The sequence below is a fragment of the Gossypium raimondii genome, chromosome 6 (assembly GCF_025698545.1).
Source record: "Gossypium raimondii isolate GPD5lz chromosome 6, ASM2569854v1, whole genome shotgun sequence".
In the NCBI taxonomy this organism is placed as follows: domain Eukaryota; kingdom Viridiplantae; phylum Streptophyta; class Magnoliopsida; order Malvales; family Malvaceae; genus Gossypium; species Gossypium raimondii.
This window is the reverse complement of record NC_068570.1, coordinates 53,451,214-53,523,302: the sequence shown is the minus strand read 5'-3', so window position 1 is coordinate 53,523,302 and position 72,089 is coordinate 53,451,214. Positions and strand designations below refer to the sequence as shown.

The following is a 72,089-nucleotide window of genomic DNA, read 5'->3' as shown; positions in this document are numbered from 1 at the left end:
GAGTAGATACACAAAAGAACCATCACTGTTTTTCTTAAAGTAAACACAACTGTCAAAGCTACTTCTTTTAAAATCATGAGAAGTCATAAAGGAATCAAACCTCTTATACCACTGTCTTGGTGACTATTTCAAACCGTAAAGGGACTTTTTCAGCAAGCAAACATAGTCCTCTCTTTTTGAAACTGTAAAACCCTCTGGTTGTTGCATGTAAATATCCTCCTCAAGCTCTCCATGCAAAAATGCAGTTTTTACATCTAACTGCTCAAGCTCCAATCATGCATGGCCATAATACCAAGCAAAGCTCGAATCGAACTATGCTTCACAACTGGAGAGAACACATCTGTGAAGTCCACTCTTGGAATTTGACTGTAACCCTTTGCAACAAGCCTTGCTTTATATCTGGGTTCTTCAACTCTTGGAGTCCCCTCTTTCTTTTTAAACACCCATTTACAACGAACAACCTTTTTACCTTTAGGAAGTTTCACAAGATCCCATGTTTGATTTTTGTGTAGTGATTCCATCTCCTCTTGCATAGCAAACATCCATTTTTCTGAGTCTTCACAACTAACCGCCTCAGAATAATTAGATGGCTATTGATTTGCATCTATATCTTCAGCCACATTTAAAGCATAAGCAACTAGATCAGCCTCGGCATACTTCTTTGGAGGTTTAATTTCTCTTCTAGTTCTGTTTTTGGCGATAGAGTATTATGGTGAAGAAGCAACTCTATTTTGAATTTTTGTACTGGCTTTAGTAGTCAATTCTATTATAGATTCTAGATCAATCTGATGCTCCACCTGCTTTTGATTTTCTTTATTGGAAGAGTCTTTAAGAGATAAGTTAGGTAGCATAGCAGTTTCATCAAAAACAACATCTCTGCTAATCATAACTTTTCTATTTTCAGGACACCATAACTTATACCCTTTTACACCAGCTTTATAACCAAGAAAAACACATTTAATAGATCTTGGTTCCAATTTTCCATTATCCACATGAGCATACGCAGGACAACCAAAGATCTTTAAATCAGAATAGTCAGCAAGATTACCAGACCATACCTCTTGTGGAGTCTTTTTCTCAATGGCAGCGGATGGAGATCGGTTGATCAAAAACATGCAGATGAGGTCATACGCCCAAAATGACTTTGATAAGTTGCCATTTGACAACATACATCGAACCTTCTCCATGATCGTTCTGTTCATTCGTTCTGCAACGCCGTTTTGCTGTGGAGTATGACGAACTGTCAAGTGTTTCATGATCCCTTCTGACTGGCATAGTTTATTAAATTCATCAGAACAGAACTCTAAGCCATTGTCTATGCAGAGATATTTTATTTGCTTTCCCGTCTATTTTTCAATCATGGTTTTCCAAGACTTAAATGCAGAAAACACATCGCTTTTACGCTTCGGAAGAACGCCCACACTTTTCGGAAAATCATCAATAAAAGTTAGCATATAATTAGCTCCACCTCTCGAAGGCACTCTGGATGGCCCCCATAGATCAGAATGTATATACTCTAACGTTCCCTTCGTGTTATGGATTCCTCTAGTGAATCGAACTCTCTTTTGCTTCCCAAAAATGCAGTGCTCACAGAACTTCAGTTTGCAAATTCCTTGCCCATCAAGAAGTCTTCTTTTGCTCAATTCTGCCATGCCATTCTCACTCATATGCCCTAGGTGCATATGCCAAATTTTAGTAATATCATCATCTGACAAGGAAGAGGATGACACAGTTACATCACCAGTAACAGTAGAACCTTGCAAAACATATAACTTGGCGGTCTTTCTCTGCCCTTTCATCACAATGAAGGAACCTTTGGAAATTTTCAAAACCCTACTTTCAACTGTGTATTTGTACCATTTCGAATCAAGAGTACCCAATGAAATTAAATTTCTCTTTAATTCTGGAACATGTCGTACCTCACTGAGTGTTCTGAAAACTCTATCAAACATTTTAACTCTAATTGTTCCAACACCTGCAATTCTACATGAAGCATTATTTCCCATCAACACAATACCTTCAGACACTGTTTTGTAAGTTGTAAACCAATCCCGATTGGGACTCATGTGGAAGGTGCAACCTGAATCAAGGATCCACTCCTTGCTCGTTTTGGAATTGTTGACAGAAGCGACTAGAAGTTCACCATCGTTGTAATCTTCTACAACATCAGCTTTACCAGAATTTTCTAGTTGTTTTCCATTTTGATTCGCAGCCTCCCTTTTGATCTTATTCTGTAGCTTATAGCACTTAGATTTAATGTGCCCTTTCTTCTTGCAAAAGTTACAAGTTTTACCTTTGTTTGAAGACTTCGATCTACCTTTAGGTTTACTGCGAGGATTCCGTTCCTGTGTCCTTCCACGATCATCATCAGTATTCTGATCTTGTCTCCCACGAACAATAAGACCCTCTCCCTGAGAGTCAGTTTTAAGCACAAGATGCTTCATCTTATCATATGAGGTTAAAGAATCATAAACCTCATCAACTGTGAGAGACTCGCCGCTATATAAAATCGTATCTCTAAATGTTGAATAAGACGGAGGCAATGAACAAAGTAGAATCAGCCCTAGATCTTCCTTATCATACTGAACCTCCATGGCCTTCAAGTTTGAGAGAATTTCTTTGAATACTGTTAAGTGTTCGTGCACAGATGCACCTTCCTCCAAACGATGAGCATAAAGACGCTGCTTCATATGTAGTTTGCTAGTTAGATTTTTCGACATACATATCTGTTCCAACCTCTTCCATAATCCAGTGGTAGTCTTTTCCTTCATCACATCCTGCAAAATTTCGTTAGACAAATGCAGATGTAACTGTGTTAACGCCTTTTGATCCTTGCGCTTCTTCTCTTCTTTCGTCAAAGTTGAAGGCATCTTATCTACCCCTAGTAGGGCTTCCTCTAAGTCCATCTGTGCAAGAACTGCTTGCATCTTTATCTGCCACAATGTAAATCTGGTGTTGCGATCCAATAGTGAAATTTCGTACTTCAAATACGTCATTACCGTGATTGAGATGAACAACCCAGAAGCTCTGATACCAATTTGAGAAAAATAAAATGTCTGTAATGACAATATATTGCAAAAAAATAGAAATAGAAAAATAAAGAACACACAAATTTTACGTGGAAACCCTTTCGGGAAAAAACCACGGGCAGAGGAGAAGAAAATTCACTATGTCAAAAACTTAATTACAAGAGGAGTAGACTATGCCTATTTATAGGCTTGTAAACCTTATTCTAATAGGAGTGAAACTCCTTATTCAAATAATATCAAATAGATGGAGTTTAATAAGGTTTAGAAACCTTATTCTAAAATAAAATAAAAGAAGTATAATCTATAGGGATTTTACTTTTATTTTATTTTACCACAGTATTTTATTTAAATAAGGATTTGGGTCACTTAATTCTAACATTTAACTTGTGAGGTTTTGTAGTATCACGTTCACAAATATCAATATCAACGAATTAAACAGAAACCAAAAAAATCCCAAAAAAAAATTACAGTCCTCAAAATATCAAAATAAATAATTATGAAAATCACCATTTCTTTAATTTAACTGATTAAACCATCCGAGCTCCTGCACATCGTCCGATTCAAATTTATCGATTACCTGAAACGTTAGAAATAAAACAAAATGAGTAAGCTATAAAGCTCAGTGTATAACTAAACCCAAACAGAGATCATACATAACACAATACACAAATAAGAGTTTCACAGAGAATTTCGTGACGCGTAAGTAAACAAAACTGAGAATGCATGATTATGCCAATATGGAAGTTTTAGAAAACCAGAATGCAGATTTTTTTTCTAGAAAACTTCCTACCTAACTCCGCTACACACCAAAATAGAGTTCTCCAGAACTCGTCTAACCAAATCACACCAACAGATAATTGTGGACATTGCCACCAGAGTTGCAGTTAAAACTGCCAGATCAGAATATGTGGTTGAGCCACTATGATAAATGTAGATAAACCACCAGATGTGACAGATCATTACACTGCCAGAACTTCCTCCTTATAATATCATCCCAACCCCATGCATGTGATATGACACACATAATAGAATCAGAACAATGGCATGCTTAACATGCAATCAAATATGGCGATTTCAAATATTTATCTCATATTAAGAGATCAAATTAATAGAAATAGAATCGTGTCATAATATCACAAAACAGAAGTTTTAGAATATAACATATTCTATTATCACACAACTGATCAAACAATCACAGAATACAAGTCGGAGCACTTACCTTAGTTTCAGAATTGGTAAGCATATTAGTACTTCCCAATCGTCATTTAATCACGATTCAATACATATATTAATCATAACTTATTAACGTTTAAACATGAATAATTAATGCACAGTTTTTACTTGTTAAAAACTCACACTGCTTACAGTATCATACTTAACATATATCTTATTAACATGCATACATAATTTATATTTTATGCTAACAGAATATCAGAAATCGTAATCTATCACCTAATTTGTATCATACGGACCCTACAGGAAGCTCACATTCTACTCATACATCGAATACGGCCCTAGGGAAAGAATCTAATTTTTGGGCCCACATGGCTAGCCCGTGTGGCCCACACGACCCAATTGGCCAAGACCGTGTGACTCACATGGTTTGGCATATCAGCACACGGTCTGTAACAGCCTATTTGCAGTGAAATCAAAATAGTTCGAAGTCAAAAAATTTAGTTTAATAACATTTTATGGTCTACAGTATGATAGAAATATCGTACAGAAATTTCGTTAAGAAATTTTACCGTTTAAATTCCTAATTTGATAAAAGGACTAAATTGCATAAAGTGCAAAGGTTGTGTTCTAATAGCTAAAGGTATTAAATAGCTATAAAATTTTAAATTGGAGGTCCTTATATAGTAAATAGACCATTAAAATGCTTAGTGGTTAAGGATGAAAAGTCATCATTGGAAATTTCATGAAACATTAAGGTTAATTTTGGAAATTATCAATTAAAATGATATTAAATAAAATAAAATAAATCTATTATCATCATCTACCACCAAATAATAATAAAAAAATAGAGAGAAAACCTAGCCGTGGAAGCTTGAGATATTAGCAAGCTTGTCTTGCTTAATTAGGTATGTATTCTTGTCCCTTTTTAATGATTTCTATGTTTCCAATATTGTAATAGCTTAATCTAGCCAACTCGGGGATGAGTATTAGGGTTTTTCCATTGATGAGTATTAGGGTTTTGCCATTGATGGGTATTAGGGTTTTGCCTTTGATGAGTATGCTTCAATTTTGAAGTTTTATGATAGAAAATGAAAGGTTGTTGTTGAATAAACAACTTTTGTAAAGAAAATTTTGATGAAATTATCTATTAGGGATTAAATTGAAAAAGATGATAAATTTATGGTAAAATTATGAAATTGTGAATTATGTGGGTTGCTATTAATATGTATAAAAATTGACTAGGCTAGAGTAAAGATTAAATTGCATAGAAGTCATTTTCTGAGCCTAGAGACTAAATTGTAATAAATTAAAATTATAGGGGTAAAATAGTAATTTTGGACTAAATTGAATATGAATTATATTGAATTGAGTTAAATTCATTCATATAGACCTGGTTAGACCTAGTACGGAGTTAGATCGAGGAAAAGGAAAACTATCAGATTAGTCGCCTTCGTATCTACAAAAACTCGTCGAGGTAAGTTCGTGTAATTAAATTGTACATTAATATGTGTTAAATTGAATTTTTGTTTGTGAATTGTATAATTGCCATGAACAAATACGAGTTGTATATTCGATGATTACCGAGTCCCATTTGAACCTTATGAAATCCGTAGGATACAAATGACATGTCATTAGGGTTACCGATTTAGTTGGGGTCCTGCATGTGTTGCGGACACACCACGGCTTTTATGAGCTTCCCGATACTTAGCTCGCATGACCTTCCCATTATTTAGCTCGTATGAGCTTTCCGTTATTCAGCTTGCATGAGCTTCCCGTTATTCAGTTCGGAAGAGCTTACTGTTTACAACTGATATGAGCATACATGAATATGAATTGACGGATTACAGTTCTGTACACCTCACATGTACTACCCGTGTATCCAACGATATTTTAAATGGTTCAACGGGCACAGTTTTTTATGAGATCATATGAGTTTGATCTGAACTATTACCGGTATATACATGAAATACATGAAATATGATTATTTGATGAATTCAACCAAGTGTGTTGGATTTTATATGTTATTTTCATGTCTAATATGTTGGTGATCATGTGTTTAGGCTTTTGGCCAAATTGATTGAGATTTTCTATGTTTACTTACCTATTTTATGGAAATATTGTAAGTTAAATTTTGTATTATACGAACTTACTAAGCTTAAATGTTTATTCTGTGTTATTTTCCATATTTTATAGTAATTCGGAAGCTCATTCAGATTGAAAGCTGGTCGGAGCTATTTTACACTATCCATCAGCTCTTTTGGTACTTTTAGTAAATTAATTCCAGTTATAATGGCATGTATAGGTTAATTTGGCCAATGTTGGCATATAAGGGTTTTGTTGAGACTAGCCACTTAAATGGCTTGTGTTTGGTATATTTTGATGCATATATATAAGTGACTTTATCATGTTTGATGTGTGATTGATATATTACAAATGGAAGAAAGTAAAATTGAGTTTGAATATGCATACATGAATTTGGTCATTTAGGCAAATCGGATATTTGGTTGGCATGTTATTAATTTGTCATTTGAGATGCCTAAGGGCATATTGGCTGTATGTTGTGATAATACATGTTTAATACTTAATTTTAGCTTGATTTGAATGCCTTGTTATGGCTTGTTGATATGCAAATTGTTGTGTTTAGGTTGGTACAAAATTGGGTGAGAAATGTGGCTTGGAAATGACCTATTTTCGTCCACATAGGCAGAGACACGGGTTTGTGTCTCAGTCGTGTGTGACACATAGCCAGGTGACACGGCTGTGTGTCCCCTGTATCTTTTAAATTGCGCAAGTTAGTATGCTCACACGGCCTAGCACACGGGTGTGTGTTTTGGCCGTGTGGCCCAAGTCAGAGAGTTACACGGGCACGGCACGAGCTGAGACATGGCCCTATGTCCCTATTTCGAATGCCTACACGACCGTGTGTCTCCTGTAACTTTGAAAATTTTCAAAATTTTTTGAAAAATTCTTTGAGTACCGGATCTAGTCCGGACTTGTTTCTAACGTGTATTTTGGGTCTCGAAGGCTTGAATAAGGGACAATATATTAAATTTTGATTGGTATTTGACATGAATGTTATATGATATTAAATGTCTGATTATTTGATCTGTAAACTCCGGTAATGCTCCGTAACCCTATTCTGGTGATGGATATAGGTTAGTTGTTTTACATTTATTAGTATCAGAGCTACAGTTTAGTGATTCTCGGACTAACGTAGCATACACGAGTCTAGCTATACATGGCATTATATAACCTGTGATAGTGTGATATCTCTTGACCATTTTAAAACATGTTTTCATCTAGCAATGTCATCAAACCGAGCTTATTCTGATGAAGTAGAGAGTAATGCTCAAGCCTTTGTTCAAAGAGTGGCTTCGAGTGGTACAAAGCTCGTATCTAAGGGCCGAGGAGGGGAGGCTAAAGAAGCCTTCTTCCAGATGATGAATAAATGGTTCACCGAGTTTGTACGGATGAAATTAGGTGCTCAACAACCTCCACCCCCTCCTATTCCTCAACTGGCTCTCGTTATTTCGCAAGGTACAGAACCAATCAGAGTTGGTAAGCCTACTGTTCATAAGATCCGTAAGTACGGTGATGAAGAATTCTGAGTTACAGCTGAGGATTATCCCGAAAGAGCTGAGTTCTGGTTAGAAATTACTATTAGAGTTCTTGATGAATTATCTTGTTCACCGGCTGAATGTCTTAAGTGTGCAGTATCTCTGTTAAAAGATTCATCTTACCAGTTGTAGAATACATTAACTTTTGTTATGCCGAAAGAGAGGATTACTTGGGAATTCTTTCAAACTGAGTTTCGAAAGAAATACATCAGTCAGAGGTTTCTCGACTAGAAACGTAAAGAATTCTTGGAGTTTAAACAGGGTCATATGACAGTGTCTGAATATGAACGGGAATTTGTTCGATTAAGTAAATATGCTCAAGAATGTATTCCAACTGAGACTGCAATGTGTAAGTGGTTTGAAGATGGCTTTGAACGAAGATATAAAACTATTAGTCGGGATCCTTGAGTTGAAAGAATTTATTGTATTAGTGGATTGGACATATAAAGCTAAAGAGCTGAGCAAAGAGAAAAGACAAGCTAAGACTGAAGCTAGAGATTCAAATAAGAGATTGACGGGAAAGTTATACCAGTCAACATTGAAGAAATAAAAAAAATATCATGACCGTTCTACTACTTCTGCATGATACCCCTGTAAAGATAGAGGTAGTCGACGCTCTAGTCCTAAATCCCAGGCTACATCTGTAGCGAGTGTGGGTAATAATAGAAACATCAGACCCAAGTGCAAACACCATAACAAATCACATTTTGGTAAGTGTCGAATGAAGAGTGGAGTGTGCTTCAGATGTGGTTCCTTTGACCATTATCTTAGAGATTGCCTGGAGAAATCTAAAAAAGATAATATTCAAACATTGAGGCCGAGCAACACAGCTACGAGAGGAAGACCACCTCATAATCCTAAAAATGTAAGCGGTAGTCGTGGTGTGATGAAAGATTCTACTGTAAGGCCTGAGGCACAAGCACCAACTAGGGCCTATGCTATTTGTGCGCGCGAAGATGCTTTTGTACCAGATGTTATTACTGGTACTTTCTCTCTTATTGATACTAATGTAACTACTTTAATTGATCCCGGATCAACTCATTCATTTAGTGTCTAGTAAAAATTTACCTGTTGAGTCTACTGAATTCGTGGTAAAGTCTTGAACCCTCTAGGTTAGTATGTGTTAGTTGATAAGGTTTGCAAGAACTATTCGTTAATGATTTAGGGTTACTATTTTTCTGTTGATTTGATGCTATTACCGTTCGATGAATTTGATGTGATATTGGGCATAGATTGCCTAACTCTGCATGATGAAGTGGTAAATTGTAGACGAAAGCATATCATATTGAAATGTCAAAATGGTGAGATACTTCATATTGAATCAGATAAATTCAATGGGTTGCCTATTGTGATATCAGCTATGTCAGCATAGAAATATGTGAGAAAAGGTTGTAATGCTTACCTTGCTTATGTATTGGATACTAAAGTGTCTGAGTCAAAGCCTGGATCAGTGCCGGTGGTTTGCGAGTATCCTGATGTGTTTCCAAAGGAGTTACGCGGATTACTGCCGATCAGAGAAGTCAAATTTATTATAGAACTTGTACCGGGAACAACACCGATATCGATAGCACCATACAGAATGGCTCCTAGAGAGTTAAAAGAGTTGAAAGCACAATTGCAAGAGTTGATTGATAGGGGTTTTGCTCGACCTAGTTTTTCACCTTGGGGTGCACCGATTCTGTTTATTAAGAAAAAAGACGAATCGATGAGATTATGCATTGACTACCATCAGCTCAACAAAGTTACAATCAAGAATAAATATCCGCTACCTCGCATTGATGATTTGTTTGATCAGTTGAAAGGTGTCACAGTGTTCTCGAAGATTGATGAGAGTTAAAAGAGTTGAAAGCACAATTGCAAGAGTTGATTGATAGGGGTTTTGCTCGACCTAGTTTTTCACCTTGGGTGCACCGATTCTGTTTATTAAGAAAAAAGACGAATCGATGAGATTATGCATTGACTACCATCAGCTCAACAAAGTTACAATCAAGAATAAATATCCGCTACCTCGCATTAATGATTTTTTTGATTAGTTGAAAGGTGCCACAGTGTTCTCGAATATTGATCTTCGTTCTGGCTATTATCAATTACGAGTGAAAGATTCGGATGTGCCAAAAACGACATTCAAAACCAGGTATGGACATTATGAATTTCTTATGATGCCATTTGGTTTAACTAACGCACCTGCAGTGTTTATGGATTTGATGAATAGAATTTTCATACCGTATTTAGATAGATTTGTTAAAGTATTTATTGATGATATTCTGATATATTCCTAAGATAAGATTGAACATGTCGAGCAACTGAGAATTGTTCTGTAAACTTTGCGAGATAAAAAATTGTTTGCTAAATTTAGCAAATGTGAATTTTGGCTTCGAAAAGTTAGTTTTCTGGGACACATAGTATTGGCTGAAGGCATCAGAGTTGATTCGAATAAAATTTCAGCGATTGTTAATTGGAAACCACCAAGAAACGTATCTGAAGTCAGAATTTTTCTGGGATTAGCTGGTTATTACGGAGATTTGTAAAAGGGTTTTCAATGATAGCTACACCGATGATACGACTATTACAAAAAGATGTGAAATTTGAATGTTCTGGTAAATGTCAACAAAGTTTTAACTAGTTAAAATCCCTGTTGACTGAAGCACCAGTTCTGGTTCAGCCTAAATCGGGTTAGGAATTTGTGATTTTCAATGACGCATCATTGAACGAATTAGGCTGTGTTTTGATACAAGAAGGTAAAGTAATAGCTTATGCTTCCAGATAGTTAAAGCCACATGAAAAGAACTATCCAACACATGACTTAGAGTTGGCAGCTATTGTCTTTGCGTTGAAAATTTGACAACACCATTTATTCTGTGAAAAATGTCATATATTTACCGATCACAAGAGTTTAAAGTATCTGATGTTGAAGAAATATTTGAATCTGAGACAGCGTAGATGGCTCGAACTATTGAAATATTATGAGTTAGTTATTGATTATCATCCGAGAAAAACAAACGTAGTTGTTGATGCTTTGATAGAAAATCCTTGTTTGCTTTGCGAGTGATGAATACCTGTAACGCTCCAAAATTCAAGTCTTTAATTTTTGCATGATTTGGCACAAATTGTTTGTTTTCTTTAATGGCTAAGTGATTTGGGTGTGTATTGGAGTGTTTGAGAAGCATGGGTTCAAGTCTTGGCTTTTGCCAATTTTTTTAGTTTTGCTCTTAATTGAATCTGGACACTGGCACATAGGCCTTATAAATATTGGTGCTTGTTTTTTTGACAAAAAGAGCCTATTGGTTCAGTGGTATGTAGGGTGTGAAGTACTCTTAAGGTCTGGGGTTTGAGTCATATGCTGCACTGTGGAGTGTTTATTTTTATCACCTGTGCTGTGAGGTGGTGGAGTTTGATAGAAATGCTATGGATTTTGAATGGAGGAGTGAATCATGGAGAGAATAGTGGAATTGTGATTGGGTGGGGTGGTTCAAGGAGGGATAAGGGGAGAGATTTTAGGAGAAAATCGAGGAGTTGTTTGTGAGGAGAGTTGTGCCATTTTGGGAAAACTCTAGCTAGAAGTTTCGGCTGGGGGTATGCTTGTGCCGAATTTGGTCAGTAGGCACTGAGGTAATCGGTTTTTGAAGTTGTTTTTCTTTTGTCAGTTTTTTTTGTTTCGGTCAGTTTTGCGTTTTTGCCTTTTCGCTTTTGGGTGCCGAATTTTTCTAAGACTTGGTGTATCTCTCGGGTGCGTTTGATATCTTTTTCTGCTCATCTCTTTTTCCATTTGGGTGTTGGCCGAATAGTTGTGGTTTCCCCCTGTCGATTGCATTTTCCTCTTCCCTCTCCTCTTGTTACCGAATTTCCTTTCTCTTTCCCCTCTTCTCTTCTCTGTTGGCCGAATCTTCTTCCTCTTTTCTTCTTCTTCTCTAGCCAAATATCATTCTCTTTCTGTCTTTGTTTTCTACCTTTTTTATTTTCTTTTAGATCGATAAGCTATCTCCCCTTATTGTTTGTGGTTCAGCCGTATATCCATTTTCTCTGTCGGTTCGAACTCCTTGAGGATTGAAGGAGTATCAAGTATTTACAAGTTGTCGAAACCTTCCTCTCTTCTCTCGATCTAAGACAGGTAAGTTATCATGTAGTGGATTTAAACCACATGATTAAACAAGTTTTTTTAATAAATTCATTTCCAATGCAGATATCCGTCAAGAAGATTTTTGTCAACCTTCGTCAGTGGTATAAGTGGGTTAAGCCACTTTTGTCAGTCGAGGCAAGTATTAGTTTAATTCTGGTTAAGGATGTAAAAGAATGAGATTAACCTTATTGTTTAGCGATTAATGGAACACGTGTTTGAATGGAGATTTTAGGTGTTCGTGGACTTAGGTGCGTTTTCACAATCAGGTGTGTAATCGTCCCATTGCAACCGTAGATCGGCGAAAATGGGTAAAATGACTGAAATACCCTCAAAGGGTAAAATGACTGAAATGCCCATTGAAGGGTAAAATGACCAAAATACCCTCGAATGGTAAAATGACCGAAATAACCTTGAATGGTAAAATAACCAAAATACCCTCGAAGGGTAAAATGACTATAATACCCCCACAGGATAAAATGACTATTATACCCTTAGGAGATGAAATGACCGTTATAACCTTATGATATGTATGGTTAATTTGTTCTATGATATATATATGACTGTTACTGAGTATGACGTTCTGCATTCACGTATGATTTATGACATGACATACTGCATGGGGTGGGGATACTGATATGAGGAAGTATCTGATCTTGGTGGCTTTGCCACATATCATCATGGCGACTTTCTTTGCGATTCCATCTTGGCGACTTTCTTTGCGATGTTGGTGTGTTGGCTGGGTGAGTCGATTTTATCCCCACATGGTGTGTTGGTGGTACGGAATGGTGTGTTGGCTGCATTGGGATGGGTTGCATTATTGTACTGAACTGATTACTGTATTGGGCTAAGGCCCGCACTGTTGCTGTTTTAGGCTAAGCCCAACACTGTACTGTCACTGTATAGGGCTCAGGCCCAGATTGATACTACATGATTATTGATTGACTGTTAGGGGATTACACACTGAGTTTCTTAAACTCACCCTCTCCTTTTAACTGTGCAGGTAATCCTCAGCCTTAGGCGATTCGGTGCTGCGAGAGACTCAGAGGTGGCCACACGATTACTGTTGTTCACGCTTGCTTTTATTTTAATTTAAACTATAAGTTGGGTTTTGTTTTTGTAATAAGGCCTTTGAGTTGGTTTAAATTTTTAATCGGGCTTTCACTTACATGTTTTAAACTACTAGATAGGAGAAGACGACCTTTTTTTTAAATAATTACTAATTTCAAATACACGAGTTTTAAACAATAGAATTTAACAAGCTTCCGCGATTTTGGACCAACTTATTAAAACAATATCAGATAATAAGACAAATGTTTTTTCTAGTTGATTTGTTAATTAATTAATAAAGTGATTTATTTTAAGCTTAGAAACAAATTGTTATCAACGAGTTAAATTTTTGAAAGACACTTCAATGTGACACGTCAGATTCGACCATAACGTCTAGGCCTGATTTGGGGTGTTATAATACTAGACTGCCACTATCTGATGATGGCTCGATTTTAGTCGAGTTAAAAGTTAAACCAACGTTTTTACAATAGATTTGCAAAGCTCAAAAATTAGGTACAGTGTGAGTCAACTTCTGATTCATAATTTCAGATAGGATCCGATTATTGTTCGTTATTCAGAGGTAGAGTTTGTGTACCAAAGAATCCAGAGCTTATATATAGAATTTTGCACGAAGCTCATAGTGGTAGCTTGTTTGTTCATCTGGGGAGTAATAAAATGTACAATGAGTTAAAAAAATGTACTAGTGGCCGAGAATGAAACATGATATTTCTGATTTTGTATCTAGATGTTTGATATGTCAACAAGTTAAAGCTGAACATCAGCTACCTTCAGAACTGTTACAGCCAGTGATGATACCAGAGTGGAAATGGGATAGAGTTACTATGGATTTTGTATCGGGGTTATCCCTATCTCTGAAAAAGAAAGATGTCATTTGGATTATCATCGATCGTTTGACGAATTCTGCATATTTTATTCCTGTACGTATAGATTTCTCACTTGACAAATAACCGGAGTTATATGTTTCAGAGATTGTCAGGTTACACGGAGTGCTATTCTCCATTATTTTGGATAGAGATCTACAGTTTACATCGCGATTCTGGAAAAGGTTACAGGAAGCTCAAGGTACGCGATTGCATTTTAGCACTGCATTTCACCCTTATACTAATGGTCAATCCGAGTGTGTAATTCAGATTCTTGAAGATATGCTTCGGTGTTTTGTTCTAGATTTCGAAGGCAATTGGGAAAAATATTTACCGTTAGTCGAATTCGCATATAATAATAGTTTTCAGTCAAGCATAAAGATGGCACCATATGAGGCTTTGTATGGTCGCAAATGCTGAACTCTGTTATATTAGACTGAGCTTAGTGAGAAAAATATACATGGGGTTGATTTGATTCGTGAGACTGAAGAAAAAGTGAAAATGATCCGAGATAGTTTACAAGCAGCTTCAGATCGTCAGAAATTTTATGCGGATCTTAAACGTAAAGATATAGAGTTTCAAGTCAGCGACAGAGTATTTTTGAAAGTTTCACCCCGAGAAGAAAGTTTTTCGGTTTGGTCATAAAGGAAATCTAAGCCCATGATTTATCAGGTCGTATGAGATTACTTGGAGAATCAGACTTGTTGCATATCGATTAGCTTTACCGTCAGAATTAGAAAAGATTCACAGTGTCTTCCACGTGTCTATGTTACAAAGGTATCGATCTGACCCTTCACATATTATTTTTTCGACGAATGTCGAAATTCAGCCTGACATGACATACAGTGAAGATTCGATCAGAATTTTGGCACGAGAAGTGAAAGAATTAAGAAATAAAAACATAGCTTTACTAAAAGTTCTCTGGCAGTGACACGGAATAGAAGAAGCTACTTGGGAACCCGAGGAAATTATGAGAAAGTAATATCTGAACCTCTTTTCTAGTAAGATTTTCGAGGACAAAAATTCCTTTAGGGGGAGAGTTGTAACAGTCAATTTTTAGGAAAATCGGAAGAGTGGTTTCGGGACCACAAGCCTGAAGTCAAAAAATTTAGTTTAATATTATTTTATGGTCTACAGTATGATGAAAATATCATATAAGATTTTTTTAAGAAATTTTATCGTTTACATGCCTAATTTGATAAAAAGGGCTAAATTGCATAAAGTGCAAATGTTGTGTTCTAATAGCTAAAGGTATTAAATAGCTATAGAATTTTAAATTGGAGGTCCTTATATAGTAAATAGACCATTAAAATGCTTAGTGGTTAAGCATGAATAGTCATCATTGGAAATTTCATGAAACATTAAGGTTAATTTTGGAAATTATCAATTAAAGTGACATTAAATAAAATAAAATTATATTATCATCATCTACCACCAAATAATAAAAAGAGAGAAAACCTAGTCATGGAAGCTTGAGATATTAGCAAGCTTGTCTTGCTTAATTAGGTATGTATTCTTGTCCCTTTTAATGATTTATATGTTTCGATATTGTAATAGCTTAATCTAGCTAACTCGGGATTAAATTACAAATTTGTTAAAGTATTAGGGTTTTTCCATTGATGATTATGCTTCAATTTTGAAGTTTTATGATAGAAAATGAAAGGTTGTTGTTAGATAAACAACTTTTATAAAGAGAATTTTGATGAAATTATCTATTTGGGATTAAATTGAAAAAGATGATAAATTTATGGTAAAATTGTGAAATTGTGAATTATTTGGGTTGCTATTAATATGTATAAAAATTGATTAGGCTTGAGTAAAGATTAAATTGCATAGAAGTTATTTTCCAAGCCTAGAGACTAAATTGTAATAACTTAAAAGTATAGGGGTAAAATAGTAATTTGGCAAAAAAAGTGTGTTGGACTAAATTGAATATGAATTATGTGTGTTGGACTAAATTGAATATGAATTATATTGAATTGAGTTATATTCATTCATATAGATCCGGTTAGACCTAGTACGGAGTTAGATCGCGGCAAAGGAAAACTATCGGATTAGTCACATTCGCATCTACATAAACTCGTCGAGGTAAGTTCGTGTAATTAAATTGTACATTAATATGTGTTAAATTAAATTATTGTTTGTCAATTGTACAATTTTCATGAATAAATACCGGTTGTATATTCGATGATTATCAAGTCCCATTTGAACCTTATGAAATTCGTAGGATACAAATGACATGTCATTAGGGTTACCGATTTGGTTTGGGTCCTGCATGTGTTGCGGACACACCACAGCTCTTATGAGCTTCTCGATACTTAGCTCGCATGACCTTCCCGTTATTCAGCTCGTATGAGCTTCCCGTTATTCAGCTCGAAAGAGCTTACTGTTTACAGCTCGTATGAGCGTACATGAATGTGAAATGACGAATTATAGTTTAGTACACCTCTCGTGTACTACCCATGTATCCAACGATATTTTAAATGGTTCAACGGGCACATTTTTGTTATGAAATCATATGAGTTTGATATGAACTATTACCGGTATATACGTGAAATACATGAAATATGATTATTTGATGAATTCAACCATGTGTGTTGGATTTTATCTGTGATTTTCATGGCTAATATGTTGGTGATCATGTGTTTAGGCTTTTGGCCAAATTGATTGAGATTTTCTATGTTTACTTACTTATTTTATGGAAATATGGTAAGTTAAATTCTGTATTATACGAACTTACTAAGCTTAAATGTTTATTCTGTGTTATTTTCCATGTTTTATAGTAATTCGGAATCTCATTCGGGTTGAAAGCTGGTCGGAGCTATTTTAAACTATCCATCAGCTCTTTTGGTACTTTCAGTAAATTAATTCCAGTTATAATGGAATGTATAGGTTAATTTGGCCAATGTTGGCATATAAGGGTTTTGTTGAGACTAGCCACTTGAATGGCTTGTGGTCGGTATACTTTGATGCATATAAAAAAGTGACTTTGTCATGCTTGATGTGTGATTGATATGTTACAAATGGAAGAAAGTAAAATGGAGTTTGAATATGCATACATGAATTTGGTCATTTAGGCAAATTGGATATTTGGTTGGCATGTTATTAATTTGTCATTTGAGGTGCCTAAGGGTATATTGGTTGTATGTTGTGATAATACATGTTTAAGACTTAATTTTAGATTTATTTGAACGCCTTGTTATGGCTTGTTGATATGCAAATTGTTGTGTTTAGGTTGGTACAAAATTGGGTGAGAAATGTGGCTTGGAAATGACCTATTTTCGTCCACACAGGCAGAGACACGGGCCTGTGTCTCAGCCGTGTGTGACACACAGCCAGGTGACACGGCCGTGTGTCCCCTGTATCTTTTAAATTGTGCAAGTCAGTATGCTCACACGGCCTAGCACACAGGTGTATGGTTTGGCTGTGTGGCCCAAGTCAGAGAGTTACACGGGTAGGGCACGAGCTGGGAAACGGCTGTGTGTCCCTATTTTGAATGCCCACACGACCTGAGACACGGGCACGTCTCCTGATCGTGTGGGTCACACGTCCTGACCACACGGCCGTGTGTCCCCTGCAACTTTGAAAATTTTCAAAATTTTCTAAAAAATTCTTTGAGTACCTGATCTAGTCCCTACTTGCTTCTAAAGTATATTTTGGGTCTCGAGGGCTCGAATAAGGGACAATATGTTTAATTTTGATTGGTATCTGACATGAATGTTATATGATATTAAATTTCTGATTATTTGAATATTAAACTTCGGTAATGCTCTGCAACCCTGTTCCGATGATGGATATGGGTTAGGGGTGTTACACGATCATGTGGTGCCGACAGTCCCAATTTTCGCCTTTCGCCGTTCGTTGTTTCCTCTGGTTTTCGTTACACGCCTAGTTATTTTTTATGCTGATTTAACAAACACAATTCCAACACCCACGCTTGCAGAAATATTTCCTAAAGCCCACTGTATGTTGAATAAGTAAATGCTAAAACAATCCTCACCTACAAAAGGTCATTAACGATCAAAACTAAACTAAAGAATGCGCTAGAACCATCCATCTTACACAAAACCAGAAAAATAAATAACTTAATATGGGAAAAATAAAAAGAAAAGAACGTGAATGATATTTACACAAAGATGAACCCTCTAGCTCTCGTCCAAAATGCACAACACAAGGGTTAGTAGAAAATTAGAGTCTTCATAATAAGAATTGGAAACAAAGTAGAGACGAGAGGGAATTTTTGCTGAGATCAAAATAGAGAAAAGAAGAAGGAAGATTTTGGGAAAAGAAAACTTCAGATTAATTTCAAGAACACCAGAAAACTAACGTGAAAAACAAAATCTGGGAAAAAGTGTGGACGGTTGCAGAAGAGGAATTTTGTAGGGGAAATAATTTTAATAATAATTTTTTCAAGCCACCCATATCCCCACTAACTCCCACTAAATCGAATGAGTAATCATTATCAAAATTTCCCCTTTGAAACAAAAATAATTTTCACTTGCGCACAACAAGATTCAAACTCGAAACCCTTGGGTAACCTGAAGCCTTACTACTGAACTAGCAAACTCATTCTTAACATCACTTGAGCACAAATAATATATAAGCTACAAGTTCAAAGATAGGGGTTTAGGCAAAAATTCAAGGGAAAAGATTAGAACCCAAAACCTCACACACACTACTCACATCTCTCAACCACTGAACTAGATTAATTCACTTGATAAAATTTTCACAATCTTAACTCAAAAATCAGGGCATAACCGATCTTGGTTTCACAAACCCAATTTCTTCTAACCCGATTTTTGGGATGTGACAAGTTTGTTTTTCTAGTTGAAATAAACTTCTACAATTCAACAAGCGTTCTACCTTCTCTCTCTATAAATAGATGGCACTAGTAAGGCTATTAACACAACTTTCATCTATAGTTATTCTGCCCAAAAATGGAGACTTTTTATTCTCAAAAAATTCATACTGAAAATCTTAACTATAGTGATAATTCTTAAAATGGGAATATATGAGAATTGAATTGTTTTTAAACTTTAGATCAAAATGAATAAATTTAAGTTTTAGATTTAAAATTTAATCTACCTCATTAAAATAAAGGGCACAACACCTAATTTTCTTCTTTTTTTCTCCATGTAATACACGTTTTAGGAACAAAAATATTTCGATAATATTTTACTTTCAATTTCATTTTCTTTTGAAGAAAAAATTGGAAGCAAATTTACAACAAAACAAAAATTAAGAAATTAAGATAACCAAGATTAAACAATTTGGTTATTCAAGATTTTTTCTAAAAAAAATTGCAACGAATTTTATTGTAAAATTTTGGGTATTCGGTACTCAATTGTATTTCTTGAAAGTTTTTAAGTGCTTTTCATCAACCAAGAAAAAAAATCTCAAATAACAAAACAAAAACAAATATCAAATACCCGGATTACTTAATCTTTATAACCCTAGTTTCTTACGTTTGATCCCGTTGTAAGTCTGCTTCCAATTTTTTTGCTTCAAAAATAAATAAATAAATATGAAACTAAGAGATTACCCAATTTTTTAAGCTTAAATGTAACACCCCAAACCCGGCCTATACGTTATGGCCGTATCTTAAAGGTGACAACGCCTACTCAAATAAAAGAGAAAACAAATTATTTGCTTTCCAAAATATTGTATTATACAATGTTGATAATTTTGCAGAAAACACGTTTCAATTCTTTCTTAGAAAACTTAGTCATTGCCAAATAAGTGTTTACAAAAAACATTCACCATTCACAACCAATTTAAACCTACTTCTTAATTTTACTTATTTTATTTTGACAATCAAATATTTTATTTTTATTAGCATAAATCAGACGAATTATTTAAACCATTTAACTAATATCTGACAGAAAACCCAAAACAAAAAATAAAGTCCAAAAATTAGTTCACAAGTCCAAAAGTCCAATAATTCTAATTAATAATTAAATTAAACCATCGTATGTGAGGAAAACCCAATCTAAGTCACCAAGACGCCGCTGATCTCTAATCCTGTGAGCTACCTGAGGAGATAAAGTAAATGGGTGAGCTATGAAGCTCAGTGTGTGACTTAGCTGAAGCATAAATACGGATAATAGATCAGAATATCACAAAGAATTCTACAACAAGCAATTGAGCAAACTGAGAGTGTATGATTATGTCAATGCAATATTTTTCAGAAAAACATAATGCAGATTTTTTTTTCAAAAATTTCCTACCCAACTTCGCTACGCACCAAATAGAGTTCCCAGAACTCGTCCCTCCAAAACACACCAAAAGATAATTGTGGAAAATGCCACCAGAGTCATAAATAAACTACTAGAACAGATACATGTGATCAAGCCACCATATTTGCAATCAAGCTGCCAGAACATATATGTGAATAAACCACCAGATAGTGCAGACCATTAAACTACCAGAAATTTCTCCTTACCATATCATCCTAAACCTATGTAATGTGACATGGCATGCAAATAAAGAATCAGAACAGTAAGGATGTTGAACATGCAACCGTATATTTAATAGAAATCAGTAGTCATTGGATTCCATGCTTTGCAGAACAGAAATCAAATACATGAATTGCTTAATCTTGATAACCTTAGTTTCTTACTTTTGATCTTGTTGTAAGTTTGCTTCTATTTTTTTCCTTCAAAAAAATATAATTAAATATGAAACTAAGAGATTACCAAATTTTTTTAACCTTAAATCTTGTATTACAATGTTAAAATAAAAAAAGGGAAATATTGTGTAACACCCCAAACTTGACCTGGTCGCTGGATTCGAATGTGTGATACCATATTTATAACAACCCTCGTCCGACCCATGATCTGCCATAATTTGATATGTCAAATTAGGCTCTCTATTACACCTAATGAGCTTATTCTCTAGCAAATTATATGTTTTTTCATGTTTTTACTTAGTTTTAGTTTTTTGCTTTAATGAGTGAATTAGCGCATTTTATGCTACTTTTGAGACCTGAATTGGCCAAATGCACCATAGGGATCCTAATGGTTGATTGAGTGTTGTAGGGGCTAATTGGAGGCTCGAACATTAGCGAAAGCATCACCTATAAAGGGCTATCACAACATCGAAGCCTAGAACTCGTGATACCCCTAACAGTGCTGAATTGAAAAAGATCGAGGCATTTCATAGTGATATCTCGATATCCAAGCATGGGTATTGACCTACCGCCAAATGTAATGGTAGTTTTGGTACATTTCAGCACTTAAAAAGCTTGTTTTCTAAGCATTTTAATATATTCTATTACATTTCTGCATTTTTTAGTTTAGATTTAATTATTAGAAAAATAAGTGTTTTATGCAATAATTGATGTTAGTTTACCTATTAGGACAATATGGGCCTTAGGTAGTGCTAATCAGTCTATTTAAGTGTGTAGTGTGTGTATTTCTAAGACCAAAAGCCTAAGGAATGATACCCAAGCTTCCCGAGATGCAACACGTGAAACTAGAACTCCAAACTCAAGAAATTGGTGTCGTGTCACGACACACCCCCTATGTTGAGACATAGCCTTCCCTGTGTTGAGACACAAGCTGAATGTGGGGAGTAAGAAATGATGACGCCAGTAGTAGTATCTTGGATAATGTTCTCGGATTTTATATATTACTTGCACCCAAAGTGCCAACCATATTTTAAGCATAAAGCACACCAAAATTCGCCTATGTAAAGAGGTTCCTGTAACCCTAATAGTCAATCAATTTTAGACCTAGACATAGTTTTCTATAGTCGGAATTTTTTAGTTTTATTTTTCTATAGTTAGAATTTTTTAGTTTCTGATATGAAGACAATTACGAATAGAGATTGCTCCAGAACTTCACTTCAATATATTTATTCATTAGCATTCTCTTTACTCTTATATTTTATTCTTTTATTTATATTTCATTTATCTAGCCAATTAACGTTTGTATGAATATTGAAATAAATTATTATTCTTTATTTCATATATTGCATGTTTCAGTTATGGAACTGATTAATAGAATAAGGAATTATTTATCCAAATTAGGTGTTTATTCAAGTGTACGAAGTATATTAGGGAGTGATGCCCCTAGTAGAATAACCAGACAGGTGAGACCGAGTGGATATCTTATCGAGTATAACTTATGTCAAGCAGTGAGACTGAAAGGGTATTCGTATGCATAAGAAGAGACTAAAAAGGTGAATTAGGTGGTAATCCTTAGTGAATATGAGACCAATAGGGTATTTGTAACACCCAAAAACCAGCCTAGAAGTTTTGGCCAAACTTCGGAGGTCACATTAATCACTGAAGTGATCGTAGAAAAATTAAAAATTTACCATTAGAAAATATTACAGTATTTAAGTTACATAAAATTCTCAGTTATAAAATCCTGATATTTCAAAAGAAAATATAGTTCCAATGACACTTACGTACGTAAAACACAAAATTCAGTACCACAGTTTTCAAAACAATACTTATAATTCAAAGTGTTTAATTATAAACTCAGAAATTATTAAAAATACTATTAAAGCATATTTTTAACCGTGACTGTCTAAGACCTCCACATACCGAGTCCAGCGTCAGAATTTAAAAATGTACTTACAAGGGCAAAGGTTACGGAGGTGAGCTATACGAGCTCGGTGTGAGTTCAAAATGTATCTAACAACAGAATTACAAATCAGAAACCAAACAGTTGTTCAATAACGAGAAGTACTTACAGAGATACGTAGAAACAGAAAGCAAACTCGAAACCAACGTCCCAAACAAATGTAACGACCAAAGCACACCAAATCACACACAAAATACTCAACAGATAAACTCGTCAATAGGTTGATACAAAAATACTTATCATCACAATCCAAAATGACAGTACACTAACACCTCAATGCCCATAGAATCAGTCATAAATGTTATGACGAACTGACAGATTACAGATAAGCAACTCACATCCAGATGCATATGAATGTAGTCAAGTATTAAAAACCCACCCATCTAGCCAAAACACTTCACCGTCCCCTGATCACACCCCAAAAGAGCTTTTTAAGCTCATCCAACCAAACACACCTTATAGGACCTCGAAAGGCCCATCCAACACTACACACCATGTATGTGGTATAAGCCACTCATATAACAATACGCAGCAAAGATGACGTATATACAGTATAGAGCATTGCGGTAACCCATTGTACATATATATACATTGCAGTTTAAACTGCCAGATCAAATAATATTACGCAGCAAAGATGATGTATATGTAGTACAGTGTGGTAAACCACTGTACCAATATGTTGCAGTATAAACTGCCAGATCAGATCAGATTCAGTCTTCCTTATCTTCACAACCAACCCAAAAATTACTTTATGCAAATGCATGTATGCTTATAAGCTCATGGAACAGTGAACACATCGACAGATAGTCGACAGAAATAGACACACACACACAACTAACTGGATTCAGATTCAGATTCAGCTATCACGTTACTTAATCATTAGGTCACATCACATTAACAAGTCATTATCTCGCACAACAATCACAAATAATACATAAACCGGAGCCCAGATCGGCGTCTTGACTACCTTCACTAAAGCCTAGCCAAGGGTCTGAACGTAGAGACACATTTTCAGATTAAAAACATACACAGAACTAGAATTGGTGACTTAGGGCCACACGACCGTGTGCTCTGGCCGTGTGGAAATGCCTAGGTCGTGTGGGGGTCAACACGCCCGTACAGGAGGAGGCACACGCTCGTGTGAGCTAGGGATATGGTCGTGTGAATAGGTCGTGTAACTCTTTGTCCATTTGTGCTAAAATAGAGTACAGGGCAGACACGGTCGTGTGAGGGTCTCACACACCCATGTTCCCACCAGATATGGCCTTGTGTCCAAAACACACGCCCGTGTGGGATCCTCAAATCCCCAAATTAGTCACATGGTTGTGTGGCATAAATTCACCCAAACCCTAATTCCCAATCACACACGCTCATGTGCATAAGGGGCACAGCCGTGTGAATATCGACTAAAATCTCTAAATCGGCCACACAACCATGTGGCACCAAAATTTTGCCAAAAACCCTGATTCCTAACTGTAAACGACCTTGTGAACTTCTCATGTGTGGCCACCCGTGTGGTCACAAAACCATATTGAAAATATCCCAAAAATCATGATTTCACACTCGAAACACTTCCCATCCCTCGATAACCTAAAATCACACCAAACTGAACAAATTCTAAGCATAAAACATCAATGCAGCATCGAAAATAACCGGTTACAACACACACGTGAAATGCCAACTTTTATGGAATCGACTCAATAATTTCCAAACAAAATAGAAAATATTCGAAACCCACACCTGATTCACAATCAATGACATCCAGACACCGACTCAACAACAAATGAGCGAAGCTCTCCGAAATCCGCAAGCGAAATTGTTTCCCAAAAAAGAAAAAGAAAAAATAAAAGCCAACGAAGGAGAGGGAGAGGGAGAGGGAGAGGAGAACGTGAAAAGAAAGAAAGTAATAACAATAAATCATAATAAAAATCATAAAAATAAATGAAATAATTATTTTTAAACTTAAAACAAGTCTACTATTTAACAAAATAAAAATATTTCTCCAAAACACACACACAAAGATTCAAACACATGACCTAGAGATACACTAACACACAGCTAACCACTAGACCAATAGGCCCATTTTGACCTGTATAATTTGACCTGTATAATACTGGAATACTTACCAGTGTTTCGTTATAACATTACTATACTATAATTTGACCTGTATAATTGTGGACACCATTGATTTAATTATATATTTTTGGTGTGGTATTTATACTCTAAACAATAACACGTTTATAGGCGATCAAGTTTTTGGCATCGTTGCCAGGGATTGAAGCCTTTGGTTTTACCAACAAATTCGTAGTGAAAATTGGGTAAATCTCACAACTCTTAAAATGAGAATAATGAGAATCAAATTGTTTTTAATCTTTAGATCAAAATGAATAAATTTAACCCTTACATTTAGGATTTAATCCATCTCATTAAAATAAAGGGCACAACATCTAATCTTTTTTTTTCTCCATGTAATACAAGTTCTAGGAACAAAAAGATTTCGAGAATCTCTTACAACCAGATTTAATTTTCCTTTGAAGAAAAAAAATTTGAAAGCAATTTTACAATGGAACGGAAAGTAAGAGATTAAGATTACCAAGACGAAGCAATTTGGGTATTCAATATTTGTTTTTCTTTCCTAAAAAAAATTGCTAAGAATTTCACTTTAAAATTTTGGGTATTCGGTATTCAATTGTATTTCTTCAAAGTCATTGAGTGCTTTTCATCAACCAAGAAAAAAAAAACTAAAATAACAAAACAAAAACAAATATCAAATGCTTGAGTTGCTTAATCTTGATAACCCTAGTTTCTTACTTTCAATCCCGTTGTAAATCTACTTCTATTTTTTATTCAAAATAAATAGATAAATATGAAACTACTAGAGATACTAAAATTCATGATAAAATAAAATACAAGTGTGCAAGAGAAGTTCAATAAAAGTATACTTCTTCTGTTTAATGTTGATTTGAATAAGGTGTTTTAACCTTTCTGTATTACTTCTATTTTATTTTGATTAGAATATGGTTTTACACACCTATAAATAGACATAGTCTACTCCACTTGTAATCATTCGAATTCGACATAATGAATTATCTTCTCCTCTGCCCGTGGTTTTTTTCCCGAAATGGTTTCCACGTAAAAATCTGTGTGTCCTTTATTTTTTTTCTTTTTCTTTGCGATACATTATTATTATCAATGTTCTATTTTTTACAGAAACTAAGAGATTATCTAATTTTTAAGCTTAAAACTTGTATTACAATGTTAAACCCGACTTGGTCGCCAGATCCGAATGTGTGATACAAGATTTGTAGAAACCTTCGCCTGCCCCATGATTTGTCATAATTTAATATGTCAAATTAAGCTCTCCATTAAACTTAATGAGCTTATTCTCGAGCAAATTATATGTTTTTTTCGTGTTTTTACTTAGTTTTAGTTCTTTGCTTTAATAAGTGAATAAGTTCATTTTATGCTACTTTCAAGACCTGAATTGACCAAATGCACCATAGGGATCCTAATGGTTGATTGAGTGTTGAAGGGAGTCATTGAAGGCCCGAACATGAGCAAAAACATCACCTAGAAGAGGGTATAGCGACATTGACTCCTAGAACTCGTGATACCCTTAATAGTGCTAAATTGAAAAAGATCGAGGCACTTCATAGTGATATCGCAATATCCAAGCACGATATTAACTTACAGCCAAATGTAGTGGTAGTTTTGGTACATTTCAACAATTAAAGAGCTTGTTTTCTAGGCATTTTAATATATTTTATTACGTTTCCGCACTTCTTAGTTTAGATTTAATTATTATAAAAATAAGTGTTTTATGCAATAATTGATGTTAGTTGACCTATTAGGCCAATATGGGCCTTAGGTGGTGCTAATCAGTCTATTTGAGTGTGTAGGGTGTGTATTTCTAAGCCCAAAAGCCTGAGGAATGATACTCAAGCTTACCGAGACGCAACACGTGAAACTAGAACTCCAAACTCAAGAAATCGATGTCATGTCGCGACACACCCCCTGTGTTGAGACGCAGGCTGAACGTGGGGCGCAAGCAATGATGACATCAGCAACCATATCTTGGCAAATTTTCTTAGATTTTATTTATTACTTGCACCCAAAGTATCAAGGGTATTTTAGGCATAAAGCACACCAAAATTAGCCTATATAAAAAGGTTCCTGTAACCCTAATAGACAATCAATTTTAGACCTAGCTACATAGTTTTCTTTCTTTAGTTTTTTGTTTTATTTTTCCTGTAGTCGAAATTCTTTCTATTCCGATGTGAAGAAAACTGCGAGTGGAGATTGCTCCGTAACTGCGCTTCAATATATTTATTTATGAGCATTCTCTTTACTATTTTATTTTATTCTTTTATTTATATTTTGTTTATCTATCCAATTAACGTTTATATGAATATTGGAATAAATTATTGTGTTTTATTTCATATATTGCATGTTTTGGTTATGGAACTGATTAATCAATTAATGAATTATTTATCCAAATTTGGGTGTTTATTTAAGAGTATTGAGTATATTAGGGAGTGACGTCCCTAGTAGAATATCTAGATAGGTGAGATCGAGAGGGTATCCTGTCGAGTATAACTTGTGCCAAGCGGTGAGACCGAAAGGGTATCCGTATGCCTAAGAAGAGACAGAAAGGGTGACTTAGGTGGTAATCCTTCGTGAAGATGAGACCGAGAGGGTATTCTTAGCTAAGGGTGGTAAATAACTTAATTGAGGGTAATTAGGTACTTAATTTTTAATTAGGGATTTAATCAATGATGGGCTAGAGGCTTGTATTGTGAACACTAGGAATAGGAAATTCCATTAGGTTAGTTTAGGTTAATTAATTTAATTAGTCTAATTAATACTTTAATATGATTCACACTATTAACTTGTGACTCAATTAGATTAGTAATTATTTTCTATAATTAATTTAAAAATAAGATTCTCCAATCTGCAATCTCTTGGATACAATCCTCGGAATACTTACCAGTGTTTTGTTGTAACACTACTATACTATAATTTAACTCGTATACTTGCAGACACAACTGATTTAATTATATATTTTGGTGTGATATTTATACTCTAAACAATAACACGTTTAAAGATGGTAAAGTTTTTGGGGTCGTTGCCAAAAACTAAAACCTTTGGTTTTACCAACAAATTCGTAGTCAAATATGGGTAAATCTCACAAGTCTTAAAATGAGAATAATGAGAATCAAATTGTTTTTAATCACTAGATCAAAATGAATAAATCTGAACATTACATTTAAGATTTAATCTACCTTATCAAAGTAAAGAGCACAACATCTAATCTTCTTCTTTTTTTGCTGCATTCAATCAAGTGTTAGGAACAAAAAGATTTCGAGAATCTCTTACTTTCGTATTTAATTTTCTTTTGAAGAAAAAAATTTAAAAGTAAACTTACAAGGGAATGGAAAGTAAGAGATTAGCACTAACAAGATTAAGCAATTTGGGTATTCGATATTTGTTTTTCTTTCCTAAAAAAAATTGCAGAGAATTTCACTTTAAAATTTTGGGTATTCGGTATTCAAATATATTTCTTGAAATTCTTTAAGTGCTTTTCATCAACCAAGAAAAAAAATCTCATATAAAAAAAAAAGAAAACAAATATCAAATACCCAAATTGCTTAATCTTGATAACCCTAGTTCTTTCTTTTGACCTCGTTGGAAGTATGCTTCCATTTTTTTTTTTTTTTTTTTTTGCTTCAAAAAAACATAATTAAATATGAAACTAAGAGATGACCCAAATTTTTTAAGCTTAAAACTTGTATTTCAATGTTAAAAGAAAATAAGGTTAAATATTGTATAACACCCAAACCCAACCCGGTCGTCGGATCTGAATGTGTGATACCACATTTGTAACAACCCTTGCCCGACCTGTGATCTGCCATAATTTGATATGTCAAATCAGGCTCTCAATTACACTTAATGAGCTTATTCTCAAGCAAATTATATGTTTTTTTTGTCATGTTTTTACTTAATTTTAGTTCTTTGCTTTAATAAGTGAATTAATGCATTTTATGCTACTTTTGAGACCTGAATTGACCAAATGTGCCATAGGGATCCTAATGGTTGATTGAGAATTGTAGGGAGTCATCAAAGGCCCAAACATGAGTGGAAACATCAACTAGAAGGGAGTATCGCAACATCAAAGTCTAAAACTCGTGATACCCCTAACAGTGCTGAATTGAAGAAGATCGAGGCACTTCACAATGATATCACAATATCCAAGCATGGCTATTGACCTACTGCCAAATGTAGTGGTAGTTTTGGTACATTTCGACATTTAAAGATCTTTTTTTCTAGGCATTTTAATATATTTTATAACGTTTTCCCATTTCTTAGTTTAGATTTAATTATTAGCAAAGTAAGCGCTTTTATGCAATAATTGATGTTAGTTTACCTATTAGTCCAATACGGGACTTAGGTAGTGCTAATCAATCTATTTGAGTGTGTAGAATATGTATTTCTAAGCCCAAAAGCCTGAGGAATGATATCCAAGCTTCCTGAGATGCAACACGTGAAACCAAAAATCCAAACTAAAGAAATCGGTGTCGTGTCGTGACACACCCCCTGTGTTGAGACACAACCTTCCTTGTGTTGAGACACAGGCTAAACGTGGGGCGTAAGCAATGATGACAGCAGCAATTGTATCTTGGCAAATTTTCTCAGATTTTATTTATTACTTGCACCCAAAGTATCATAGGTATTTTAGGCATAAAGCACACAAAATTTAGCCTATATAAAGAGGTTCATATAACTCTAATAGACAATCAATTTTAGACCTAGCCACATAGTTTTCTTTGTTTAGTTTCTAGTTTTATTTTTCTATAATTGGAATTCTTTCTATTCCAATGTGAAGACAATTACAGTAGAGATTACAAACTATATTTGTTCAAATATATTTGTTAAAATGAGAACAATGAAAATTAAATTGTTTTTAAACTTTAGATCAAAATGAATAAATCTAAGTTTTAGATTTAAGATTTAATCTACCTCAATAAAATAAAGAGCAGAACATCTAATTTTCTTTTGTTTTAGGAACAAAAGATTTTGAGAATCTCTTACTTTCAGATTTCATTTTCTTTTGAAGAAAAAAAATTGGAAGCAAATGTACAACGGAATGAGAAGTAAGGGATTAAGATTACCAAGATTAAGTAATGTGGGTATTCAATATTTGTTTTTCTTTCCGATAAAATTGCAGAGAATTTCACTTTAAAATTTTGGCTATTCGATATTCAATTGTATTTCTTGAAATTCTTTGAGTGTTTTTCATGAACTAAGGAAAAAACCTCAAATAAAAAATAAAACAAATATCAAATACCCAAATTAATCTTAATAACCCTAGTTTCTTACTTTTGATACCGTTGTAAGTCTGCTTCCATTTTTTTTCTTCAAAAAAACATAATTAAATATGAAACTAGAAGACTACCCAATTTTTTTAAGCTTAAAACTTGTATTACAATATTAAGAGGGAAAAAAAAGGGGGAATATTGTATAACGCCTCAAATCTGACCTAATTGCTTGATTCAAATATATGATACCACATTTGTAACAACCTTCATTTCACAGCCACCTTAAAGTTCACGAGTTTTAGCAACCAACTTAAATGGACAAAAGCTTAAAACTTGTATTACAATGTTAAAAGAAAAAAATGGGAAATATTGTGTAACACCCCAAATCTGACCCGGTTGCTGGATCCAAATGTGTTATACCACATTTGTAACAACCCTCGATTCCGCAACCACCTTAAAGTTCACAAGTTTTAGCAGTCACCTTAAATGGACAAGATTTCGTGATTTATCGAGCAGTAGGAGACCTCCGATGATCATAAGAATGTACTCTCAAGAGTATTATTCTTTTTCAACTTCACTCAATTCAGCATCGAACCCACCAAAATTTCTTTTCAACCAATCATATATATTTGGGCTCCATAAATCGTGTTTGAAACCCTCCCTAAAAGTTGCTCGCATACATCTCTCCAATTGGTTGCGACAACTAACCCATTCACTACCGACCCATCCACCGGTAACCCGAGCTGTAACTATACATCCTCGAGTGTGATAGTACACTCGTCGCATCGAAGATGGAATGTGTGCGTCCTGGGTCTCCATCTTTCCGCCAATATGCTTACAAGTGTGGGGTCCAGTTTACACCCCCTACCCATACGTGCCACATGCAAAAATCTCTCATCTCTCATGTATGGTTCAATTAAAGACGATGGAGGAACGAGTAGATTACGAATATATGTCTTCAAAATCCGATCTTCCTACTATATATAAATATATATATACAAAATATTAAATTTCAGTATAACAACAAAATATTTAAATTAAAAAATTTCTTATCATTTGCAATTGATCGATCGAAATGTGCTTGCCATCTAAACAAATAAGAGATTTTGTCATTCCTAATTGTAATAAATCTGAAATAAATTGTAATACAAAATTAATTTAAAAAACCTTAATACAATTTTAATAAAAAAAGTTGAGAGAGGAATAAAATTGAGTGAGAATTAAGAGAGAATTTAGATAAATTTGAAAGAGAATTGAGAATGTGTGAGAGAGAGTTGAGATGAGACTAAATTGAAAAAGAATAAGAATTAGGGGTTTGTGTAGGAAAAAAAGGGGGAACGTTGTGGGGGGGTTAAACGGCCTTTGAAATAATAGTCGAGGGTAGGGGGAGCTGTTGGGATTTTGACAATTGGGGTGCGGGGTAGCCATTATGAAAAATGCTTTTAGCTAGAAGCGTTTTCAGCGGATTGGCAAGAAAGTGCGTCCAGCTTATGGAGCTAGAAACATTTTCCTACAAATCCGCTAAAAACCAGTTCAGCCGGAGGTATTTTCATTTTTTTGACTTAATCTAGTAATTTAAAAAGAAAAGGGCATTTTTCTATATTTCACCCATTAAAATGAGAGAGAAAAATATTAAATTAAATTAAATTAAAGCATTTTTGACAAAAAAAAAAAAAAAAGAGTTTGTCTAAATTGGAACAGCATTATAGGTTTGGTAAGAAATGGAAACAATTGGAACAGCATTATAGGTTTGGTAAGAAATGGAAACAAGGACAGGTTGGCCACTTTATTGAAAATGTATGGAAATATGCCACGGAACTTTTTCTTTTTCTTCTGTTTTTCCCGGAAAAGATATCTGAAGTTGATATTCAAAGTTGTTACCGCTTTCTTTTTCTTTTTGCTCGGCTTTTAGTATCAGAAGACATTGTTGCATATGCAAAGTGGCCAAAGATTTGGATTGAAAAACAATCATTTCTCAACTGAATCAAATGCAGACAACTTCAAAATCGCCTAGTCTTTCCAGGGAGTGGAACTGAACTACATCATAACAATTCAAAGGGGCAAACAACCTGGAACTATTAAAAACATATTTACAGACAGCACACAAAATTAATATCTAAGGATATCTCTTGTAAGAATAAAAGAATCAATGCTCTCTAGTGCCTATGCCTAATACATGAACACCCCCCTTTTTTCACTCGCTTGTTGAAGGAACTCCTCCAGCTCCATCATCACCAGAAGGTGCAGAGCTAGCAGGTGTCTCACTCTCTGGTCTAATCTCTTCTAGCTGCTGGAGAACCTGATGAACTTCGGGTCTTGCCGATGCCGATGGGTCCACGCAATGTAAACCCAGTTTCAAAGTGTTGAGCAACTCATCACCAATGGAAGATGCATCCCTCATTAACTCGAGATCAAACACTTCATTTGTCCACTCTTCTTTAACTATTGAGGCAACCCATTGTGGCAAATCCACTCCATTCATTGCCTCTCCGGGGGACTTCCCTGTTAGGAGTTCTAATATGATAACACCAAGGCTATAGGCATCAGTTTTTGTGTTGGCTTTCTTGAGCTTCGAAAGCTCCGGTGCTCGGTAACCTAACGCTCCTGCGGTCGCAATTACATTTGCATTTGCAGCAGCTGTCATTAGACGAGAAAGGCCAAAATCTGATATTTTAGCACTCGTGTCCTCATCAAGTAAGACATTGCTTGATGTAAGGTTCCCATGGATGATGTTTTCTTGAGTGTGAAGGTACATCAGACCTCTTGTAACACCCTTTGCTATTCTCATCCTTGTTGGCCAATCAATGGGTGTCTCAGGCCCTCGAGCTGCCACCGCGAGAATCCAGAATAGAACACATCATTAGCTGGATGAAAACTGCAATATATACTTAATTAATTAAAAAATTGTTTATTAGTTTGAATTTTACTTACCATGAAGGAATGTTGCAAGACTCCCTTTAGGCATGTAATCGAAAACAAGAAGCTTCTCTCCTTTAGGTCCTAAGTAATAAGCTCTCAAAGCCAGAAGATTGGGGTGCCGGATTTTGCCTAGCACATTGACCTCACTTTCAAATTCTTTTTGACCTTTGGTGATCTTTTCTCTCAATCTCTTCACTGCTACCTGGTTCCCATCCTCTAATGTGGCCTTATAAACAGTCCCATAGGTGCTTTTCCCCATAATCTCAGCAGTGGCACATAGAAGATCATCAGCAGTGAAAACCATGGGCCCATCAAAATGAACTAGTTTCCCCCCAGCTTCTCCACCTGCTTCAACTTCACCAGCTGAAGGTGGAATTCCCTTCTCACCTCTTGCAGCTGCTGAAGCAGCAGCAGCTCTGGTTGTTGTTTGACCCTCTTTGGCTTTTGATGTAGCCCTTCTTCTGATCAAGAAGCAAAGCAAAATCAAGCAAACAACAAGGAGAACTATAAGAAGGGCTCCTGCAGCAATTAGGATTATATCTTTGGTACTCAGTTTTCCATGTTTATGTCTTGGTTCCTCAGAGGGTGATGAAGGTAGGTTTTGGGAAGGTGCTGGTGAAGGGCATGGAGATGACCCGCTATATCCACATAACTCAAGATTCCCCACAAAAGAGCTTGAGTTGAACTTTTGGGAAAGTGGAGCTGGAACAGGACCAGAGAGGTTGTTATATGAAACATTTAAGGTGTTAAGACCTTTAAGATTTGCAATAGAAAATGGGATTTGTCCACTGAGCTTGTTCTCTGACAAATCAAGTTGAGTCAAACTGGAAATGTTCCCAACAGATGCTGGAATTGGACCACTCAATTTGTTTCTCTTCAAAACAAGAACAGAAAGGTTATGCAAACCGGAAATAGATTCTGGGATTTGGTCTTCAAGACCATTGCCTTGCAGATTTAAAACAACAAGAGAGGAAAGATTTGAGAGACTAACTGGCAAACTTCCATTGATTGCATTGTTAGAAAGGTCTAGATTTCTAAGCCTAGAAAGCCTTGCTAAGTCATTTGGTAAGGGTCCAGTAATCTGATTGTGGCTAAGAGAAACTTCTTGTAGCTCACTCAACATTCCCAAAGAAGCAGGCATGGTTCCAGAGAGGAAGTTATGGTCAAGGGTTAAGTATCGAAGTGGACAAAAGCGTTTCTTTTGGGTTGCATTTGAACCCCAAGAATCTGGGATTGAACCAGAAAGGTTGTTGTGTTGAAGGGCAAGAAAAATAAGAGAAGTAGAACGAGTGAAACTAACAGGGATCGATCCTGAAAAGGAATTGAAGCTAAGGTTGAGTCTATAAAGCTTAGTAGAGTTCACAAGACTCTCAGGGATTACCCCAGTGAGTGAATTATTACTAAGGTCAAGAGTTTGAAGCAAAGGGCATGAACCTAATGTAGCAGGGACCGAGCCTGAAAGCCTATTATTGAAAAGTTGAACACCTCTAAGATCAGGAATAATGCCTAATGCACGAGGGATAGAGCCTTCAATGAGATTATCATGGAGGCTAAGCTTACGAAGAGCTTGAAGCTGACCAATTTTCTCAGTGATTCTTCCACCTAATCCTTTCCATGGAAGTTGAATAACAATGACTTGACCTCGAGCACACTTGATACCAGCCCAACCACCAGAACAAGCACCATAGCCACTATCGTTCCAGCTTTTCAAGAACCCTTTGGGATCAATTAGCTCTTGCTTAAACGCTTGAAGTGCATGGAAATCCGCTGCCGTGACAACAACACCATCCCAACCCCCCTTATCACTGGAGACCGGTTGAATGAAGAAACAAACAAGAAAGAAAATGTGGGTAAAAAGAGAAATACCCTTCCATTTCTCCTTTGTATAATGTGAGCAACAATCTTGTTTTTGCGTTGCCATTAAGGAATGAGTGGCAAAGGAAGAAGAAGAAGAAAGAAAGAAAGAAAGAGAGGGAATTATTAAGCAAAGGTGGTAGGCATGGAGGAGGGAATGAAACAGGGGAAATAGGTGAAGTTAGGGGTTTTGTAGTAGAAGAAAGGAACGAAAAAGAGTTTCCAAGAGGTGGGGTTTTTTTTTACTGTGAAAACACCACGTGAAGATCTGTGAAAGAAGAATCTTTTGGTATTGGGACAAAAATAAAAATAAAAATAAAAATAAAAATAGGAGACAAAATGTCTGATGAATGTAATAAGGGAGCAGAGGCTCTTTAAGCCTAACGGCTAGTTTCTTTTCTTATGTTTTGGTTTCCCATTTCTCAATGTTTTTTTTCAATACGTTTTGAACACAGTTGAAGTACGTGGGTTGTTTTATTGCTCTTACCGCTCCTTCTAACGGCTATCTTTCTTTTTTTTTTTTTGAAACCGGTCCTACACAACGGACACCTGACATTGGATTATAATTCTATTTTGGTCTTCTTCAATACTAACAAACATGGATGCATTAATTAATATTAATTATATTTTTTGCTAAATTTTATTTTTACAGAAAAGAAAATTCTAACTTTACCATGGTTATGATGTTGCATCCAACAATAATAATAACATTATCTTTTAAATTTGAAAATATATTGGATGAATTGATTTGTGTGTTAAAATTTGGAGGGAGGTGAGGATTTTGAGGAAGTGACTTTTGTTTGATACGAGGTTACGATATTGATTAAGATTTGATCTATTATGTTTATATGAGGGGTTCCGTATTTAATGTAAGAACTATTGAATTTGAAGTCGACTTATGTGAGGAAAAGGACACCCATCACCATTTTTTCGGTTTTGAAGTTAAAAGTAGAGAAAGTCCAACACAACTTTTAGACTTGTCCTTAACTTATCGTCCTCCTCCGTTCTTTTTTAGGGTTTTTCCTTTTTTTCTTTTCAAAAAAAAACCTTGTAAATAGGGGAGGACCTTTCAGTTATAAAACAATATCGTGGAAAGTACATTCTATGTGTGCTTTTTTTTTGGTAAACTAAAATTTCAAAAATAAATTATATAAACAATTAAAAGGTTTAAAATTAAAAATACAAATAATTTTAAATACTTTTAAAAATATAAGTTTTCTAAAAGTTCAAAAGTGTGTTATTTATTCCATGGATGATAACAATATCTCTCTAAACTTTAAGTTTTGTTCGGTCCATATTATATCAAATTTCAACAATTTTTATTTTACATCAAATTAATTATGTGTCAAAATATTTTTATGTAAATTTAATTATCATATTAATATAAAATGATTTTTAAATAATGATATAAATTTTACTCAATTCAAACTAAATTAATTATAAAGTATATAAAATATTAGTATAAAATAAATTTATTATTAATGATGATTATACTTTCGTTTCTTTTTTTGTTTTGTTTTGTTTTTGCTCCAAGAAGAACCATAAAGCATTACTAAACAAAAGATCTCACTACATAATAATCCTAGCCATCTCAACACGTACAATGGGAGGTACGAAGTTAAAAAAAAAATTTGAGTCGAAATTAAATTGTAATTTTACGATAATAAAATTGTAATTTTATAATTTTAATAGTTTATATATTTATAATTTTAAAAATTAAATTAATTTTTTATTATTTTTAGAGGAGTTAAAGTATAATTTTGCCTTTATTAATTTTTAAAATTTTAAATAGTCTAAACAAAAAATTTTCTATTTTTAAGGATACCAAAGTCTCTGTCAGCCTCCCTAACTAGGGCAAAATAAAGAACTAGAAGATAAAGATCCACATAAAAGGGATTTACAAAACCGCTCTACAAACCTAACGAGCATGTCTGCATATCGATTACCCTCCTTAAACGTGTGCTTCAATTGATAGTGATGAAAGCCATCAAGGAATGTCCTGCAATCATGTCTCAGAGTATGGAGTAATGGGTTAGTCAACTTATGAATACGAATTAAGCTTGTAACTGAATAAGCATCAAATTCAACAATAATATGAGAGACGTTATTATCCCTTACAAGAATAAGAATATCTCTTATGCCCCAGAACATGGGATTTGCTTATATGCTCCAGCAATCCAATCCCCATTATTGTCCTGAATAATCATTCCCTTTCCAACTTTCTCCGGATTACTTAAAGTAGAGTCATGCATATTCAATTTAAGCCGTTAAAGGCAGTAGAACAATAATGGGAATTGAATTGTTGGAAACATAGTATTATCCCTAATCTCTATGTGTTCCACCTATTACCTTGCTCATTTTTATAAACAAATATTTTTATTAATTTCAATACCCACTAATCTCTATACTAATAAAAAAACTTAAATAAGGAAAGTTTTGACATTGAGAATCTCTATTTTACCTTTTAAAAAATGTCTGTTTTTAGATATGAAAATTTATTTTAAAAAAAAGTCACACATAACCACACAATTTAATGAATTAGAAAAGAAGAAAACAACTAATGCAAAGCCCCGATTGAAAAAAAAAAAACAAAATTATTCGATTTGAATATCATGTGTTGGCCTGATAGTCAGGGTGTTCATTGCCCCAGGTGTAGTTTGAGTTCGAGTCGCGCTAGTCACGTTACTATTGGGACTTTACCCTCCTCTTATAATTCACCAAAAAATTCATTCGATTTAAGAAAATGTTTAAAATCAACCATATGCCTAAAGAAAGAAAAAATGAAAAAAAAATCACATTTGCATACCATGTTAATCACATATTCTTTCAAAACTTTTCTTTTTCGATTCTCTCTAAGTGTTTTAAATAGTTTTGTAAATAAAACATTCTTAATGAGATTGTAACACCTCAAAAATCATAAGGCTAGAATTAATAAAACATTTAAGAAAGAAGCCTTAGTCTAGGGTAAATTCTCTAGAGAGCCAAAGTTCAAGACCTACTCTTTTCATTTTTCAACAACTATCAAACAAACACAAATTGGTACATATATTAAATGTGGTAGCGAATAACTAAGTATGGGCGTAACGCTTCTAATTTCCTCATTGTGTCTATGTTTGATTCACACTAAAACTACTCCCCCACTTTTTATTTTTCAATGTCAGCAAAGAAGAGTATTTTACCATTTACCCCTTAAATTTTTAAACCCTAACAATTTAATCCATTTTCCTAATTACATGTGCATTTCTACTCCTTTTCAACCCTAATTAGAATTTCTCTTTTCTCCTCTTTAAATGCATCTTTTTCTATTATTCCCTCATTTCTTTTTCATAAAAATCTTCATCTTCTTTTGCTGAAAATTTTAATTTGATCCCAAGTTTGAAACGAGTCCCGTTTAATCCGTTCTTCGTATTGATTTCTCTTTTTTTTTCAATGTCAGCAAAAAGGGGTATTTTACCATTCAACCCCTTAAATTTCTTAAACCCTAATATTTAATCCATTTTCCTAATTACATGTGGATTTCTACTTCTTTTCAACCCAAATTAGAAATTCTTTTTTCTCTTCTTTAAATACCTCTTTTTCTGTTATTCCCTCATTTCCTTTTCATAAAAATCTTCATATTCTTTTGTTGAAAATTTTAATTTGATCCCTAGTTTGAAACCAAGTCCCATTCAATTTGTTCCTCGTATCGATTTCTCTTTTTTTTAATGTAGACAAAAATGAGTATTTTACCATTCAACCCTTTAAATTTCTGAAACCCTAACCATTTAATCCATTTTCTTAATTACATGTGGATTTTTACTTCTTTCCAACCTTAATTAAAATTTCTCTTTTCTCTTATTTAAATACATCTTTTTGTTATTCCCTTATTTCCTTTTCATAAAATCTTCAACTTCTTTTGCTGGAAATTTTAATTTGATCTCGAGTTTGAAATTGAGTCCCGTTCAATCTGTTCCTTGTATCGATTTATCGTAATGTCATCAATCTCGTTTCTTACGTGCCAAGATCGGTAAGCATTATTGTTTCTAATTTGTGGAACCCTAGAATTCTTCAATAACACCGTTCTTAACAATATTTCAAACCAATTTTGAATCTTTTACAAGTTTTCCAAAAAATCTTGATAATTTCGATAAATCTTAAACATCGATATTAATTCTTGCATATTTTTTTATCGAAAAACCCATTGTAGGTGTCTCGAGCCAGACTTGGACGTGAGGATCATCGTGCGAAACCCTTAAAGTCATGTGTGTGTTCTTTTATGAGAAAATCGAGGCAAAACCGAACCTAGCCCAGACCACACGGGCGTGTTGGCCGCCAGTGAGGACTACACAGCCCCATACACGACAATGTCACCCTTGAAAATCTAGAATGTTTGACTTTCACATGGCCTAAGACCCCCCACACGGCTTGCCACACGGTCGTGTCTTGTAAGTTAATTTTGCAATTTTCACACAGCCTAGCCACATAGTTGTATACCCCTTCCACAAGATCCAAGGCTTCCTACATGATCTAGTCATACAGCCGTGTGTCCCCTGTAACTTAGAAATTATAGTTTTGACCCAAAATGTTATGTGTTGGTCAAATTAATCCCTAAATAGGTTCCAAATTATTTTTAGTGAATTAAATTATGCGAATAGGTCCCTAATGATATGAGACATGCTAGAATCCATGATTGATCGATTTAATGTGGTATTTATTTATATTTATGAATATTTGCATGAATTATGAATAGTATATATTACCTTTGTACATATATACTTGCGATCGTATGAATGACATGCCTATATTATTATTCATACTAAATACATGAATAGCTTGAATTGGTACTGATTGGTCAAGAGTTAGATTATTTAATATGCCTTAACGCATTGCATGGGTTGAGTTATTATGAATGGAGGAAGATCAAGCAATATATCTGCAAGAAAAACGGCAAGTTTAGAGCATAGTTGTGCGACAGTTCTTATCTATAAATTGTTGTGTATTCACAGCCAAATGGAAAATTCCATTTATGGGTACTGCTGTGAATCTACAATCAAAGACTGATTCCAACGGCAGGTTTAAGCTATAGAATCTACATGCAAAAATCAAGTTTTATCTGCAAGACTTTTGCTGTGAACCTATAGCCAAATGCGAATTCCAATCGCGAGGACTTGTTATATGTCCACAGCTAATGTAACCGTTGTTATCTGCGAACCAATAGTGGTTTATCCACAATGTGGCGTAAGGAGTTCTGGGAACTCCTACTGTGGTGTGTAACGGTGAGGTAGGAATTATTCTATTTAAAACCCAAAATTGTATGACATCATTTAAAACATGTGCATACAAATCTAAAAATTATGTTATGATACATATGCGTGAATCAATATACATATGTCTATACATGTATGAAATATGATTATTGTACAATTTTGATGATTTGATTATCTTGAAAACAGTTATTGTGATTTCTGATATATCAGAGATAGTTGCATTTGAAAAATCGATATATGAACTGAATTGCTATATTTGATTATTCTATGCAATGTTAATAAATGTGTCCTAATGAGTGTTGCATTGATTTTGTTACAATGGACTCACATTGAGCATCAAAGCTCACTCCCCCTTTAATTTTGTCCTTATAGATAACCCACCAGGTTAGGACGCGAGCACGACATCTAGAGGGTCTCAGCACAATCCATTTTATCTTCAATTATTTTAGGCTTAATCTTTTGTTTATTTTATTATTCAAAGATTGTGATGTTTTATTTGATCAGTGGCATGAGATTTAAGACTCCGAATGTTTTTATTGTTGCATGACATTTAATTTTGATTTTAATTAAGACACTAAATTTTTACTATTAATTGAACCCCAGTTTCTATTAAAAACCCAAGTAAATTTCATCTTTTCCGCAGCTAAAGGATAATTAAAAAGTTAAGCAATAATGAATTCACATCTAAATTAAGTTTTTTATTAAACTAAATAAATGTTTTTAAATCAACTATTTTAAAAAATTACGATAACCCTGTTAGGCCATCTCGGTGGCTGATGTAGTCTTTCAAATTCGGGTCTAACGTCTAGGCCAAGTTGGGGAGCTTACAGGGATTGTTTTTATAATAGCTTTTTGTGTCATTATCAATTGTTTTTACAAATTAATTTTGCATTCATATGATTAGTTAATTTTTATTTTATTTAGTGTCACCAATGTATGAATTCGGTTAGAAAAATTACAAAATATCATTTCATAATTAAAATAAGTCATATTATTAGAGGGTAAGTTAGTTTTTTTCCAAAACGTCAATAAAAACTTACATATTGTGAGATTTAAACCCATATTGTTTACATCAATAAAATATTAATTTCACCACTAAATTAAATATTTATCTTGATATAATATTTACATTTTACTTGTATTATGCATATTTTATTAACTTCTAGTATTGATAATGTTGTTGATTGAGTTGGTGTCAGAATCAACTTGACACAAACTCAAGATTGATGACCACACAATAATAAACAATTTAATGCATTTAATATTCTTAATATGATATATTTACATGTTTAAACTTCATTTTACTCGCAATTTAATCTCTCTTTTTCATTTTAATATCATACATATTTCATATGTTTTATTAATTAGTTTCAAACCATACATTTTATTATTTATTGTATATTATTTTAAATTAACATTCATGCTTTAAATACGTAGTTTCTGTACATATACCAATATGAAAGAATTTCTAGTATAAATAACAGTCCACTTTGTTTTTTACTGAAAGTAATGGTGCTTTTAGCTTTAGTGAACTTCTTTTTCACTGAAAGCAATGTTATTATTAGTTTTAGTCCACTATGTTTTCTTTAAAATTTGTGTTGATTCTTGTTTTCTTTGTTTTCTTTGAAAGTGGTGGTGGTTTTAGGTTTTTTGCTTCTAATCATGTTTTAGTGTCACTAGTCGCGGATAAAAACCTATGATGAATTCACACAAAGCATTCCATGGAGGTTAACTAATTAAATGGGGTTAATTTAAATCACTCGAACTAGCTCAATTCGTGGAACACATGGAGATGCTCATCTACTTGAAGCCTTGGTGACCCAATGAAACACTCTAGTGAAACTAGAGTTACTAGGGTAATTATTATAAATTTTAAGGGATAAAGATGTATAAAGTTTAAATCCATTAGGACTCACATATTGTAGATAGACATTGATCACCTTTGTTGATGTAATTCAATCTATATCGTTGAATTTAGTGGAGCTCAACTATAAATAGAGACATTCTCCCTCATTTATAATCATTTCATTCATATTTTTAAATATATTTGAGAGCATTTACTCAAACACTTGGTTTGCACTATTTTTATGTGGTTTTTCTATTTGTTCGTGGCTTATTTCTCTTTCAAGTTTACTTTCACTTTGCTTTGGTGCCTTGGAGAATTTCCCTTGTGAATTCTCACTTTTCAAGAGTTAGGCTGACTTAGGCGAATTTGAAACAAAAAGAATCACCTAAGGCTACACAATTTTCTAGACTAAAGTTCTAATCTCATAACAATTGGTATCAGAGCTAGTGTTCGAAGGTGTTAGTTGATATGACGAAAAGAGTAAACAAGCAGAATGTCACAATGGAAACTCGTGCTAGGAAGAACAGAAAAAATAGCAGATCGAGAGATATGTTGTTGGATTTTGAAAGTCGTGTAATCCATTTGATAAATCTATATGTGAAGTGAAGGAAACACTCGAGGTAGTAGAGGGACGCATTGATGAGTTAGACCAGATGAAAGAGCAGTTCAAGTAATATATGACGGAGGCCCTTAATTCCAATATGGATGCGTTGCAAGCGCTCTTCAATACTATTGTGGGTAAGCTAACGAAAAAGAATGATGCTCTCGAAGCAAGGATGATATAAAGAAAGAAAATGAAGCCATAATGATGACTTTGAACAAAAAATTTGAGGACCTTAAGGTAGAGCTCGTTGTTTGTAGAGTGGTTGTGGGTAAATGAGTGTTGGGTGTGACACTGATCCATAAAATTGATGTCCCCAAACTGGAGAAGTTTAAGGGGGCAAGGTCCGCAAGGAAAGTGGACAACTTGTAGGAAATTGAACAATACTTCCGTCCCATGGGTATGAAGGATGATGATGGTAAGGTAAATATTGTTTCCATGTATTTTATTGATGTCGCTCTTTTGTGGTGGCGTTGTAGGTCTACAATTGAGAAGCGAGGTGAAATCGAAATTAAGACTTAGGAGGAGTTCTAGAAAGAGTTCAAGGATAGTTTTACCCACAATATGCCAAGAAGGAGGCTCGAACTAAGTTGCTTCAATTCTTGCAACATTACACAATTAAGGAGTATGTGAAGGAATTCAGTGAATTGATGCTCCAAATCACGAATCTGAGTGAAAATGAGACATTTTTCTTCTTCATGGATGGGTTAAACAAGACTTGGAGCATCAAAGGGTCCAAGAATTATTGAAAGCCATGATCGTGGCAGAATCCTTAATCGAGCTTATTCTGAGAAAAGACAACTTTGAGTCTTCCAAGCCCAAAGATAAGGGCAATGGCGAGGGAGATGAAGAAGGACAAATTGAGAATAGCAACGAAAATGGTGGTAAAGTGAAACCATATAATGGAAAGCAGAAACCTAACAACAAATCGAAAAAGTCGGTGAAATTCTTCCTTTATGGAAATTTACATATGGCAAGGCATTGTCCGAAACAACCTGTGTTTTTTTACATCAAAATGGATGATGAGCTGGACAAAACATCGATGAGTCTTGGTTCGTTGAGTTTTGCCAAAGTTAATAGGGTTAGGGAGAATAAAAAGAAGCCAATGACGTGTTTCTTATGTTGTGGCCCGTATAAGATGTGTGACTGTCCAGAACAATCCAAGATATCCGTGATCAGTAAAAAAGTTGAAGGGAAGCCAGAGAGTGAGAATTTAAAACTTGGGTCAATGATACTCAATTCTAGAAGAGTGAAGAGAGATCATAGGTAGAAAGGGTTGATGTTTGTGAACATCGGCATCGTAGATCGTAAGAGGAGTGCTCTTGTTGATACGAGGGAATCAAACTTGTTCATATCAGAGAAAGCCATGGATAAACTTGGTCTTTCAGTTAGAAAATCGACCAAAAAGATCAAGACTATAAATTCCAAAGAGTCCCAACTGTGGGAGTAGCACAATGAGTTTAGCTACAGATTGGTCAATAGAAAGGCAAGGAAGACTCCAAGGTAATTCACTTGATGATTACTGTTGGAAAAACGAGTTTCGAAAACGTAGCAAAAAATAAAATTAGGGAAAATATAGTTTTAAAATTTTTTCTAAAACAAGATCTTGGTTGTGATATCTAAAGTAATAAACACATAATCAAAATTGTACATTTTCAATTTGTCTATGATGAGCGCTTCGATTGAGTAGTCTTCTTCGCTTTCCTCAAGCTCACGTCTGCTGAGTGTGAGCTCGCTTCGAATCAAAAAAATTTTCACAAAAATTGCCAGTGGAGTAATTTCGCAATTTTTCTAAACTTTTGGGTCAAGTTGTAAATCAGAAAAATATATCTAGAAATTTTCTGAAATAATCTCTTCAAAGAATTTTCTCCCTACAACTTTCTCTTGAATTTATGTGTAAAATAATGACCCAAAACTCTCTTTATATAAGAAGAGTTTAGAAAGCTCAACTATGATTAAACTTAATAACTTGAATATTAAATTAGTATAATGATAAATATTAGATTAAATTTAACATTAAATCTTATTAAAATAATAGAATATTTAACTACAAGATAAACATTAAATTAAATTTAATATTAAGATAATACCTTTAATATTAAATTAATAAAATACTATTAAGATAAACATTCAATTAAATTTAACATTAAACTACTAAAATAATATTATTTTTGGATTAGTTAATCTAAAATCATATTCTCTAGTAAAGTCTTAAAAGGAGTGTAACTATTACACGACTCAACCACTGAAGATCAACTACCGCTGGCCACTGGAACATCGTCGTTGTAGCCACCGACACTGCTATGTCCAGTGATGTAGGTGTGACACCTTTACGACATCCAAAGCCGGTTCGATTACTATAGGTTCAATCCGAGTCAATGATGACCCAACCAGTTTGGTCTAGCCACCGGTTGGACCGTTAGCCCAGTTTCACATACACAGCCCAATTTGACCAAGTTTTGGGTCTTGGTCTCGGTTTTAGGCTCCCGAGCCCAATTTATGATCTTTGGTCCAATTTTCAAGTTCAATTATCAATTGGGCCAATTGTCTGACTTGAAAATTAGTTTCCAAAAAATATCATATTAATTTTAATTAATTTGATTAATTTAATTTTACTTGATCAAAATTAATTTTCCTAAAAATCACTTAGATTTTCCAAATTTATTTTCTAAGAAAATTCTTTAATCAAATTCTCTAATTGAACAATTCTCATGACCACCTAATTTAATTCCACATCGAATAAATAGACTCAATTAAATTATTTCCAAAGTCGTAAATTTTCTTCTGATTCAAATGTAGTCTGATCAAGCTTTTATTGAGCTAGCGGAGGGACCAATCAGACATATACAATTAGGCTCTAGTAATTTCAATTATGTCCAAAAACATCATTCTGATAATTTACAATTTACTTAATGATGGAGTCAGTCCACAAGAAGTACCATGATTGAAAACTCATTAGTGTATACTCTTTACAAAAGCAATTCATCCAACTACTTTGCCCAATGACCTCGTCATGTGTGTGTTACCCTCATATGATATCCTTAATTCATTTGAGTTAAATCCGTTCACTTAATACAATCCTATTTTATCCCATTGTCACCATTGTGTCTTCTTAATGATTAATATGATCACTGTCAACAGATAACTGTGATAAATTGCTCGTTCGAGAATAAGCAACTCATGACCACGTTTCATATTTATCAATCCACACAATGCCAATGAGAGGATATCATTAACTCTTTAATTGAGTTATGAATTCCACTATTGCTAGTAAAGCCACGTCATACACAAGTCATGTACCCAACATACCGGCTATGAGCTCAATCATCTTTAGAACATAAGCATCCACTTATATCAAAGCATATGAGTTGCATACACCTGGTTAGTGACTAACTTAAGATTTAGGCAAATGACACCATGAATGTCACAAGTGAATTAATTCACAAACGGATTCAGAATTAATTCATCTTAGGTCCACTCCAATGTATCATTCTACCAATGAATACATCTATGTCTCTACCCTTGGAGTCAACTGCTCCAATAGCCAAGGCTAGCCATCTCCCCAATTGAAATTGTAGACGACATAATAATCCTTCTTAGTATTTGAATCAAATACTCACTTCGATTCTTTTACGAGATTACGAACTTACTTAGATTATCTACTAAAGTAAGTTGTCTTTCTCCCAATGTAAATGTTCTTACAATGCCTCTTATCTTCAGTTTGAACTTAGACAATCAATGAACTAATATTTTCTTGTCACAATTTCTCTATGTATGCAAAATATAAAAGAAAAAATACAAAAGACATAATAGTGAAATGTGAAATTAACTTTATTTATTTATTCATCGTTTAAATAAATAGAAAACAATTATATGTTTACTATAATATGGGCACATTTTCCAATAATTACGACTTTGTTCTTAGCTTGAATTTCCTTGACAATATTAATGCTTTATTGGTTCCTTTTGTCGATTTTATATGTATCTTGGATACTCGACAACAACGATGTATTTGTGTCGGTGAGTCAAAACGTAAGAGGTGGGTGGAACCAAGGTATTTTCGGCAATCCAACTAGTCTAGGATGTTCATTGTGGTAAGAAAATTGAGTTGGTAGATCAGAGTGCTACAAACACCCCCTTAGAAATGCTAGAGGGGCGGAAAACTGATATGAAGCTTGTTGAGTTATCAGTGAGGCTACCATCTATGAGAGAAGTGAGTTGTGCATTAGACTTTGTGGGAAAAGTAGTGATGCAATCTTGGTAGTTAAAATGAGAAAATGCAATGAGTGGGGTATATCTTAAACTTTTTCCTAGTGTTTTTCATAATGACTTACCATTGGCTTGGCAAAGGCACAATGGTCCTTTTAGAGTTCTGAAGCAAGTAAGCCAAAGGACTTACAAACCAAAGTTGGCAGGAATACTCAAGGTTAACCCAATCTTCAATGTGGGTGTGCCAAAGCTTATTTGTGTGGATAAAGGGGATCCAGATCAAGGCAAGTCATAATTTGGGCAAGCAAGAGCGACGAGCTTCTGCAAACAAAATGTACTAAGGGGAGTAATGGTTCAAGTTAGGAAAAGACGGAAGTGGAGGCAAATATTTCAAGGGGCAGAACAAATTGACAAAAAAGCTAGTCAAGAATCATTTAAGGCATTAAGATAGTTTGAAGACGAGTCAAACTAGTGTCATTCCGAGTACGCAACGAAGGCATCACAAGAATGGGTGGGGAGAATGTCATGGGCATAGATCAAATCTTGTGACAAATTCACACAGAGTGTCTCATGGAGGTCAACTAATTAAATGGGGCTCACTTAACCCAATTGAATTGGCTCGACTCATGGAACACATGGAGAAACCCATCTACTTGAAGCCTTAGTAGCCCAATGAAACACTCTAATGAAACTAGAGTTACAAGGGTAATTATTATAAATCCTAAAGCATAAAGTTGTATAGAGTTTAAATCCCTTATGACTATCATCTTGTAGAAAGCACTAATCCATTTATTGATGTAATTCAGTCTATACCGTCGGATCTGGGGAGCTCAACAATAAATAGATGCCTTTCCCCTCATTTGTTATCACTCTATTCATATTGTTGAATATATTTGAGAGCATTTACTCAAACACTTGGTGTGTGCTATTTTTTGTGGCTTTTTTGTTCCTTTGTTGCTTCTTTCTCTTTCGAGTTTGCTTTTGTTTTGCTTTGGTTCATTAGAGAATTTCCCTTGTGAATTCTCGCTTTATGAGAGTTAGGTTGACTTAGACAAATTTGAAGTGAAAGAATCGCCTAAGGCACGCAGTTTGCTAGACTAAAGTTCTAGCCTTGTGACATTAGCATATACATGAATTTGCCAACACTATAATGGTGTTCACAAAATATGACTCTAAGAAAGGGTGTAGCCAAGGAGGCAACGGCCTTTCCCCCTGACTAAGTGATATAATTATGATTATATTGCATCCCAAATGCCAATTATTCAATTTAATCCCTTTTAGCTTTTATTTAAATGGAGCAATTGTATTTTTGACCTTTTTTAAAAGTTTAACATTTAATTTAAGTCATTTTAATACAATTTTTTTAACTTTGGCCTCCCAAATAATTTACTTTTATCTCTCCCCCAATCACATACCTCGTGACTTTGCTCGTGACTCCCAGATGTTAAGGAGGATAGGCCATTTAAGACTTAACTCTTTGTGCAACATTAATGTGATAGGTCTCTTAGGGCTTTTGCCAGCAATTTCTTAGTTGATTAGTGTTCATTATGAAAGTGGTTGTAACACCCTTAACCCGTATCCATCGCCAGAATAGAGTTACAGAGCATTATCATAAAATCGTAAGCATTACCATAAAATCGTAACTTTAAAACATACATTCAAACCTTAACATAAACATGTCATAAACCATTCATATACATGCATATCGTCCCTTAAACGAGCCCTCGAGGCCTTAGAAACACATTAGAAACGATTCAAGACTAAATTAGAAACATTTGGAACATTTATGAAAAATTTAGAACAATTGAACTAAAAGGGTCACACGGCTGTGTGGCAGGCCATGTGACTCATACGGCTGAGACACACATCCGTGTCTCAGGCAGTGTAACAATCAAAATAAGGACACAGTCGTGTCCCAACCCGTGTCCATGCCTGTGTAACTCTTTGAGTTTGGTCACACAGCCAAGCTACATGCTCGTGTGTCAGGCCGTGTAACGCTCGAAATGCCCTCACACGCTCGTTTGCCAAGCCGTGTGCTAGGTCGTGTAACTAGCTGACTTGGATGCCTTTGAAACTTACAAGGGACACACGGTCGTGTCACATGGTCATATGTCACACATTGCTGAGACACACGCTTGTGTCTTAGGTAGTGTGGACACGAAATTTGCCAAAATGAAGCCATTTCCATCACCCATTCCAAACATGTACCTACAAGCAATTTGCAGTCATGACCAAATCACCAAAACACACAAAAACATATAGAATATGACCAATTCACTAGACCATTAATCCATTCAACCAATATGCTAATAAGGCACCTCAATCATAATCAATCAAACATACCTAAACATAACATAATTGACCATATTTCATTCATTTATACTCAACTAGTTCATTTCTATCTCAAAACATAACATAACTTGACCACATTGCAATTGTACCATCACTTACCAATTTGGCCATTGAAACATGCATCAACTTAATCATATTAACACACAACCACAAGGCACCAAAAGTTCCATAATCCAAAGTAACATTTACATGCCAAACATATCAACTTGTCATCAAACACAAATTCACATATACATGCCCTTATAACCTTGGCCAAAACATCAAAATCTACCGATATAATCGCTGGATAGTGTGATAGGTCTCCGACAAGCTTTCGAACTGATTGAGCTTCTGATAATCTATAAAAAAAGGAAAGAAAACTACGTAAGCATATAATGCTTAGTAAGGTCGTAAATCATGAACATAACTCGCCATTTCAATGCATAACTTTATAATTTAAACATGATACAATTCAACCACAAGCTTGGCACAAGCCTAAGCATCATCAACAACACATGTTAGTGCATCAATTCATAATTCACTTGAATTAACATAAGATAAGTCATTATACATGAACAACATCACTTGAAATCATCAAATTCATGAACATAAACATCCTTTCATTGAACATTTCATTTTCATTCCTATTCATAGTTTTCATGACATAAGTCATTGGAATACTTATCGTTCCTTCCCTTTTAATACCCATTAAACCATTTAGAATAACATCGGATACATAGGAAAGCTCACACAAAGTGTGCAAAACATATGGTCGTAACCTTTCCTTTTCTTCTTCCTTTACATTATAGCTCATACGAGCTGTAGAATGGGTCTGCTCACACAAGATGACGGTTGGAATGTAAGCTATACAATGCCGCTCACATAAGCTAATGAGCATCTGCAACAATTGCAGGACCTCAGCCATTGGTAGGACATTTAAGACTAGCACCCGAAACATGGTAACCCTAATGACATGTCATTTGTATCCTATATATTCCTAAGGTTCAACCGGGGCTCGATAATCATCGTAACATTGTTGGATTTCCACCATTTATTTATATGATAAGTAGAAAAATGAAATATGAATCAAAATAACATTAAAAGATTATTTAAACATACGAACTTACCTCAATTACAAAGACGTCGAAATAAGATCAATTAATCTGAGGCTTTAGCTTTTCCTTGATCTAGATCCGTACGAGGTTTATCTTGATCTATATAATTAAATTTAATTTATTTAATACTCATACTATTTAATTCAGTCCAAAATTTATACTTTTGAAAATTACACTTTTGCCCCTAATATTTTAACTTATTTACACTTAGTCATTATGCTCGTAAATTGAAACTTAAGCAATTTCATCCACATTTTAGGCTAGCGAATGCACTACAGACATCTACCAACACATACAAACCATCATTTCACAATTTCATCATGTACTTTTATCATTTTTACAAATAAGTCCTTAAATAACAATTTCATCAAAAATCACTTTCCAAAACTTGTTTATTTATCAACAAGGAATCATAATCTTTCATTAAACTTCAAAAATCATTCAAACATGTTCATGGAAAACCCTAAAATTTTAACAGTTTTGCAAATTAGTCCCTAGGCTAGCTAGATTAAGCTACAACGATCCCAAAAACATAAAAATCATTAAAAACGGAATCGGAATTGTAATGCCCTGATTTATTTAACTTTTTTTTTTGTGAAATTTGTCACAAATGTGTATCTGCTTCAGTGGCTAAATGTTGTGATTGTGTGTTTGAGGTCTTGAGTTCAAGTCCTACTTTTGGAAAATATGTTATTTTTAATCCTAGCCTATTCCTGGGCCGTTTGGCTTATATTTTATTTCTAGTCAAACCATATTAGAATGGGCATGCTGGTTTAAGTGGTAAGGTGTTAGCTTGCCCAAAGGTTTCATGTTCGAATCCTCGTGTGAGCTTAGATGATAATTGTTGCTTCGATTGTCTGACAAAGGTTCGGTGGAGTTAAAATTCTGAGGTAGTTAGATGTAGATTGAGGTGTTGGATTTGGTGGGGTTATGTTGTTAGTGGGGGAGTTAATCGATGATTTTAAATTTTTTTCCAAATTTTAATTAATTAATTTTGTTAATATTAATTTTTTTTCCAAAAAAAAAGTACCTTCTTGATTTCACGTTAGTTTTCTATTTTTTTTCCTTGTCTACACAATTTCCTTTCTTTTTCTTCTTCCTCTCCTCTTGCGTTTCAAACCAAAAATCGGAGGTTACCCTTTTGTCGTTCAACCTCATCTTTTGTGCAAATCTCTATTTCGTTGGTTTTGGTAAGCTTGGGTAGGCGTGGTTTTACTATTTATTAGTTAGTGTTTATTGGGGATTCTCGTTAAATCTCATCAATTCTTGTTTAGGGGAAAGGAAAAATGCAATTGGTGCTTCTTCAGCGAATTGAGTGTCGGGTGTTTCTGGTTCATTGTCGGTAAGTGTACGAATACATTTGACGCTATTGTAAGACTATGTTTTGGAATGGTTTCTTGTGTAAGTTTCGTAAATTTTACTAAAATTGGGGCGTTGTAATGCTGTTTTTAGGTGTCGGCGGTCTCTAGATTGCTTTTGAATCAGAATTGAATCAAGTGTGTAACAAAAACGTGAGAAAACGTCATTTGGCGAAAGTCGAAAAACTGGCCTATCGACGTGACACAAGATTGTGCCCGGCACGGCCGTGTGACGGGTGAGTGTGTGGCCGTGTGGGTCACATGGCCTAAGCTAATATGGGCGTATGGGCCGTGGGCCAAGCCATGTGGGTCACACGGGCAGGGCCAATTTGGGCGTGTAGGCCACACGGGTTGGTGAGCCCAAAATTCAGTATTTTTCTCTAGGGTCGCACACGTCGTTCCGATCTATTGTGGGCCTTCTGTAAGGTCGGTAAGGGCAAAATAAACCCTAATGCATGAAATCTGCTATTCTAATAGACTAGTTTGAGTACTAAGAAGTACAATATGTATGATCTAACTGCTCTGTATAAACATATGTAATATCTGTATTCGAGCATGCGAGTCATGTTAATTTTGATATATCTGTTGATTTGTTATCTATATCTGTGTATAGGGTGGGACATGTACATGTGGAAAAAGTATTCTGTGAGGTGACATTTCGCCAATATACTAGCAGCATGGATGCGATTTATTCTGATAAGTGTCTTGTGGACACTATGTTATGTGTAGGGATGGTGGGTGTTTTATACCCTATGTGGTGTGTTGGGATGGTCGGCGTTAGTGTATAGAGAATGGGGGTAGGACCTTGCATTTCTACATGATTCTGTTATAATCTAATTCTGTTAAAGACTTAGGTCCGTATCTGTTTTGTTATGTGGGAAATTTGAGTTTACATGTATGTACGTTTCCATTGAGTTAAACACTGAGTTTTTGAAAACTCGCATCTTTTTGTCTGTTCTGATCAGGTAATCCTTAGGCATAGGCGGGTCGAAGTGACAAAGGCTTAGCGGTGACCACTAGTCCGTGAACTGTTTTACCTAATAGTTAATTTAATTTTCTGGTTTTTCTCGAGAGTTTTGTAAATATGGGACTCTCTGAACTTTTGGTTTTCTTTTATTTTTTGGATTTGATTAAGATTCATGCGATGCTCAACAAAACAACTGTTTTACGCAATCAAATGTTTGACAATACAAATTGGGTTTTCAAGATATAACGACTTCTGAAAACCTTCCGCTGCAAATTATCGTTTTACTTGAAAGAGAAAACAATTGATGGTTTTAGTAATGAATATAACGACAGATTCTTTAAAGTAAAAAGGTACAATGTTTTAAAAGAAAAGACGGATTTCTAAATTTCTTCGTAACACTTCCAATTTCGACTATAACGTCTAAGCCGGGTTTGGGGTATTACAAAAATACATACATGCAAGTAAAAATGAAGTAGTCGAACCCTAGATATTCTCCCCCTAGAAGAATCGATTGAAGAAGAAACAATTTGAAGATGATGACACTTTTTACTTATTAAAATTTATCTTTATTTACCATTTTACCATTTTACCATTTTGCCCTTTAAAAACATTCATAATTTCAATAAAACCAATACTTGAATATCCACTAACTATATAAATGGTTTATTTATCATCAAGTCCTCTTACATTAAATTTTTATAGCTATTTGATACCGCTAACTTATAAAACTCTACTTTTACACCTTTTACGATTCAGTCTTTTTCACTTAATTAAGCATGCAAATGTCAAAATTTCTTAACGAAATTTGTATACAATCCTACTAACTTATCATAAACATTAAAATAATAATATATTATTTACTCGTCAGATTTGTGGTCCCAAAACTTCTGTTCTGGTTTTACTAAAATCGGGCTATTATAGTAGTTTGGTGATGGGGGGCTAAGACACAATTATCAGTAGTTGATCAGTGATGCATCTCTAAATTTTTTTGAATTCTTCTAGTATTGCGGTTACTACCAATTTGTCAGTTTTCCTTTATTTGAGCTTTTTTTTTTATAGATAGTAACATTTATGCATCAGATTGTAGTGCTTTATTTATTGATTGTATTGTATGTCATATTTATGTAAATTATAAGTATTTTCTTTTAAAAAATTAAAAAGATCCATATCCTTTTTTTAACTGTAAAACTTGATACTATCAAATATGGGTGAGCGAAATTCGATTCGACTCGAAAAAATTAAAAAAAAATTGAATTTCAAATTATTCAAATCGGGTTAATTGAATTCATTGAGTTAATCGAGTCAAGTTGAATTATTTTTTTCGAATTTTGAATTCGAATCAACTCAAGTTTTCGAATTTGAATAATTTGAATAAACTGGATATTAAACTACCCCACCCCAACCCCCCTTTACCCCAAAAATTAAATCTCCCCAAATTTTTTATCCCCCTTACCTCCAAAAGTTTTTACTTTCTCTCTCCCTTTTACTCCCAAAAATCAAAATCTCCAAAAAAAACTTTGATTTCTCCCCCTTTATCCCCAAAAATCAAAATTCTGTTTTTTTTCATTTGTTGGTTTTATTTGTTCACTTCAATTTTTTTTTGTATAATAATTTTTAAAAACTTTAAAAAATATATTTTTTTTAAATTACATAAAAATAAAAAGCACTAAAATCTTTTTTAATTTAACTCGAACAAATATATTTAATTCGATTTGATTCAAATTTCATCTCACTTGAATCAATTTGAGAAAATTTCAAATCGATTTAGGATGATAAAATAAGATTCGTCAACTCGATTAACTCAAAATTTTTCATTCAATTCGATTGAACATTCACCCTTCTCGTCAAGATATATATATATATATATATATATACTGTGAATCGTTTTAATTTTATCAATATTTTAAAATGTATTTTATATATTTACATTCTAATTTTTAGTTGCTTAATTATATATATACAAATATACTTCAATTAAGCCCAATAAAATATATATTTATATGCAAATATCAAATTTAAAATAACGCATCAAATTTTATGATTTAATTTAGATAAATTATCTCCTTAATCACTTTAAAATAATGTTATTTATATTTTGGTCACTTAATTATTGAATTTAATCACCATTAGGAAAATTATCTAAATTAAAATAGTTACTCACCTTTTCCCTTAATGGAAAGATAGTGTGATCAATTTTTTTAGATAAATCTCAAACTATACATGAACTATGGTTTAATGTGCAATCTGTATGTATGAACTTTGATTTTATGCAATTTTATATATAAAATTTTGATTTGATCTAATTCTTGTAATTTATTAACACAATTATTGATATGATATTATTTTATGTTTTTATCCAATATAAAAATATTTACATTTATCCAATATAAAATAAATTAATGTATTTATTTTTAAAATTTGTATGATTAAATCACAATTAAAATTTTAAGTATACATTTGAACTACAATTAAAATTTCACGTGTATAATTGCACTAAATTAAAATTCATGTATAAAATTACACATTAAATCAAAATTCATGTATAATTTTGAGATTTATTTTTTTTTCACCTGTTTTATTTATTTTCCATGTAATTAAAACAATCTAAATTGAAAATAAATTCACGGTGACTCCTTTACCAATCTTTTAACGGGTCAAATCCACCCACCACCACCATCGTCGCCCCAAAATCCAACCGAGATATATCCTCAGCGTTCGGTCCGCTCACATTGACCTGCTGCTGTTGTTGTTGATATCGTCCCAATCTCGTTTCTTAACCCCACTGCTGCTGCCACTTTGCTCATCTTTAGAGTTGTGGTGATGATGGTAGTGATTTTCTTACTGTTGAAGCTGGGGATGGTGATGAAGATTGAATTCTCGTACATGAAATGGAGGTGGAAGAGAAAGGTCATGTGATGATGAAACTGGATCCATGCTATATAATACTTTGTTTTTACAATCTCGAAGCGATCTCAACTTACATACAAAAACAGGAATCCAAGACCAAAAACAGTGATTAAAAACACGCAAGAAAATAATAAAAAGCTAGCCTTTAGAAGAATTAAAGGAAGATAGTGGAAGCAAAAGAGACTAAAAGAGCATATATGTATATAAATACACACACAATAACAACAGTCAACAGAGTGCTTGGATTCAACAACTTTTTTTTTTTTTGTCTGTTGCGAAGCGGTCATCCATGGCGAACTCAGTTCCTACACAACTGCGAGTACACCAAGACTGTGAGCTCACCATAACTGCAAGCTCATCAATAGTGCGAATTGCGAGCTCACCAGCATTGTGACCTCTCCAGAATTACGAGCTCAACAAGATTGCAAGCTCACCAAACTTGAGAGCTCACCTGCGAGCTCCTTTGCAAGTTGCCAACTTAGGCGGAAACAACAATAATTTTTTATAAGATATTTTTGGTTGCTGATTAGATTGAAATCAGCCAATGAAAAATCAAGTTAAATTAATCAAGTTTCAAGATTTATCAAGTTATAATAATTTTTTTTATTATTTTCAACTTATTTAAGCATAGATGCTTGTGTAAATTGATATGTTGGGAATGAAAAATTAGAAGTTTATAATTCATATATTTTGTATCTCAATACATTCCTTCATTAAAAAATCCAACATTTTCTTGCTTTGCTTTGTGGGTTTTGATCTTTGAAGTTGTTTAATGGAGTAGTAGTAAGGACACCACCATCCTTTGGTTTCAGCTGAATTCCATCATGGTTTTGCACAAGATTTTGGGATGTTATGGAGAAATTAAAATAGAAGATGGAGGGTTTAGGGTTAGATAAGTTGAGATGGATATAGTAAAACAAATAGAAATGCACCAAGATTTTGACTAAAGTAAAACTCAAAATTGAGTAGTATTGAAATTATACAAATAGATGGATATGGATAATATGGTAAAAGTACCATAAAATCCCATTTTCTATTGAAGAAAAATAAGTACATTATTATTGTTAAAATTTGATATTTATATATAAAGTATAATAACAAATTTAATCTTCAATTTTATATTTATTCGATTTGACCCTTATTATTTTATTGGAAGTATATTAAAAAATTTGAAACTAATATGGCTAAAGGGTTTAAAAGGCCTTAGTATAATTTTATTGGGTTGGTGTTGTTATTTTTAATAAAAAATATAATTTTAAAAATATATAGCTTTTTTAAAATTTTATTTATAATTTTATGATTTTAATAATTTTAAATTTTAAAGAGGACTAATTGATTTTTTAAAAATTTGACTAATTCTTTTTACCCTTTTAACCTTATTAATTTCAAAATTTTCTAATTTATTTCCAATAAAAAGTAAGGGTCAATTTTAATAAATGTGTAACCGTTGAGAGTTAAATATGTAATTATACCTTACATATTTTGCTTACTCATATAATGTCCAGCGCTAATTTACCTTTTTTAAAATAGAGGAACTAAAATTCAATCCAAGGTATAGGGCATGGGGTTTGTAGTACTTTTACCTAGCTAATACCATTAAGCACCGACAACCATGTTGAAGGCTCTTCATCATACAAGACAGGTCATATTCGCAATAAGGGGCCAATTGAGACAGATGTGCACTTGAATTCTAGAGTTAGAGATGGTTGTAAACTTTCTTGACATTACGAGTTTGACGTAGACATGAATAGGTTTTGAATCAGTCAACTGAGCCACATTCATGGTACAAGGGCTATAAATAACTATTTGAATGTGGAACAATGGATGGTAATCACAATTACAAGGGTTAAAAATAACTATTTCAGAAGTGAAATTGGAATCATATCACGGTATTTACAGCCGATGCCTAGTATCTACCCAACCATCCTGCCAAGAAATGCAGATGTGAGCAGGAAAATATTCCTTGCAACCACTACATGCAGATCTTGTACTCATTACACTGCTTATGCTTAACTTTATTGTAGTGAACTATACATATATTTATCTTGAAGCCATGCGTACACACCCTGTTGGCCAGTAACACAATGGCTAGCGTCCATAGCCATTGTAACCTCTTTTTACCACCCAAAGCATGAAAACCGACTCTTAGCATAGCTAATGAGGATGTTCATGTTAAGAGGGAGAGCAACCAGAAGAAAACAATTTCTATTTTAGCTGCTTCACTATAAATAAACCCCAAGTCTGCTCTAACAATAGCCAGCAGAACCATGTTTAAATGCCACAGAAATGATATTACGCGCAAAGAATAGAGACACTGTGAACATGGAAGACCAAAAAACAAAACCCTTTGGTCAATTCAGGCCAATATATGGTATGCAGCAGGGTGACATGTGGTCGTATTTGAATTAAAATATTCCACTAGCAGTGTACCAAACACCAACACTTATTTATGCCTTAAAACATTAACATTCTAATAAATCAAGAAACAACAACCTTCTTGCATCTTGCCAAAGACTTCCAATCTAATCATCAAATACTTAGTCCGGAGGACAGGGCTGTCAAATTAGGAGTTATAAGCATTACCGTACATTTTTCTAGCTTGCTTCAGCCATTATCATGCAAAACAATGACAATAGTCCAATAGTGGGATGACAAGTTAAATGCTATTATATTAAAATCATTAAGCTCATCAGTAAGCAAACTATTACTCTTAATCCTATCTGATAAACTCACAAGCAGAACCCCCACAACCAAGAGGATGACAACAGAAATTTTGAATCAGTACTAGCAATATTACATGATAACAGATACTTAAACAACACCGAGTCTCTTATCTCATAAGAAATGCCGATTTCAAACAAAGATGGAATGGTTTTAACTCCAATTCTACAGAAATTTAATTACTAGAACAAGTTGATTGATGACACCCCTAAACCAACCATAAACCTAATCATTGATAACGTTAACCAACCAAGCTATTAATGCCCGACATTCTAGTAAACTAGAATCAATACACCATTGAATCTTTAAGGAGCAACCAGAGCTACAGTAAAGGCCAAGCTGGCTAACTAGCTTGATTTTGACCCCAACTTTTCAACCAAATGAAACACAAACGCACCAAATTAGACCTCCATCAATCATCAATCCCCCACCTATGACACTTGCACTTGAGCATGACTATCGAATTTGAGTGCGTCCTACATGAGTATGTTCAATTTTTCAAAACCTTTTTCATATACTTGGAGGGTTATATCTCCATATCCATGTCTAAACATTTATCGAGCAAAGTGCAAGACAAATGTACTACAAGAAAAATGAAGACTCAAAGCAACATAGACCTCTATATTCACTAACAAGTAACGACCAAAACATGACTTTCTACAACAATTAGTATATTCATATACCTAAGAAATATTTGACCGGAAATTCCACCCAATATTTCATAAATTCCTATCACTGGCCTCAGAAATAACTATCATAAAGCCTCATCAATAAATAGGAAATGAATACAAATACAATGATATAGTAAACAGTTTAAAACAAAATCTAATCTCATCAAAATCAAAATCAAAATTTGAAAGAAAACTAATACAGCATCCAAATCAAGACAATCTAACTCGTAATTCAAGTTCAGATCCAAATCTACATACAAAGAACAGTAAAGCAACAATTGAATATTTTAATCTAAGATGGAAAATGTAAATCCTTTTGATTTACCACAAGCTAAGGTAAAAAAATCATAAGGACATCCTGCTTGAAAGCTGTTGTTCACACGCGAGAGGCAACTGCAGGGGCTGCCGCAGCGGCAGCAGAGGAGGCGGCGCCACCAAGGAAAGAGAGGAATCCGGTGTTCGCAGGCTCCTGATCGTCCAAGAACAAGTCCTCTGGAACCCTAAAAGCACCATGTATGCAAACGATAGCGACGCCAACCAAGAGGGCGGAGATCAAGAGCGACCCAACACTGGTCAAGAACACGACGAAGACGGTCAACACCACCAACGCGCCAAGCGTCTCACGATCGGAGAACGTACGGCCGAAGATCACGAGAGGCTGATCCGACGGTCGGAAGAGGTAAAGGAAGACCCAAGCGGCAAGGAGGCCGAGGAGGACGAGGAGAGAGAGGGGATGCGATAGGATAGAAAAGGCGAGCACAACCACTAGTAGAGTTATATAATTGACTTTGAAGTAAGAGAGGTTTTTGCGGATCCGGGAATAGGCATCAGTTAGATTATCGGGACGAGCCATGGCGGACCGATCAATGAGTTCATACCATGGACGGCGTTGGGAGAGTCCTTGACGGATCGAGGACGTGAAGCGCGAGAGGAACGCCCTAAACGCGGGCGTGGCTATCGGGGGCTGTGATTGGGTACCACCACCGGCCGTAGATTGAGACGTCGTCATCGGAATGGTCGCGGGGGACGCCATGGGTCGCGAGTGAGATCGGTGGAAAAGGTGGCGCGTGGGATTCCGCGGTGTTTGCTGGCAATAGCGTTTTGAGTGTTTACAAGGTGGTTACGCTGTTTGTTTATTTTTGTTGTTATGATTATGATTCCACGGTAGATTGGTTATTTATTTCATTCAAGTGAACGGTGTGATGGAATTTCAAGTGAGCTCGTCTGCATAGGGATACAACTTCATTGTCATCTTCTCACTTACTCGGTTTTCTTTTCTTTCTTTCATTCTTACGTGGTTTGACTAGTTGGACTTTTAAAATTAATATATTTAAACTTTATTTATACTAAAATTATTTAAATTAAAAATATTATTAAATATGGTTTAATCACTTTGGGATAGAGATAGGTAGTGGTCATGTCCGTTATTGACATTTTTGGGTCTTAAGTGGAATAATAAATTGGGTTTTTTTTAAAAATTATAAAATAAAATACAATAAAATAAAATCATATATTAATAATTTGATTAAAATAATATATTTTATGACATTAAGCGAACAATATACTTTTCTAACAAAATAAAATATATATATTTTTCATTCAATCTACTCCTATGTCATCAACTACAAAAACACAAAAAATTATAAAAAAAGGGGTTCTACGAGCATTCTGAGATGTAAAATCATTAATGATAACATCAACATTAATGTTTTCCAAAAAATCTTCTCGGTTGATAAAATTGCCAAACCATTCAACCGTTCTTGTGACATTAATGACCTCAAGTAAGTTTTGATTAACTTTAGCTTTGAAAAATTTCTTTCAGCTGATGCCACATCACAGGGACCGTTAAAAGAAATTCTATAAGCAATTGAAACATTCAGATAGCAATCTGCATATTTGACAAACTCAAGAATTTCAATGGCTAACATTAATTCATTTAGTAAAGTAAATTGCAACACTTTCAATTCAGAGAAAAGATCATTTAAATCAACATATGATGAATCACCATGAGAAAAGGTAAAGAGAAAAGTAACACAACATTCTCTCAATTCATTTTCATCCAATGACTTTAACTTGTTTGAATCAAACAAAAACCCAAAAATACTTTTAAATGTTTTTAGTTGCTCAAATATGCTCTTCAAAGAAGTAATTTTCATGTCTGGAATAACTAAAAAATAATCAACTCTAAATAATTTATCAGCCAACTGAATTTCTTCATCCTATTGGTTATTCTCATCAAATTGTTTTTTCTAATAACACGACGGTTTGTTGGAAGGGTAGGCTCTACATTCATATCAAGTGCAATACTTTTAGTAATATTCATACTAGAAGTAAAACCTTCATCTCTATACTTTTCAAAATATGACAATACATCTTCTAATTGCTTTATGGTGGGTGTCAGTGCACAGAGACTTAGATTGCAATTTCTTGCTCAACATATTTATAACAAAAAAAATTTCATACCAAATTACCATACCAAGCAAAAACTCAAAACTCCCAAGTACATTGACCAAACTCTCCGACTTTGCATCATTACAAGATTCATATAATTCCGACGAAGCCAATCTTATTTGGGGAGTTTGAAATCTAATAGCTTTAACACTTTTAATTCAACTCTCCCAACGAGTATTAGATAAAAATTTTACAGTTAATTCAGGGACATTGTCAAGCAAAATTTTCCATCTTTCTGTATAACTCGAAAATAATGAATATATGCATTGAATAATTCCAAAAAATGAAATAGCTCTGATGCAAGAATGTGTCATATCACTAAGAGTAAGATTCAGACTATGACAAGCAGAAGGAAAATATAATGTTCTCGGGTTTATTTTAAGAAATCGCTTTTGAACACCTTTGTGCTTCCCTTTCATATTTGAGCCATAATCATAACCCCGACCCTTTACATCATCAACATTAAGATCAAGAGACTTCAAAACATCTTGTAATTCATTAAAAAGTCCCAATCTAGATGTATCATCCACCTTCAAAAACTCTAAAAAGTAGTCCTCAATTTTTATTTTATTAGTTTACATAATCACATATTGTACTATTAGAGTCATTTGTTCTTGATGACCAATATTAGGGGTACACTGAAGAATTATAGAAAAATATTTTGCCTCTTTGATGATCTTAATTATAGAACTTTTAACACTATCAGCCAAAAGGGAAATCAACTCATTTTGAATTTTATGCCCAAGATAATGATAATGAATTTCACAATTTTGAATGCGTCTAACATGATCTTGCATTATCATATCAAATTCTGCAATCGTTTCAATCAATCCTAGGAAATTACCGTTGCTATCTTGATAGAGTTTTTCATTGGATCCTAGAAAAGCCAACTTATGAGTAGCAACACATTTCACAGCTGAAAATATTCTAAGTAAAACTTGCCTCCATTGCTCTTTCTCTTTCATAATCTGTTCTTGAAAGCTTTTATCAATTGTTTCATTTTTGTCCAACCTTACGCTTATTTCATTCCAAGTATTCATATTAGTCATATGCTTAGTACCGTTTTCATGTTGTTTGAGCCTCACGCTAATATGCCTCCAATCACTTAAACCTTCATTTGCTAACAAATTTTTGTTACTAATAGATTTGAACAACTTACAACAAAAACAAAACACTTTATCAACACGTTTGGAATAAACCAACCATTTTCTATCGCTAATCTCACCATTGCTCAACTTCCTTGAAAAATAAGCTTATGAAAAATGTCTATTATTATAGAGACGAAAATCAAGATTCATTTCTTTTATATGCCCCTTTTCAATTAAAATGTCTCTTGTTTTGTTATCAAGATTAGCCCAATTTCTAGGATCATAAATATCCAAAGAAGGTATTGTTTGTTCTTCATCAATGCCAATATCAAGAGGAATTGTTTGTTCTTCATTAAGACCAAAATTTTCAATATTGGATACATTTGGCACATCGTTAGGCTTATTTAGATCATTAATTTCATCACTCTCATTGACTTCATTATGCAAACTTTAATTTGATTGATCCAAATTTTTATTAAAAACTACTTTTTAAAAAAACAAATTTATCAATAGCACCTTGCTGTGATTTTTTTTTAACTCTTCATCACGTTTTCTCTTTTTCCTTTTTTTTTCATTTCGGATAAATGATTTTTAGGCAACATTATATATAAAAGATAAATCATATACTCAAGTAACACAAGAAAATAACACTGATAGAAGAATTCCAAGTTGAATATTTGCTTTCACATTTGCTAATTTCAAAAGTCAAATCGAGTCACCGGAATTCGTAAATATAATTATAATAATCAATTAAAATAGACATTGTAATTAACAATATCCAATTATTTGTGAGGAAAATGCAACTAAAAATTAAATAAGTAACAAAAACAATTAAAATTCCAATCACATACAGTCATAAAGAAAGGGTATGTAGTAGTATACTATACTATGGTTCATCAAAAAAGGAATTAGGGGGAGAAGCTAAATATAAGGATGGCTTAATAATTTTATTAGTTAAAAACCAAAAATGTCATCAAATTAAGAATGAAAAGATTACAAGAAAAGAGGAAGGGGGAGAATTATACTTGCAACAATGGTAGATTCGACAGACCGAGGATGGGAGGCTCTCAGTCTCTCAAATATAAAGTAAAAATTAATAAGTTCAATTGATTGATGCTAATGACCAATGAATGATGTATTACTCAAATCAAATTTGGCCCTATTTAATTTGTAGAAAATTTCTCCCATTGCCATGGTTATGAGAAAATAAATAAGGTTGAATGCTAGTAACGGTTGATTTTTTGAGGAAACTTGAAAAAAAAATCAACTTTAATGGTAGGAGTTGGATTTTGGGAATTAGAGGAGGTTTGGAGAAGCCAAGAAGTTAAAAGATGAAGTATTTATGGCTAAGAATTGAAAACCCTATGTAAATTAATTTATTTTAATTTAAAAAAATTCCACGTTAAATAAATAATTTTTTTGGGCCCCTTTTATTTTTGGGCCCTGGGCGGTTGCACTTCAAAACAACCTTCAAGTGCAGCTGCCCAGGGCCGACCCTGGTCGTGGTCATTTTATTCTATAAACGTTTGAGAGTTTGCAATACAAAAATTAAATTATAACGGTATCAGAGCTTGTGTTCTAGGATGCTTTCTAATGCTTAAGTTAGTTAGGACGCGATGGTAATTAAGGAGAATGTTCAAATATAATATGAGTTTGCTGGAAAAAATCCGGTTTAAAAATAAATTTCTATCATAGTAGAAAATTAAAATTTTGAAAATTGAGCCAATTTGTGATATTTATAACAATAAACTTTTTTTTGAAAAGTACATGTGCTTTACTCTAGACGAATCTTAGACATTCTCGGCTTTCAATCGAACGACCTTCTTTGTTATTCTTGCACCACAAATCACTTCAAATATGGGCTCGAACAATCACAAATCGAAGACAGAACATGAAATAATTTTCTTACCTTCAGTAGACTTTTAACCCAACTCTTTATAATGAGAGCTCAAATGATTTATAATTAATGTAACACTTTATACCCGACTTGATCATCGGGTCCGGGTATCAAGTGTCTCAATTAACCCGATTTACTTACAGACTTAAACAATACCAAATTATACATCCATTTTCTACTATTCAACCTTAATTCCATGGGTAATAAAATTTCAAATTTCAAACCCCTATTATATTCTTTACCATACAAGTACTTAGTTCTTACTATCATTCTACCATATTAAGCATGAATAATTATTTACAATTTATAACTTGAGAATTTACTACAGATACACTTAATTAATCCCCGAGGCGTAGCCTCTAAGGGTGCCCCTCTATATGCATGAAATAGCTACTGCGCCCTTTGAGAGATTTTGGCGGTGTCTAGCTTGGTCCCTCCACATTAACCTCTAGTCATTCATTTATCCTGCATACAAGATAGTACATGTATAAGTTCAGCTAAACTTAATGAAATCTTGTACATCAATATTTATGGGAAACTCTTAAATTTTTGGAAATGTGAGATTTTATGCATAGAATTAAAACTCCTTGTGTGTTTAAGGAGATTTCGTGGTTTGACTAGCGTTGCCAATGCCCATACTTCCGCTATATAACTCATTAATAGACATGTCAACTAATTTAGTACTAAATGTACTCTTCCCGGTAATCCTTTTCTCGGACTTAATTCTATCTAGCTTCAACTCAAACTTCCATTTTACCTTCCTGATTTAACTCACCACAAGATAACCATATGTGCAGCTATGTTGACTTGTCTCAACAACTAGCAGACATGCAGATATCTCGCCACACGATGGACTCTTTCCTAACCCCTTTCATTCCACTTTGAACTTAATTTGGACTTACTCTATTACCCTAACAATCATCTTCTTACGACTTAGCCTGTGTAAAAGCCCAGCTTTTAGGGAAAACCCATTTAATAGTACTCTCATTTGAGGCCTTGAAATTTAAGACTTGACTGATAAATAAGCACCCCTTTCCTTATGGACTTGAACTTGCAAAATAGCCTCATAAGAACTTTTGCACTTTAGACCACTCTACTAAGATATTCCCTATAACTGATAGTTCTCGACGGACTAATTTTTTCTTGGGTTTCCCTTGGCAGACTTGCTCATTAGATAGTCCTAATTAGACTTACCCGCGCTATATAGTTCTGACGGACATCCTCTTTCTTTGTAAATCTCTCCCGAACTTTATCAATCAGTCAGCTTTGGGCAGACATCCCCTTAGAAGTGGTCCTTGGTAGACTTACGAATTTTCTAGCGATCTCTTTATCAATTACCATTTAGGATTTCAAATTTGATGAACCATCTCGTAAACACTTAGCCAATGATGGTTCTACATCAACTATGGCAGACTTTTAATGACGAATACTTATTTAAGAATACCTTGAAGGAAATACCCCTTCCTTTCACATATATCACGTTTAAAACGTTTTTACTAGTTCCAATTATCTTCATATTTTTGCGATCCTTTATTTAGCACACTTACCCGCGTTTTTAGATGCACCATGATCATCTTGTCAAACTACTCATCGTGCAAGTCATATAATAACCTCCCTTTTTATGCCCTGATAAGCTTCCCTATTCACTGTCCTAGCATACTCCAACTTTATGATACTATGTACCTGTTTGCCACTAGATCAAGCCATGGCTAACCATGAACTTTTGATTCTGAAGAATCAATAAACCCCTTTTGAGGTGTCACCCTGTAGGGACCTATATACCGTTTACACGGTGTCGCCTTGAAGGACCAGTAGATAATCGTCGTCACAGTGTCACCCCAAAGGACCAGTAGATAACCGTTGTCACGGTGTCGCCCCGAAAGATCAGTCAATAGCTGTCGTCAAGGTGTCGCCCCAAAGGACCAGTATATGTCTCTTCCACAATGCCACCAAACTCCCTTGAATTCCCTATCCATCCGCCCATTCCTCCATTACGCTAATTTTTCCTATCTTCAACTAACTCGTCAAAGTAACTCTCTCCTTACTCCGCATTTTTTAAACGTACATTTCACGTAAGTCATATTTATTACTATAACATTTAGTATTCCATTTATGCATTCATAGCATACTCATTCACAGTTATCACACGCAACCATGGAATTCAAACAGAACTCATAGCAGACATTCGAGCACAACAACACAAACAAACACCTGAGTGAAGTATAGAAACTTACCTTAAACCCTTCGTCCTCACCTGTTCGAAATGTCAGTACCCCCATGGTGAAGCGAAAATTAATAAAAAATAATCTCGACGATCCAACCCATGGATCCATGTGCGAGGAACGAATCGGGGTGAAATAATAGTTTCGAAATTACCGTAATTTCAATCTGAGTAGACAGCGACGCCTCGGCAATGAGAATTCTAATCTACTATTGAACCAAGTCGCAACCTTTTATGGTTCTGACCTCTACGTAATCCACCCGGTTTGACAATGAACGGAAGAAACCCCCAAAACTGTTTTGGAGAATTCTTCACTTGACGGCTGCTAGACTTCAGAAGCAAAATTTCGAGATTTTATTTCTTAGGGTTTTTTAAAACTCTCACACGCTAACCCTCTTATAATTGGTATATATATAATGAATCATAATTCATAAATTTTTTATCCGAACATAATAATCATAATTAAAAATAAATAAATATAATAATGTTTTAAACCGAAAATTATAATTACATTAATTATAACAAGGATTTCGGTAAACTATATTTATTTAAATTTATATACGAACCAAATTCATATATTAATAGAACCATGTTCTCATTATGTGTACAACAATCTTGTACATATGATATGTTTGATATTTGATTACCCAATTAAATTAATTCTATAATTAATTTAATTCATGTGACAACCAAACACAATACCAACTATGTTTTACTCCGTTCATTTCAACCATAGGGTGTGACCCTGTAGGTTTTTGTAACGTTAGCAGTAATAGTAGAACGATTCTAATGTTACAAACAATGAGTGGCATCTAGCAATGCATCATTGTTACCTAATTTACAAGAAATAATGATTCGACATAACCTTTTTGCGATTAACGTTTCAAGCATTAATCCTTAAGTCCTTTATCTCTAGATTGGACACAAGTCATGGAATAGTCACACTTGCATAGTCCATCACATGTTCCTTGATATCTTGAGTAGACTATGATATACAAATAAGTATGACATCTCATATCTCAACTTATTTGAGCATGGCCATGCATTTCTAGTCTCACTCAATCAAGTGGCCTAAGATATTACTCTCATTATGTAGGAGGGACTTATCATATATTGATCAACCATATCCCTCTACATAGATTGTGGTATATCCAACATCAGCCTTTATAGAACAATCAGTTACGATGTACGTTTGACTGTTTCAAAATATACAACTCACGATGTTGGGATAATGATGATCTCAAGTCTGAGGATCATATACATATTAATCACTATGAGTAATGTTGTGACAATTACATAATAATCTAAGAAACATACTCATAGCGGGTCAGTCCAATATGTTTGTTCTCTAACACACATATTCATGCATTGATTTTGACACTCCATATCAATGACAACTCCATATCAATGACAACTCTTTATCATCGATCAACTACATGTTAGTCTTAATGCATTATTGTTGTCCTAGTCAACAATAATACTTGACTAAGGACCTTTTAAGATTAATCATATTATTCTCAGGACATTATTATAAAAAAGTTTATTTATACTCACAGAAAAGAAACTGAAATAATAATGGTAACTCATTATATTGCCTTATATTAATAAACATGATAAATCAAGTATGTTATTACAACTATCTCATGATTGATCTTTGGGCATACTCTTACATCACCAACTTAGCTTGTCCAAACGTAAGAGCCTCCTTTGTCCAGGAAACTAAGCATTACAACCAGATATACCAGTTAACCATAGGTGTTCAAACCTAAGAACCTCGAATCCATTATTATATAGAAGCTTTTAGGAACCCTTACTTCTCTTTTCCTCTAATTTACGAGTATAGAGAGACTTAGAAGCTTACCACTTACTGGATTCTCTACTTTCCAGATTCGAGTCTTACATTTATCACCCCATACAAGGCTCTCATTAACTTTCTCTTCTTCAAAGCAATCGAAGAAGACGATGCAGATGAGAAGAAAATATAAACGAAACTGGGAAAGATTTTTCCTCTATTGGATAAGGTTCGTCACCTAAATATATAACCCTTCTCACACGATCACCAAAGCCCCAATTAAGTCATTCATCGACAACCATTTTGTCTCCCACTAAGGAACCAGCCGGTTCCATCTCAATTGAACCAAAATTAGATCTCAACTAATTACCGATCAGCCACTAAAATTTTTAAGTTTTCTAGTAAAGCCCACCAGCTTACCATTTTATTCAATTATCTCCCAACTCTCCTTTAAATTCGGGACTTTTATGAAAATCAAGTGTGACAATTAAGTTCCAGCTTTTCATCTATTAATTATAAACTCATTTAGTCATAAATTAATTCCACTATACTATCGTGACTGAGCTCTCCCCAATTACATACCATTACAAAAACTACTCGATCAGTGCTCGTCTAATGACCTTGTCATAAGTGTGTTATCCTCATAGGATATCCTTAATCTCTTTGGGATAAATAAGTTCTCCCAATATGATCCTATTTTATCTTATGGTAACCATTACATCTTCCTTCATGAAAATTCAATTACTATTAAATAGTAACCAAGCCGTTTATCTCAAAGATAAAAGACATGTGGTCACGTTTACTTTTAATCTATCATGTAATTTCGATGAGAGGATATCATTTACTCATTCATTGAGCTATGAATTCTACCATTGTGAACGATGCTACTGTTGGATCTAGTGCCCTAAGTGTAATATTTTCGTCAATGTACACTTGTAACTTTTTGAACAAATTGGTTAATAAAATTATTCATGAATTACATTAATACTTTGTATAATGTCCTCACATGATTTTTACACGCAAAGAAAAATGGGCAAATATTGCTCATTGGTTGTCTAATGTTTAAACTAATAATAAGTGGTAACACGTGGTCGAATCGTGATATGAAAAGACAACTTGTATTAGTAGACAAACCTAAACATGTCCTTAGTCTAATCAGAAATGAGCAAACCGATTGAAAGACTAATATGTCATCTATCAAGTGTAATTGGGGAAATGTTTTGTCTTGGGTATCAAAGATTATGACTCCTAGAAGATAAAGAAGATAAAGACATAGATGTGATTGATTGGAATGTTAGTACATCGGACTAGACCCAAGAAGAATAGATCTTGTATCCGTTTATGGATGTATTCACATGTGACATTCATAGTGTGGCATACCTAAATCCTGAGTGGATGACAGACTATGTATGCGTGACTCGTACACTTTGATGTAAGTAAAAGCCTGAGTTTGAATAGATAAGGAACCGAAAGCTAGTGTGTTGGCTGTACGACTTCTGCAGTATGTAGCATCATTTACAACAGTGGAATTCATAGCCTGAGACATGAGTATATGATATCCTCACATTGACAGTACATGATTGATGAAAAGTAAATATGACCTCGGGTCGTTCGTCTTTATGATGAATAACCTGATTACTATTTGATAGTAATTGACTTTTCATGAACGAATATGTAATGGTTACCATGAGATAAGATAGGATCATACTGGAAGATTGTATATTATCCCAAAGAGATTAAGGATATCCTATAAGGATAACAAACTTATGACAAGGTCATTGGACGAGTACTAATCGAGTTGCTTTCGTAATGGTATGCCATTGAGGATAACATAGTCATGATACTAGAGTGGAATGACTTTGTGACTAAATGAGTTTATAATTAATAGGCAAACATTTGAAACTTAATTACAAATCATTTGAACTTCAATTGCATATGTTTAATTTGTAACAGCTTAAAAGTCAGTGGTGTCGAAAATGGTGGTTTCGAAACCTCATATCCGATGAGTGAGTTCGTAAATATTAATATTTAATACTTATGAGTCTATTTTTGTATTATATGGAATTTTGGTCTGATGAATTTGTTAATTGAATAGTTAATTACGGTACAAGTGTTTTAACCTGAAGTTAGTGGTATTAGAAAATAAGGTATCGTGACCTCGTTTCTGTAAATCGAGCCCATAAATATTTTCAATAAATATTTATGGAGTTATTATATAGGTGAATTGAATTTTGGATAGGTAATTTTGTCGAATTAGTGACTAATTAAGGTATAATGACTAAATCGTAAAAGTTAATCGATATAGATTTTTAAGTTTTCAAGGGTCCAATTATGCAATTGGACCAATGTTTGTTTATTTTTGGTGGATGATGATGTTTTCATCCATGTTAAAAGGCTTAATTATGCTTAATGATAGATTAATTAAGGTTTAATCTAAAATATCTTAATATTTATAAATTTACCAAACTATATAAGTTATTTAAAGAAAAAATGGCATTTCCATAATCTTTTTCATTTCCATGGCTGAAACTTAGAAGAAAAAATAAGGTTTTAACTTTTCAACTTTCAACCTTTGATTGGTAAGTGTTTTCAAGCTCGTTTCTTGCAATTTTTTGTTTTTCAGATCCTAATGGCTTGATTTATCTAGCCGAGGGATTAAGTTGTGAAAATTTTAAAGCTTTGAAACGGTACCATTGATGGTTCTTAAAGTTTTGGATGTTATTTGTGAAACACCTCAAACCCAGCCTATACGTTATGGCCAAATCCGGAGATGTCACGAGGTAGGGTTTTTCAAAAATAGAGTCGTCTCGTCAAATCATTCAAATTTCATAATTTGTAATCGTTTATAACTATATTCGAAAGTGTTATTTAATTCAATTATTAGTCAAAAAATAATTTACAGCGGAAGTCTTAAAACCGTCATAATTTGAAAATCCAGTTCGTGTTTTAAGAAAAACCTTTGTTTCTGTAAAACCGTGTTTTCCGTCATGCAACACGATGAAAGAGTCAAAAACGCATCCAAAACCAAAATAAAAACCAACAGTCCGGAGAGTCCCAAAAATTACAAACTCCCAAATAAAACCAGATTTATAAATAAAAACCATAATTTACTAAGTAAAATGGTTCTCGATTAAGTGGTCACCGCTGAGCCTCCACTGCACCGACCCGTCTAAGCCTGTGGATTACCTGAACAGAACAGACAAATAGATGTGAGTTTTCATAAACTCAGTGTGTAACCCAACAGAATTAGACAAGCTAACCTAAAGATATCATAGACACAGTCAGATCTAGATTCAGATTTGGACTTAAGTCCTTTACAAATACAGTTACAAATAACAGAACAGATGTACAGAATCCTACCCCCATCCTCTACACACCAACTCCTACCATCTCATCACACTATGTGGGGTTAAAAACGCCCACCCATCTCTACACACCACATTGTGTCATTACGACACATATCAGTTAATATGCAGTCGTGCTGTCAGAATATAGGCGATGATCGCCACACAGAACACTTCCTCCACATATACAAATTCTACCGCAACATAATTACAATTTACAGATACAGAAATATAATGCTTAACATGCTTATATACGAATATCAAATATATAAATTTAATAGAATAATTAGACATGCATAACTGTGTCATACTCAGAGCAGAATATCAACTATCAAATCACATAGTTTTAGGGTTTGGTTAGCCCTTATTGACCCTACGGTAGGCCCACTGTCGATCGGAACGACACGTGCGACCCTAGGGAAAATTTCAAAAATATGGGCCCACATGCCCGTGTGGCTTACCCACGTGGGTCCACACGCCCAAATTGGCCTTACCCGCGTGGCTCACACGGCCTAGCCCAAAAGCTACACGTCCGTGTGGCATGCCTATGCGGGCCCACATGCCCGTGTGTCCCACACGACTACACTCACATTACCACATGGGCGTGCCTTACGCACGGCCATGCCCTCGTCAAACACACGGCCACCTATACGGCTGGCCGCAAGCCGATGTGGCGTTGACAGTAGGCAATTTTGGCTTTCGTCGAAACCTTATTTTTTGCGATTTGGGAACACACCTGTTATGATTTTGATGCGAAACCAGCCCCGAGACCACCAG

At 34.2% G+C, this 72,089-nt stretch overlaps 2 protein-coding genes across 2 annotated transcripts; both read right to left on the bottom strand.

Moving 5' to 3' along the window:
- Positions 1–31,731: 31,731 nt before the first annotated feature.
- LOC105774050 (probable leucine-rich repeat receptor-like protein kinase IMK3) lies at positions 31,732–34,837 on the bottom strand. Its single transcript, XM_012596364.2, has 2 exons — positions 32,706–34,837; positions 31,732–32,600 (listed from the first exon to the last, which is right to left on the bottom strand). Exons 1-2 carry the CDS (start codon positions 34,612–34,614, stop codon positions 31,969–31,971), a joined length of 2,541 nt encoding a protein of 846 aa, XP_012451818.1. The 5' UTR covers positions 34,615–34,837; the 3' UTR covers positions 31,732–31,968.
- A 23,823-nt stretch (positions 34,838–58,660) lies between these two features.
- Positions 58,661–59,754, bottom strand: LOC105773902 (PRA1 family protein B1). The gene has a single exon (XM_012596097.2). It carries the CDS (start codon positions 59,550–59,552, stop codon positions 58,896–58,898), a length of 657 nt encoding a protein of 218 aa, XP_012451551.1. The 5' UTR covers positions 59,553–59,754; the 3' UTR covers positions 58,661–58,895.
- Positions 59,755–72,089: the final 12,335 nt, after the last annotated feature.

What these genes read in the sequence shown, in the direction of transcription:
- LOC105773902 (XM_012596097.2), bottom strand. Translation starts at nt 59,552, where the DNA reads ATGGCGTCCCCCGCGACCATTCCGATGACGACGTCTCAATCTACGGCC.
- LOC105774050 (XM_012596364.2), bottom strand. Translation starts at nt 34,614, where the DNA reads ATGGCAACGCAAAAACAAGATTGTTGCTCACATTATACAAAGGAGAAA. An exon ending in TCTTGCAACATTCCTTCATG is followed by an intron (nt 32,601 to 32,705) that starts GTAAGTAAAATT and finishes TCGCGGTGGCAG; the next exon opens with CTCGAGGGCCTGAGACACCC.